The sequence below is a fragment of the Castanea sativa genome, chromosome 1 (genome assembly GCF_040712315.1).
Source record: "Castanea sativa cultivar Marrone di Chiusa Pesio chromosome 1, ASM4071231v1".
Classification (NCBI taxonomy): Eukaryota; Viridiplantae; Streptophyta; class Magnoliopsida; order Fagales; family Fagaceae; genus Castanea; species Castanea sativa.
Window position 1 is genome coordinate 27,666,505 of NC_134013.1, and position 72,089 is coordinate 27,738,593.

A 72,089-nucleotide genomic window follows, 5' to 3' on the forward strand; every position below is an offset into this window, starting at 1 on the left:
TTCTATCAACTAAGGTCTATATTTTTCAATAAAAATATTTTATGATAGCTTATATTATAAATGGTAGTTTTATATAATTTTGTTTTACATGTAGCATTTCCTTGAAAGTATATGTGCTTGATGGTTTAAATCAATGATCAATACAGCTGCTGGTTCACTGCAGTTCAGTTCTAAAGTTGATATGTCTTAGTGTAATTAATGTGCTGTCAACATGCACTTACACAGATAAAAAATTTTGATAAACAAACGCCAGAAATCTTTTTTTTTTTTTTAATTGAGCTTTATAACGAAAATGTCAGCAGGAAAGGAAAAGGATTACAAAGTAATGAAAAATGACAAGATTGCTTATGCATGTTTATATCCTAACAGTGTCTTTCCCTACTAATTATTGAATTTTGAATTAATTTTCCACCTAATCATTGTGATTATTAAGATAAGCTGAAAGATCATATAAACACTAGAGTTCTACAAAATCTATACATGTAAAACAAATGCGAAATTACTCAAAACCCCATTAATCAATTTGTTAGTCAATTCAAAGCCAATGGCTTTATTATCTAGTAGTATTTGCCCCCTTCTTGTGGAATCCCAGGGATCGAATCCTCTTAATTAATAACATTTAATTAAAAAAATTAAAACACACACTACAAACGATATATCAAAACAAATAAATAAAAGAAATGTCATCACTTGGTCCATCTTGAGTATGTTGGGAATTATGCCCCAAAATCCAAATTGTATATTGATTTTAATTAAAAAAGTGTTTTATTTTCTTATATTATATGAACATCGGAAATTATGGATTCATTTGATGAATAGTCCATAAGTCACATTTAGGGCTGTAAATGAGCCGAGTTTTGTTGAGTAGTGAATATTTAAACTTGGCTCTACAGCGAAAGCAGAATGTTTAAGCTTGGCTTGAGCTTGATACAAGCATACAAATAATGTTCAAGCTTGAGCTTTTTATAAAGTATAAAAGCTTGAACTTAGCTTGATTTGGCTCGGTTCATTAGTTAAGTCAAGCCAAGCTTGAGCTCTCTATCAAACCCAAACTCAAGCTCAATATCATGTTTTTGAGCTTGGATCCAACACAAGCATATTATCAAGCCTATATCAAGTTTATTATCTAGCCTATTTGGTTTGGATGAGTGGTCTCAACTTATAATTAATCAAAGTCTTAGAATGATATGAGTTTACTTGTCAAGCTCATATCAATTTCATTACCAAACTCATACATAAGCCTATGCTTAACTTGTTTTGTTACTTTTGTATTGAGCCTTGGTGTTCACGAGCATGTTTATGAACAATATTTTTTACTCAGGCTTGGCTCGTTTATTAAACAAGTCTAAAACTAAAGCTCAAGATTGGCTTATTTATAAATAAACAAACATGAACGAGCTTTTTATTGAACTAAGCCCGGAACTGTTTATGAACGGCTTGGTTCATTTACAGCCTTACTTGACGTTGTATGTGATTTAGGTATGCTGATGAGATTAACATAAAGAAGATATAAATTACAATTTCTTGTCAATAATACACTTTTTAAATTCGTTGTCAATGATGAAATTGGGCATTTCATTTTATAAGACTATAACATATTAATTATAATGATTTGTCTTGATCATGAAAGAAAAAATTTCTAGTTAATGTGCTGATATATTAGAATATATTAAACTGGACCTCTGTCAATCGTTGTTCTATAAATAACTGTCACTTGAACAAATAATGTCATGATTACTAAATGCATTAAATCCTCATCCTCATAAGGAGGTGAATTCCAACTTGAAGTGTAAGTTTCTTTGATATATAAAAATAAGATGTTGTATGGTTTATACTGCAATGAAGTGAGATTTTTGGTAGTCGCATGTAGCATTATGGGAATACTATTTTTCAAGACGGAATTCATGATCTTGTTAATAGAAAAGAAATACTTGTTTGAGATAGATTTAATAGGAAGTGATTATTCAAAGTATCAAGCTTGATCATTTTAGTAAGGACTTACTAAAATTTATATTATACAAAATTCAATTCCAAGAATATAAGAATAATTAGTCAAGAGATTAACTTGGGGACTCGAGGACTTAAGATATATTGTTAATACATTGAAAATAACTATTTAACTTTGTTTCGGAATGAATATTTCATGGAGGAGAAATGATGATGCATAAAATCGTTAATTGAACTTCTCGTCAATACAAATAGATGAAGGCGTTGGCTTTGTCCAAAGATGAACCTTTTGGTGTTGTTCTTCTCTGGCTTTACAGCTGATGATGTAGAAAATCATCAGTTGAGCACCTTGTTAATATAGATGGATGAAGGCGTTGGATTCGTCAAGAGATGAACCTACAATATGATATGAAATAGAGAAAAAAAAAAACACACACACACACACTAATGGGGTATGTGCCAAAGGGCCTCTGATGATTAAGTCAGAATGGAATTCAATTGGAGTATATCGCAAAAAAATTCAACTTGAGAATAGTTTTTGGGGTGAGAATTGTCTACCTCCTTTACCTTTGGCTGGTGTGGGTTTTTATAGCCCTTGTCTTCATATTCTGAAAGAACATCTGCATTCTTGAAATATGGAATTGTCAGTATTAATAGTTGGCTTTTATTGTCTGCTAACGGCTATTTATCTGTTAGTGCCTATACATTACTCCTTAGTTGTCTGAGGTATTGAATGTCTTTTATGGGTTCGTCTGTTATTGATATCCATATGTTATGCCTTGCATTGAATATCATTTAAATCTATGTCAAGAGATGGATGATCTTGATAAATTAACACTCATGAGTAATGAATGCGGAAACGTTATAGACTTCAATGGTCTTTTGTCCGTTGATTCGTTGGTTACACTTTTGCCTTTTTGGTGCGTTAACTGTTACTCATGTTATTTATGGGGAACTCATTTAATATATGTTGTAGTCATTCATCACATGGACGATGCTGGCTTGATGGACGATGTTAAATTTCTCTTCTTTTCCATGTGGTGGACGAGGGTAATTTTTCTCCTATTCATTTGCCCCTATTCTTGATGTCTTCTTTAAGGGCGTGGTTGGAATGTGAAAGTTTATGAAGCCAAATTTCATCAATTGATAGGTTTGACCAAGTAGAATCCAACGTGAATGAATCTAAGACCTGCAAGAGAATAACAATGGTGTTTCTATCTTTCTGATCATCAGCGTGGTTGCCAGCTAAGGAGCTTTTGCTTAGGTTCTGAGGTAGTTTATATATCTTTGACTTCTCTAACCATTGGAGGCCTTCAATGATGGTCTTAATAGTTCTTGTCATCTATCCACCCTTAGGCGACTTTATGTTTAGACCATCCACCCATAGGCAACTTTGGTCGGCCTTCATCCGTAGGCGAATTCGTGCCTAGACCGTCCACCTGTTGGTGACTTTATTCTGCGACTTTATGTTTAGACCGTCCACCTGTAGGCAACTTTGGTTAGTGTTCATCCGAAGGAAAATTCATGTTGAGACCGTCCACCCATAGGCGACTTTGGTCGGCGTTCTTTCGTAGGCAAATTGGTGTTTAGACCGTCCATCTGTAAGCGACTTTGGTCAATGACTTTGTGTTTAGACCATCCACTTGTAGGCGACTTTGGTCAGCGTTCATTCATAGGTGAATTGGTGTTTAGATCGTCCACCCGTAAGCAACTTTGGTCACCATTCATCCATAGGACAACTGGTGTTTAGACCATCCACCCATAGGTGACTTTTTTTGGCGACTTTTTGCGTTCTTTTCCTTCTACCCAATGCATCACAAGTACAGAAAACGCTTTTATTCAAGTGGTAAGCTCATAGGAAAATAAATTAAGTCTTGAATAAGCAAATAACATCAAAATATAAGTTGCGCCAAAACATGACATTTATAAGCAATGTATGAAAAGAAGATGCAAGCAGAATAAATGTAAACATGGTTGCAAGGAGTGAACTACAAGGGGTAAAATGTTTGGCGCTCCAAGGGTGAGGTAGCGTCTACCCGTCAAGTGTCTCTTGTCGAGTGGTTGTCATCCAAAGAGGCATCTTCCAGTTCTTCCATTGGTTCTACCATCAATCTTCGGTCTTCAAGGAGTGTTTGAAGTCACTCTTCTACTTTATCATCAATCTTGTAGTGCCTCATGTGATCATTTTTTTCTCTCTAAGGGGTGCTATAGGCTACTCTTCTGCTCTGCCAAGTTGCTTTGGTCCTTGTAGAGATTGTATCCCAGGTCCACCTTTGACAAATCGCTGCAACTTCCATGGTGACCATGGAAGCGGCAATATTATTCCTTTGATCGTTTTTCTAGATTTCCTTTCAGCTTTTCTGGCCAATTAAGTGCGGAGTCATCCCTGATCTGCATCACTACTTGATCCAGTGGAGTATTCAATGGGGTGAAGTTAATGATTTGCCCAGATGGAGGCCTCTCCTTCCTGTCATCTTTCTTCCAATCATACGGAGAGGTCCTTTCTCTAGTGTCAGGTCGAGTATCTTCTATGCTTTCTCTCTTCCTCTTACACTTTTCATCCTTACAAGCAATCGATGCATCTTCCACATTCATGTACTTGGTGGCTTTAAAAAACATATCAACCATGGTCTTCAACTCATTCTTCAACACAGAGAAGATGAATTCTCCTTCTTTAAGCCCACTGGGAGAATGTTGTTACAAGGACCATCTCGTCTACTTCGTCTATCAATAGGCTTCCTTTTTGAATCGAGTCACGTACAATCTTATGCTCTCATCTTCCCATTGCCTAATTTGCATTAGAGCATGTGTTGAGCATTTATGCCTTTGCCCCCCAATGAAGTGGATAAAGAAGGTATTGCTCAACTCCTTGAAGGTTAACATAGAGTTTGGCTTGATCTTGCCGAACCAAACTCGCTTTGGCCCTTTCAAGGTGGTAGGAAAGGCTCGACAGATTATCTTGTTAGGGAGACCTTGGAGGTGCATGAGAGTCATGAAAGATTCAAGATGGTCAAGTGGGTCTTTCATCCCATCATAAGTCTCCAAGGATGGCATTTGGAACTTAGGCAGTAGAGGGCAAGATGTGACTTGTGCTATGAAGGGAGAGTTAGTGCGGTGTACCAGGTTGTCAAGTGTTGCCGTTCATCCTTTCATGGCATTCGTCATAAGATCCATCATATCCTTCATATTAGCTTCCAATCATGCGTTGCCAGCTTCTAGTTCGCGAGGTGGTGTGTTTCCTCTTCTGGTCCGCCTACTAAGCGCGTTGCTCTCAGCCTCGTCTTCTTCACGATGATCATTCTTGACTGGTGATGGTTGCTGTGCTTTTGGTGGTTGCTGGCTTCGGGTCGTTGCTCTCGTGGTTTTTCGATTTGTACTTCCAGCGCTTGATTCTATTGTACTAGGGCTTCATTTTGCTGGATAAGTCATTCAATGGCAACCGAGAGCGTCTATGACTGCCTTTCTATGGTGGTGGGGGGATTTCCAATTTCTATATTTACTGATGTCATCGATCGAGTTTGGACCATATAACCTTTTATCTTAGGGGTAAAGCGATGGCTAATCACCTGGTCCCTACTGATGATGCAAAAATTTCTCAATTGAGTTTTTCGTCTGTGTAGATGGACGATATCAACACAGCAACCGTGAGATCCTACAAATTTGTTGTGCTATGGAATCCACCTGGTATCAAGGGGGGTTCTTTTATCAAGAAAAGGGAAATTGTATGGCTTTGCAAATGTTTCCCACAAATGGCGTCAAACTGATGATGCAAAAAATCGTTAATTGAACTTCTCATCAATACAAATGGACGAAAGCATTGGCTTCACCTAGAGACAAACCTTTTGGTGTTGTTCTTCTCTGGCTTTATAGTTGATGATGCAAAAAATTTTCAATTGAACTCCTTGTCCATATAGATGGACAAAGGCGTTGGATTCGTCCAGAGACGAACCTACAATAAGCTACGAAATAGAGAAAAAGAAATACACAAATGTGTGTGCCAAAGGGCCTCTGATGATTAAATTAGAATGGAATTCAATTGGAGTATGTCGCAAAAGATTTCCACTTGGGAATAGTTCTTAGGGTGAGAATTGTCTACCCCTTTTCCTTTGGTTTGTGTGGGTTTTTATAACCCTTGTCTTCATATTCTGAAAGAACATTTGCATTCCTAAGATATGGAGCCGTTGGTATTAATGGTTGGCTTTTATTGTCTGCCAACGGCTATTCGTCTGTTGGTGCCCATACGTTACTCCTTAGTTGTCTAGGGCATTGAATGTCTTTTATGGTTTCGTCTATCATTGATATTCATATGTTACGCCTTGTATTGAATATAATTTAACTCTACTTCAAGAGATGGACAATCTTGAAATTAACACTCATAAGTAATGAATGTGGAGGCGTTATAGACTTCAATGGTCTTTTACCCATTGGTTCGTCTGGCGCGTTAATCGTTACTCATGTCATTTATGAAGAACTCATTTCATGTATGTTGTAGTCGTTCATCACATGGACGATGTTGGCTTTATGAACGATACTAAATTTCTCTTCTTTTTCTATGTGATGAATGAGGGTAATTTTTCTCCTCTTCAAGATAGATATAATTTTAAGTAGTCAAGGAATATCTTGTTTGATTAAGTAAATTTTAGAATGCAATTATGTTTTTATAGTATAATAAAATATAAAGTAACTTTAGGCTAATTACAAGAATCAAAGGCACATTGGAGCTAGGTTTTATTTTTTTATTTATTTATCTTTTTTCCCATCTCAAGCTATATATATATATATAAGCCCTCAATCTCATCAAATAGCCCACGGCCCATAGCCCGACCCAAAAACCCGACGGCCCACTGGGCTAATGGGCGGCCCGGCCCGTTGTTATTAAGGCTCATGGGTAGCCCACTAGCCTAGCGGGCCAGGCCATGGGCTAGTTTTTATGCCCATGGATACCCAGTGGGCTAGCCCAGTAGCCTAACACGTTGCCCAGCCCATTAGCCTAACCCATTGGCCCAGCCCAATAACTCATAATTCATAACTAAAATATATAGGAAGTGTATGAAGGATTGATCTTGAGATATTATAGAGGAATTTCTTAAGAGAACTCCCTCAACCATTAAGATACTCAAAGTAATTGTGCTAAACTTAGTTTACTAAATATATATATCTTTCTAATAGTCTAGCAAATTTGAATTAACCATTCGACATTTTTTTTATTAAAGATAAAATAAAAAACTATTTAAAGCCTTAATATAAAAAAATTAAATAGGTTTCCATCAACTAAACAAAAAATTAAATAGATTTGAATGTAAAAAAATTTGTAATTAAGTATTAAATTCTTTAATTCTTTCCTTTATAAAAATAAATTGATTATTCTCTAATAAAAAATTGATTATGTCCTTATAAAAATAATAAAATAATATGCAAACACAAGCTCATGGGTAGCCCATTAGGCCCAACCCAATAGCCAACTCACTAAAGACAAAATGGGCATTGCCCATGAGCAGGGTCATAGGCTGAGGTTTTCTCTTTCGGCCCAGCCCGATCCGGCTCGTTAACTAGTTAATAACTCATCATGTCTAGCCCATTGTGCCCATGGGCCAAGTAAAAATGGGTCGAGCCGGCCCGACCCAGCTCATTGATGACCCTTAATAAGCCCTTATTAAGGTGTTGGCGATGTTCCCTCCTTTGTCAGGGACTCTCACCAAATTTAAAAATAAATAAGAAGTGAACCATGTAGTGTGAAAAGAACAGAATAAGAAAAGGCAGATTGCTTTTGTTTTGACGTAAAAATTTTCTAAAATGAGTCATTTTTTTAGAACTATTTCATTTTTTTTCATGTTTGGTAGCAACCTTAAATGTGTAAGAAAACGATTTCCTAACTTGTTATATTTAGCTTGCCATGAGATATAGTAGTTTTTCAAAAAAATTTAGGGAAAAACAATCTCTAAAAAATAAGCTACACTTTTTATATTAACCAAAGATAATTTTTCTTTGATTCTTTTTTTATATGTTAACAAATACTGAAAAATGTGAAAAACTATCTTCATATAAGGTTTTTCATTTAAACAAACAGAGCATTAGTGTAACTCAAGAGAACAGTGAGAGAGAAACATAATTTTTTATGCAGACCAACCACTTTGTACCCAAATTGTAAGGTCATTTCTACTCCAATTTTGATGAAATTTCAGTATGTTGTTCCTGAAGAGAGCTTCGTGTTGACTTGTTTGGGTGCTTGAAATTCCTCAACATCTGTTCCAATGATTAGACCCACTTAGCGAGATATTTTCTTTTTGCTATAGTTGAAATCCACCCTTGTGATGAATATTTATAGTGAACTGAGAATGGTGTGTTCTTGATGTTTAATTTTGGAAGCTATAGCATTTGTTCTAGAGAATATTGCTATATACTCATTACTTTATAGAGGAATTTTTTACTGGACTAGGTCCCATAGGTTTTTTCCTTCTTGTTGACGGGTTTTTAATCTAAGAATTTGATCTTCCTGATTGTGGGTTGTTACTGAAATTTTTGTTTATATTGATTATTGTGCTTGGATAATTTACTTTGGAATATCCATTGAATTTCTATAAAGAGAGAAAAGAAAATAATTCCGTTGGGTATTGTATTAATTGATTAATTTTCCAACATAAGGTAGCCAGCAACACACAATAAGGGCATAGTATATTTTATTTATTTGAAAAGCCTACTCTCTTGGTCACAGATACAGTCATTGAGGTGAAGATAAATGCGGTACAAGGATTTATTATTTTTTTTTTTTCCTCGGTTTTCAAGTTTAATATATTTTTCTGAGAGTATAAAATAGCCAAGTGGTGTAAACCCCTCCCCCGTTCTCCGCCTCCTAAACCTTTTTATTTTGGGTAACAAAAACAAGAACAAAAACACAGATATTCAAGAAAATAAAACTGTTATTATTTCAACCTTATTTATTGCCCAAATTGTGGTTGTAACTTGTAAGTAAGGTCATTCACTGTCTAGTGCTACAGGGGAAGACCTTGACACACACCCAGCTCCCAAACATCAACATCTTACATCAAAGTGACACTGTCGAGAACAGAACTCACACAATACGCCTCAGACAAAACACGGCTAAATAATTTTTTTTTTAAAGTAAAAGTAGCTATAATCTTAATTGCATGGGTGGAATCTTATTCTGGATGAAAAAAATAGGTACCTTTATGTTACACTGTTACTTAAGACAAAGATGTTATGGGCTATTGTCTAATTTTTATTGACCACAAAAACCTATGTAGAGCGGATTCCATGTCCAACTTTTGGACACTTTCGGTCCATCTAAAAAGCTAGGTCCATGACTTCTCAAAGTTGGTATCCACACCAATAATTCAAGAAAAGCTACAGAAAGTGTTACCTCTTCTTACCTCTCTCCCCCACCTGCTTCTTCCATCTCTTTTTGCTCACAACAAGTAGAAGAGAGGGAATTTAAACTCTAATTTTTTTTTTCATGTGAGAGATCGGATAATACTACTGAATCACAGAATTCTCGGCGGTCCCTTCCATCTCTTTATAACGCCCATTTTTGTAGGTGCATACATTAATTTGAGAAATCCAAATTTTATTTTTTTTTAAAGAAAAAGACATAACCTTGCATATTTTGAAGTCAATACATATTTGGTTAATTGTAATTCTTCACCATAAATTGTGGGATTATTTACAATGTCTACCCCACCATTCAGACTTCAATGTTAAAATAAAATAAATATATTAGGGATGGATAGAAATATGATTGGAAGTAATATGTCAATTTAGACATATCAATGCATACCACCACCCCCACCAACCTCTTAAATTGTTAATTTCAAAACTAATTAATTTGAATGACAAAATGGATTGCATACTACTCCTGAATAAGGACATTTGTAAAAAAGTATAATTTAGGGTACAGATTGCACATAATTAGCATAACTTAAAATGAAAAGGATGCATCTTCATCGAAATAGAGCATTTTATCAATGCCTCAACATGACAGATTTGGTTATCTAGGCTCATCTATCAGCTTATAATGCTTACACATTGAGCTGTATTTACTATTAGGTGCTTTTGATATGGGTTGGAAAGTGGAAACAGTGGGGGGGGGGGGGGGGGGCGGGTGTAACACTGTATGCTGCCATTTTTTGTATACTAGATTCCTTACTAGTAGAAAAATAAAAAAAAATAAAAAGTAACTGAAATGTTAAAAAATGAATTTAGTTTTTTTATAGTTAAATAAAAAATTTAGAGTTTAATATCTATTTACACCAAAAAGTCAATTTAATGTCTTGGTATTACGATAAAGAGTTATCATCAATTATAAATTTAAACTAAAAAAAAAAATTATTGCACAAAGTTCTGCTAAATGGAAATATCATTGTTGATATTAATCACAGTGAGGGTAAAAGGGAATCCATGTTGTAACTGCTGATGTTGACTCAACTGTGTAATGGTAAATGATTCAGAAAGAAAGTCAGACCATTAAAGGCATTCAGTGTTGCATAGGCCTCAAGCTTCAGAAATTGATGACAGAATGAGGCACAACACTCCACACAACGCCACAAAGCACAAGAGAGTAGAGACTAGAGACCCATCACAGTTGTCCTCTTTGGTGACGTTTCTCTCATTCATCTTTCCAATCACGTGTTTCCTTTATAGTTCTTTCTGTACAGTAGTCCACTGTGCTCGGATGAACTCAACAAATGATAACCTTGAGAACATGAGAAACAATTTCGCAATGCATGTAACTTCTCTCTTTTTCTCTCTCTATCTGAGTTCTAAGCACAGTTTTGCCAAGACATACTGTTAAGAAGTGAGCTCAAAGATGTAATGTTTGTCATCTTATTACAGAGCAACATTTTTCATAACAATTGATATAGTCAGTTGCGATATGAAGAACATCATTTTCAACTGGTTTGACCACCCAAGATCTTTAAAAATATACTAATATCACAACAGGTTATGTTAGCAATTGTGGAAGAAAAAATTGTGATAAATGTTCTATTAAAATTGTGAAAAATAACTTCTTGCATATTACATCCCACCTTAAAACTTCCAATTTTCATTGTGCAACTTATTCATCAAAACCATATTTCCAAGCTAGAAGTCCTACATTTCAAGGAAATTAAACTAAATTATTTGATTTCTGTAATACATAACTTTTTCCGAAGAAGGGTTACAAATCGCAGGGCAAAAACCATAGATTGTTGTTTTGTAGGTAGAGGAACATGAACACCATATCCACCATTCACAATATCTAGATTTTAGAGAGAAAATTGCTTTTTTTTTTTTTATATAATGAACTTCTCATTATCTTTCTCCCCTCACATTTTTCTGAATCTAGGGTTCTCTTGTCTCCCCTCGCATTCACAAATCTAGACTGTAACTTGCTCATGTATTAGACAACACTAGAAGGTCTAAGCAAATCATACATCCAATCTATCACATCATTCTTTTTTTCTTTTTCTTTTTCTTTTCTGTTTTATGTAAATATACATCATAATACACATTCAAAATATTAATGCTCCAATCCAAACAAAACCTCGTAATTTCTGAGGCTGCAAATAACAAATAATAGATATTGCACTTGTTAAGTGGGTTGCTTTTAAATAGAGTTCACACATCAGTCAGCCCTGAAAAATTATACTTTCACCTTCCTTGAAGCAACGTAATTAGTGTGAAACGCACGCATTACAAAAGTTTGTAACATCGTTGGATCAAATCTTGAAAACATAACTAAGTAACAATGATAAATAAAGCATATGTGTCAGTTAAATGCATAAAGAAAATCTGATCAGAGTGTAGAACCTAAGCCACAGAGAGAGTATAAGTAGTAACCTTATAAGCATACCTCCAAAGGATCTGGTTAATATGCTCATCACTTCAGCCATGAAAAAAGCATCAGTTAGTAGAAAAGTAACTAGTTAATCAGAGATAAGGCCATTAAAAAAAATAAAAGGGGGTGGAGATTACACCACTCCAACAATCACCCACTATCTCTTGCAGCATAAAAGACAAAGATGTGAAACCAAGAAGTACAGCACATATCCACAATATTAGTATTATAAGCTTGTAATAAACATATATCAAATGCCATTTAAGAAAAAATAAATTGTATATAGATATGATAAAGCAAATGTCAAAATAAAATATTTCAAGTTTCATATCATAAGAACTGCATCCAGATATAGAAAAACCCTAAGCAAAAGTAGTGCTTTGGTGTTGAGGCTAGCTAGGAGTGAGAGTGGAAGCTTTAGAAGAAGAAGAAACCAATTATGTAGTAGATCAGGGGAGAACAGAAACAGACAGAGAAGATTCTTGAAGCCATGATGAAAAAATCCAACCCAATGATGAACCTGAAAAGAGTTAAAGACTGACAGAGAGAAAAACACAAACAAAACCTGCCTGATCCATGAAATTTAGAGATAAAAATAAAAGAGTAATGATGATCCTTTCCCTCTTTCAGTCAGAAAAAGAGTGATAAAAAGCAGTCAATATGTATAATCATTACACCAATCTGCTCATGCCCAACAACCATAATTTATCTAATGACAAAAAAACCCATGAATAAAAACACTCCCGAAAACCTAACAAGCATGCCACATACATATATATAGTGGAACAAAATTTGAAAAAGCAAGGATATTTAGTTACTCACCAATAGATCAAGGCAGATTAAGCAAAACATTGAAGAGAGAATTATCAAAAGGAGATTGCGATGATCAGTGTGAATAGAGGGAAGCAATTATTGGGGGGAATGAAGCCTGGTCCGAGGTCATTAACTTATGACCAAAAATATGATCTTTCTCAACTGGGTATCTCAAAGATCTAATAAACAGGAAAAAAAAATGTTAAAAATTGAGAAAAAGATCATAGATCTAGTTGGTGGCCTCGAGCCAGACAACATTCCCCTCAAAACAACAAGCCTCCTCTTCTTCCTTGTTCTCTATTTTCACATACCCAATTATCTCTCTATATAGAGAGAGATATGGGTGCGTGTGAACTGTGATTATAGTGGTGGCTAAGAAATAGAAATGAGATGAAGAAGTGGATGAATGAGATTGAGATATAGAGAAGTGAGAAGGGAAGAGATAGAGGGATAAAAAGGCTAGGGAAAGAGAGATAGGGAGGTGAAAAGGACAAACAAAGTAATAAAAGTAGCTGACCCCTCCTGACCCTACCGACTGGTCTTGGGTTCCAGAAATGACCACGACCCCCTCTCTCTCTCTCTCTCTCTCTCTCTCTCACTTCTATCACTCATCTATCTCATCGTCTCTACTACCATGCAGTATATATAGAATTCAGCTCCCTCTTTCTCTCTCTCTCTTTCTATATATCTCACGCATACTTTTTCTTTTTACACGTTGATATCAAATCCCTTGTCTACCGCGAGAGATCATCATGACCTAATCACACCATCAGCTATAATATTTGGCACTAACTTTTTGTTAACAAACCCACATCAATTCTCTTTATTTCAATTGAAATTTGAAATTATAAGACTCAATTTCTTGGTTAAGATTCCATTTTTAAAATTTGAATATATATATATATAAAAAGTTTACATTATTTAAAATTTTAAATAATATAAATTTCTATATTTAAATCCACTTTAAATGGACAAGATTCTTGAAAATATCTTACTTACTGAATTCAAACAATATACCTTAGACCATTACTAGGTTTTTGTTTTTTTATCTATGTTACAACTAGAAAGTTGATAATGATGACATATAACCCTAGACACCTCAAAAACATACGATTAGGAGACATGATGATGATGATGGATGGTGATGAGACACGAAATAAGTAAACCAAGGATGAGTCAGAGAATTAGTTGAGCTAATTTACCAACCCAATATTAGAAAATTAGGATCCTTCTTTCGTTTCTTTCTCCTTGCTTTTTTATTATACAAACTTTTACATTTTCATGGGTACTGTAAAATTTGGGTAACACTATAAATAATAAACGTGAAAAAGGGAAACCCCCTCGTTCAGTGCAATTTTATTTTTCACATCTTTTACTAGGCTTGCGGGGGATTCGAGATGACGACAGAGAGAGTACAGACACACAAAAGAGTAGAGGAGTCAGCGTACTGTTCTACTTCTATAGATGTTCAGGTGCTCTACGGTCCACCATTGATATATGGTCTCCTCCCATTTTGATTCCAAGAACTTTTACTTGAGCACCGCCATTAAATTTAGTGCCACTAGTTTATTGTTCTTATAGCTATATAACTAGAATTTTCTTGGGAGGCCGGCAAATACATTTTTGTGTAATTTTTAGATTTATTATCAAATGTAAAAGAATGCTAATGGAAAATTTTAAAAGGTAAGAGTGGCCATGGCCCCCCTTGGTTCCCCCTAACTCTGCCTATGTATATAACCATTTTAGAATGAAAACAATTTTCTAATTAAGTACTGTTTAGTGTTTATTTTGATATGTTAAGTTAAACGGTCTGTATTTGGGGCTATTCATAAAAAATAAAAATATAGAGTATAGTTGGGGTTATGATGCTCTCTTAAAAGTTCTTGTGTGATGTGACAAAGTTATTATCAAATGTGATTCTATTAATATTTGTTTAAAATAAGTATAAGCTAGAAAATATGGGTTATCATGTAATATGGTGGAACTTGCCATCAAATCTGACTTAGACAATATCTTATTTGACTTTGTCACAATTTAACAAAGAAAATTTAAAATAAAATAAATACTAGAAACTTTGGAGTTATTGATTGCTCAATGTAACATGAGTGAGTGACCAATACATGTGACAAAATGATTGTCATGTGTAGCCCCGTATGTATTAGTAGAGGTATTATAGTCACAAACAAAACTGTGGGTATTGTAAAATTTCTCTTAAATCCAATTGATGTGCAAGATATCAATGTAATTGGAATTAAGGAAAAGTACAAAAAAGTCTAGGAGCACAACAAAAATCTCACAAGCATTTTCACATTCTTGTTTTGAGTTGTGATAGATTTGGATAAAATCTTTTCTTTTTTCTTTTTTAATTCTGAACTATGATAAGTTGACACCTCATCTTGTTGTGTCCGTAGAAGAACTCAAAAAGCATCCTATACATAACTCTCTATATTAGGAATCCAAATCCAAGATGGAAAAAATTTATTTCCAAATCGATTTGGAGGAAAATTCCTCAAACCCACTACGTGGCAAATGATAAATCTATCCACGTGTACTTTTAGTTACATGATTTATGTATTGAAGGAAGACTCATAGATGATTTTATGAGTCGCAACATAATGGGTTGAAGAAAATCCTCTAAATTAGGTTGGAGGAAAACTTTGTTCATCTAGGATATACACCTCATGACACAACCTTTCTTCATTCTCACTCTATTCATATCGTCCACCACAAAGTACAATGTTTGGCTACAAACATGGTTGTAGTCAATGGTTGGTGTTGCGGAAGCCTGAAGAAAACACACACGATGCTCTCTTGATGGAACAGAAACTAAAATATTAATTTCTTGTAATAAATCTCGAATCCACGAAGGGTTTCCCTGAATCAACAGGGAGACAAACTGGAATCTACCAGGAAAATAATTTGACAAAAGTCTATGTTTATTGATAATAGTCTACAAACTGAATTACCTTTGGAGACTACAATGCATTTAAATAGTAAAAAGAAAACCTAGGTGGCTAGAAGCCCTAAGGAGGCTAGCAAACCCTAAGGCGGCTATTAAAGCATAATAAACCCTAATTTGACTAAAAAAACATTAAAAACACTTAAAATAAGGAAATAAATTACCAAAACCTAAAATAACAAAAATTACATAAAAATACTAAAGTTAAATAATTATAAATATTAAATATTAAATCATGTCCTACATCAGACCCTTTCCACTTGAAACAAACTTATCCTCGAGTTGATGGTCAAAAACCGAAATCTTCCGCTCCAAATAAACAAATACTGTAAATGCTTTAATGACTTGATCCGGTTTTGAAACTTGAATTCTTCATAAAGAGTAACATAAAATTTATTTTCATCTACCTTCAATTTATTTGCAACATCAATCAACAAATGACTAATAATAAAATTAAATTTTCTACTCCAAGAAAATCAACATATTGTGTAGTTACCTTCAACAAATCAACCGAAACCTGAGGATTTTGAGTTGTGGACTTATCTTCATATTACCATATCTTGATTTTTGTCATTATCCACAATCAGTTCAACCTTTTTTCTTTGACCTCTTCATAAAGTTTTTGAAAAGTGGTATCTTTAATCTTCAATTCAATAACTCATTGCAAGCCTTGATCTTTTTTAACCACTTTAAAAAAAATTAAAAAATAGGCAGCTTTTTCTCAACCCTCAAACACTTTCCTTTACTTGACACAGGGACTTGACTTTGATAATTTTGGTTTTGTGGTTGACCTTTCATATTTTGAACATATTGTTTTTCATATGAATATGCAGATTTATAATCAACACTTGTATAATCTAGTATATCATAATAGTCATTAGAAAACCATAAATCAATTAATACCCTTATCATTCTTTGCCAAGAGCAAATTGGATGCTCACCTCGTTGCTTTCTATCGATTTGAATATCATCCCACCATTCCTCTACTTCATCATCCAATTTATTAGATGCAAGCCACACTTTTTCTTCATCACAAATGTTCCAAAAATTAAAATACTCTTCTAAATCAAAAAGCCAGTCAATAAAATCAAACTTACACATATCTCCGTCAGAGAATGGAATTTTCTTGTAATTAGGAGTACATCATTGGATATATTGATCATCGTTGTTGTGAGATGATTTCCTAGCAAGAAGAGTAGCAATCATTTGCTGGATTTCGCCTATAATTTGCTAACTCTTTTCATGAAATTGTTGATTCTCATCACAAGCCTCTTCACAAAACTTGAGGAACTCAGCCCTAGTGAGGACTGTGTTGTCGACGTCGTTGCTGCCGTCGTTGTGATGGTCACTATCTCGCCAATTAGCCATGCTCTGATACCAACTGATATCGCGGAAGCCTGAAGAAAGCATACACAATGCTCTCTTGATGAAACATAAACTAAACTATTAGTTTCTGGTAGTAAATCTCAAATGCATGAGGGGTTTCCCTAAATCCACGAGGAGATAAACTAGAATCCACCATGTCTTACATCACTAGTTGCAACTTTTATTAAAAAAATTAACATTACTACATATTTTAAAAATCTTATCGTTGGATTGCATGTTCTTTATGTTCTTAATGCACATGTCAAAGTTCGTGCCAATAGAATGTTATTTACTATTTGATCTAAAATATTATTTTTAATGCATAATTTTAGGCTACACAATCTTGAAATTTAAACATTTGATTAATGACATAGATATTAATTTTTTATCTTCTAAAAGTTAATATAAGAAAAAAAAATGCAATCTAATAGTAGATTTGTTGAAGCATTCAATAAAAATATATTGAGTGGGGTTGAAACCATTAGTTACAACCAAGTTTGTAACCAAACTTTGTTTCACCAGAAAACAATATCACTAACTCAAGTATCAAAGTATTAGGTTGATGCCACACCGGTATCATTCTAAGCTTTCTCTGTTTTTATAGGTATCCCATTGTCCTCTAACCACTGATTCGATTATCACGAACCATTTCATAGGATATTCAAGAGGAAAAAATACATTACATAGCAAAATAACATTTGAAAAATATACATGTTGTACTTACCCACTCATATTTCAAATGGCACAAGATTCATGTCACATGTCAATAACGTGTTGAAATGAAAGCTTATTCTGTGGTTGTGGGATTTGAATGATAAGATATTTAGAATAATTTTAACCATATTGCTTTGTAAAGAAAAGTTTTTGCCATAAAAGAAAAAACCGCATTAAGCAAACTTGGCCTACTTTTGTGGTACTGTCAATGCCATAAAACATGTGCTAATATGTAAATTGGTTACTTTATTTATATTTTAGAATAACTTTGTAACTTTTTTTGATAATCAGAATAACTTTGTAACTAGTAAAAAAGAAAAAAGGAAGATAGAATTGTCAAATCCATGCCAACCACCAATTTGATTATGTCATGAAATTAAGCTTTATACTTTATTTTTTTTCTTTTTTTGACTCCGTAAAGCTTTATACTTGAGATGCACTCTAGCTCCTAAAATTAAAGTTTATCAGTCAGTTGATTTTTCAATTTTAATGTGTATATGATGCCTATGGACTTGGAAAAAATCAAAGGGTGAGATCGGACTATTCTCTTTATAACATCCAAAATGGAAAGGACAAAAAGTAAATACTACTATAATTTAGAATTTAGAGATATTAGAGTTTTTTTTTTTTAAATCCATAGATATTAGAGATTAAAAGCGCTAACCTTTTTTTATATATATACAACATCGAAATTCTACTATAATTTAATCTAAATGTATATGTGTGTCGAAGCTATTATCAGCAAGTCCATCCCCATTCCGTTGGGACCTTTAGAGGCTGAAGCTAAGGCTTTGGAGGAAAGTGTATCTTGTGCATGGGATGTGGGTGTTAGAGATGTGATCTTTGAATGTGACTCCCGAATTGTTATTGATGCAATAAATGATCTTTGTGGGTCATCTACTGCTATTGGTAATATTATAGACGGCATTCGGCAAAAGCTGCAAAACTTCTATAGGACCAAAGTTTCTCATATTTGTCAACAGGGTAATTATCCTGCTCAAATTGTTATTTTATCATTGTAGGCTTTCGTGCTTTATTTAAAATCTGTAGAAAATGCATCTCAATCGGTCGAAAGTGTCTCTCCATCAGTCAAGCAAGACAGATTCTAAATTCTTCTTTCTGCAGCTTGAATATTTTTTAATCTTAACTTGAATCAACTTGAGCAATGTCTAAAACTTTTCTAAGACATAAATATCTTATACTAGAATAGTTTTTGTACTCGGTTTGCCAACTTACATAAAATGAGAACATAAATATTTAATCTTAAATATTTAGAACCTAACAGCTAAGAAGCATGTGTATTTAATTCTTGCTCAAAAATTGGTATCTAATATATACGTATCCATATTGGATACTTCTAAAGTTTCTCTCCAAACTATTTTTGGAGAGAAACCTTCAAACTCTCCTTCTATTTTTTAATAGGATGTGAATTTTGAAATCTAATCGTTAGATTGCATTTTCTTATTATATACTCCATACTTGAAAAGTTTTAAGAAAATCGAAGATCAATAATTATGTCATTAATTAAATATTTAAATTTCAAGTTTTGTGGTATAAAATTATGCATAAAAAATAAATTTATTGCTCGAATAATAAATAATATCCGATTTAAACGAAATTTTACATACGTATCAAAAACATAAAAAACATGCAATCTAAAGGTTAGATTTTCAAAATTCACATCCAATAAAACGTATATAAGGAATTTAAAGGGTTTCTATTCAAATTAGTTTGCAAAGAAACTTTATTCCTTCTAGGATACCACTACATGCATGTCCTAGCTAATTTTTATTTATTATTATTATTCTAAAAAGTGTTGATACATTCAAAATATGCTAGTGATACAACCTTGATACGATTGTAATGCATTTGTAACTCAACCTCCCAATAGTGAGAGATACCCAAAACTTATGAGGATTTTTATTTATATTATATTATATATTGGTTTAAATATTGAACACTTCTATAATTATCTTTATTTACTTTTTTGAATTTTAATTTGTATTCTAAACATCATTTAATAGCTATAGATTCATTTTATTATTCATTATTACTATTAAATTGATATATATTGACCAATGAATTAAACCAAAAATGTGAAAACTTACTCTTGGGTCCCTGCCCACATGCCCTATGTGTAGAAGTAAATGACCATGTGAGGAGCCAAACTAATAAAGTTGGAGAATGTTGAACATTTTGAACTTTTTTGTTACCAATCAAACACTATGAGTCTATGACATTAACATATCATAGAATTAGGCAAGGTCTTGATTGAATCCGTGTATAATATATGCCTCCATTGACCTTGTCACCTTTTTGACCTAAGACGTGAAAATATGAAAGCAATAATACTGTTAATTTCTCTTTTTCTAAGGCCCTAATTTCTTCGTGATTGACCTAACCCCACCTTAGGCACCAAACTTTACCTAGATTTGTGTTCTTTCCCAATTCCCACCATACACATATTAACGGCATTGTCTCCTCTTTTTCTTGAAAATTATTACTATTTGTTTTACAACTTTTTTTAACCCTTAACATATCTATGTTTCTATATGGTTTGACCAATCTCTTGTCACAGCCACATTGTCATCGTTGATTAGTGAACCAATGACTATTTACATATATTTAGGACCTCCATTGACCTTTTGCCTTTCTTTGATTCAACCATGATGAGAAAAAATTGTGAATCATTGTTGTCACAGCAAGCTGTGATATTAAAAGGCCTAAAAACTAGTACCTCTAAAATAGTGAAAAAAATCTTCTTCAAAGAATTAAAATCCTGTCCTCTTTCTCATGCAAGTAACCTTTAACTCTTTAAGAAATGAATATGCAAGAGTGGTTGAAAAGTGAAAAAGATAAAGACCCTTTTGTGTTAGCTTTTTGGCCACCCAACCCGAGTAGAGGTTGATTGAGAAAAGAAGATTCTTTGTGAACTAGACAACGTAGAAAATAGAACCAAAGCTAGGTGGGTGTTTATTGATGTTTGAAACTTCAAACTCAAAACATACAAGCCACGACACATTGAATTTCGTTTTTAATTTAATTATAATGGAAGAGCAGGTGTTGGAGACTGTTTTTACTGGCAATGTGAAGAGTATTATTATTATTAAAGCTTATATTACTATTTTAATTAAAGCTAGCAACCAGTCAGCTTTAATTTTGTCTTTAGCAGAAATTTGAACCGATATGCAAGCAAGTCTACTACACTAAGCCCAAGACTTAGGTTTTAAAAAAAAAAAAAAAATTGAAGCTTGACCTGAAAATTATCCAATGATTAGTCTATGTTAATCATCAATTCATCAATTAAGCAACTAGGTCTAAACCAATAAAATGCACCCCAAAAAAGGGGGGGGAGGAAAGAAACAACAATGCAGCAGGCTAAACAATCTCTGGGCTTATGATCAGTAAGGTTCAAATTCGCTTCTTAAGATTAATCAACACGTCCATTTCCTGCCAAAGCGTTTAGTGAGCTGCTTAATCAGTTGGCACTCAAGAGTCAAGACCCAAAAAAGAATTGGTGCTATCGTGCCCAAAATTGACTCTCTAACAAGATGTTTGCGTATTTGGATTAAAGTCCTTTACGTGGATTAAGAAATGATCCATGCATGAACCCAATAGCTTTTTACTGGACACAAAAATATGAAAGTTAGGCCCGTCTTCACTACAAATCGCTGCTTTTCTTATTTCGTGCCATCTTGCCAAAGTTATCATATTATTACTGACTATATTTCTTGGCATTCTTGCAATATATTGCACAACTTGTCAACTTTGTCTTCAAATCGAAGTAATAAATACCAAAGGGTACCGGTAATATTGGTCAAAATGCTTTGTAGCGGCCAGAAATCTGGTATACTTAACCCTTGAAACATATCGATTTAAATACTAAGTTACTTCAGCAGGTACATTTGATTATTGGTACAAATTCATAAAGGTTTTTTTTCCTTCTTAAACATAAGAGAATAAATTTATTTTGATTTCATATAACGATGAGTATGTTCTTAAAATATAACGAGTTCAACATAATAGTAACAAATTAACATAAAATTGTGTTAACTAGTAACGAAATATTTCACCCCCTAATAAAACAGACATAGTCTCCGATGCAATACTTATAACCTTGCTCCATCATTATCTTCACCCTATCCAACTTATGTTGGAAGCCAATAGTAAAAAAAGCTAACGTAAGCATAGATCCTTTTCTTTTGACTTGCCACGTGTCAAGAAGGGATTGGGTGGCCCTTGGGCCTGGGTTCAAGATGGTGGATTCAATTGAGCTCAGAACTCTAAGCTTTACAAGCCTCTGTTCAGCTGCTACCAATGCACCTTGCGCCCAATATGCACACCAGAGACCAAGGTTGAGAAAAAAACAAGAAATCAATCAAAGTAATACTCTAATAAGAATATCTCATATTCAACAAAAGGAAGAATTTTATATTTAGTTGTAGGAAATTTCTATATTTAGCAGAAAATTTTCTTATATTCAATTGTGGTAATGCCGAAATACAAGATCAATAACCTCAAAGCAGAAAAATGAAACACCTGAAATGGTAGCTTAAGAAATGAGAGTGTAAGTAGGTGGTGTACGCTTATAATAATTCGTGATGAAACACTTCTGTAGCTGTTTGGGAATGGGAGAGTTTATTTAGATAGTCTTGGGGCCAAGCCGCCAAGGGCCGAATTTAGCAAATTGCATAGACTTTATGGGTTCTCCTTCAGCAAAGAGTGATCACCCAACTAGTGCGCGCCCATGTTGCCCTGGGTTGTATTGGGCTGGCTAGGGGAATCAAGAGCCTAGTCCAAATTGAAAATTCACATTAACTAGTCCATTTTTTATTTGGTAAGATCTATATTTATAATCAAATTAGTGAGAGATTGTTTTGGAAAAGATGAAAGCTTTTAGTCTCGGTATTTTTTACAAATAATCTAACTTTTAACTTCTTTTTTTTATTTTAAGCATTTAGTTCTTTGAAAAAACTAGTGAATACTTGAAAACATTCGTTTGAGAAATATTTTTAGAAACTTTTTATGAAAAAAAATAAATAAATAAAAAATAACTGATTTTTTTGACAATTTTTTTATAAATCTCATAAAGACAGTATAAAAATTTTTTAAAAATGATCTATTAACAAACATCATAACTCCTAAGTGTACCCATTAACTGAACAATTTGTTTTTTGTCACGCATTTTAACAAAAATAAAAAGTAAATGTTAATAAAAGTTATTTCTTTTGATAAGCTATGCAAATAAGTCGTGATACCAAAACAGACAATGGGAATCATTTCCCTTTGTAATTTACGAAAAAAGAAAAGAGTAGGAGAGTAGCAGCAGTCCACTGAAGTGATTTTGGTAAACATCAAATCTTCAGGAATCATTTTTATTCTCCCATGTTTTGATTTGTGTCCAAAATGGGACTTTGGGGCAACATTTTCAAAGGCCTGACTCAACCTTTTGTGTCCCAAAGCAAAAGCCTATGTATTTTGCTTAACTCACGTGTCCAAACAAGTCGTAAGCTAGTGTGGTAAACCACAAGGTTGTTACCACGTTATGACGGGGACGTCATATAAAACATCGAAATAAAACCACATGGGTGGACCCAAAAGGTGAGACCTCAAATAGAGGTGGTGTATTGTCATTGGCTGCTAGGGACAATCACACTTTGGCTTTGTCTTGACGCAATCATCTGGTGCTCTAAATATGCATAGCGACTTTAGATCAACGTGGCAAGTGGCAACCAAGCGTTGCAAGATGATAAAGAATTTTTTCCTATTTCATATTTTCTTATTCCTCAACTTTTAAAAAATAATAAAGTAATTTGAAAAACATGTACCTAAAAAAAAAAATTTAAATCTATACTCCAAAAACTTTTCTGCAAAACCAACAAATCTCCTTCAAAGTGTTAACATATTGCACGGCCTGTGTATTATTTCAACAAATTACATAACTCATTAAATAAGTTATGTGGAAAAAAAAATAGACATGAATAATTTTATCAAACCGATTTGGGGGTAAACCTTTTCCTTAAAAAAAAAATAATCATTAACAAAAAATTTCACTAACCATTGAATGACAACTATTGAAGTGGCATGTTATAATTAGTTTCAATAAAAATTTTGTTGATAGTTTGCTCTAATTATAACTTATCACATCAATAATTGTGGGAAAATATATATATATATATATATTTTTATATATATATTTTCTTTTTCTTTTTCTTTTTTTAAATGAAACTTTTCCATCCCGTACTACGCTTGTAAATGAAGCGTACTCGCTGCATCTATGTAAGGAACTCAAGATTAATTTTTCAACAGTAGACCTAACAGTAAGAGTATAAATATAAGTAACTCATCTGAAAAATTATAAAGAAAAACAAAAATAAAAATTCCATGAACCTTATTAGATACAGAGAACATGAAAGCAGAAAGGGACATCCCAACCCCTTTACTTGACAAGCGTCCGAATGGAACAGCTAGTGGGATGTTTCTCTCTAGCAAGTACATTAGAAAATGCTCCTATCAAGACCAGCCTCAGGCCCACACTTTAGATATTCTTTACACCACTTCCCTCACTACATTTCTTATTTTCTTTCAGTTCACACTCCTACAAGCAAAGTCCCAAATCTATTGCTATAAGTTTTATAACTAGTAAATGTTGGCTAAAGTGTGCATTGGTAGCAATAGAGAGTTCACATACTATGGCAAGTAAGAGGAAGAACAAGAACATGCAAAGATTCAATGATGAACAAATCAAGTTGCTGGAAATTATGTTCAAGGAAGAGTCAAGGCCAGAGTCTCGGATAAAACAGAAGCTAGCTAATGAGCTTGGACTACATCCTCGCCAGGTTGCTACTTGGTTCCAAAATAGAAGGGCCAGATTGAAGACTAAGCAGATTGAACGAGAGTACAGCTTATTAAAAGCTAGTTATGACACTCTAGCTTCAAACTTCGAGTCGCTAAAAAGAGAGAATCAGTTATTACTCCATCAGGTACCATTATTTTAGTTGCTAACAATTATTAAGAACAGTTTTTTATTAGAATAAGTGGGGGTGGGGAATTTGAATCCAGATTCTCCCTATAGAGAGAAATGGATGTTATCATTGAGTTACAAGGTTTTTAACATGTTAAGAACAGTTAACTACAAGCAGTTCTGATAAGTATTTTGTGGTACACAAACAGTTGCAGAAACTAAAAAATATGCTGGATAAGCAACATGGAAAAAATGGAAAGAGTAGTGACAGCAACTCAGTGAAAGGAGATTCTACTTCTGAATCAAAAGAGAAGCCCAGCATTCTATCAGATAGTGTCAACCATAACATCAACATGTTTATAGGTGATGCAAATTGTGAAGATGCTGAGTGTACTGAGGAAGAAACCGGCATGCTGAACATAGCAAAACCAATAGAGGGTTCCTTAACATCATCAGAAGATTGGTGCAGTTTTCTTGACCAGTCAAGTGGTAATTCACAATGGTGGGAGTTACAGTTTTGAGTACCCCTACAATTACAGTAGCAAGAATATGTATGAAAATAATATGATCAGCATTGCATTAACACACTGTTCATTTTTGTACAAGCACGCCCAATACCCATTGGTCACTTCACTCACTTTCGAGTTGGTTAACAAAGATGGAAGGAGTCTACTCAAAAATATAAGAATTCCAAAGAACTCAAATAACTAATTAGGATTTAACTGACTCCAGATTCCATAAAGTGCATCCACAACTAAAAAATGACCATCAAAAGAATAACTAAATCCAGGACCTCTACAGTTGTCAGTTCTATAAGTTTAGATTCTCCACCTTATGTCCATGTAGCATATCTCAGTTTACTACAGGTTAAAGAGAAGGGAAATGTTAGGAACACAGCTTTTTTTTTTTTTTTTTGCTCACAGCTTATTTAGATGGTAAATTATGACTGGAAATTGGAGTGACATCACTTTCATATCAACCCACTATTGACACCACTTTATTATAGCCTAATCACAACATGCCATATCGACAAATGTGAACATTTGCATCCCAAGACTTTATTTTAAGCTAGCTTCTAAATCTCTATTTCCTTGGGACTTAAAAATTAAACTTCCATAATTTCTCTCACAATATCTTTAGTTCCCTTTCTGAAAGGTATATTAATTTCCAAAATATTATGCTCGTTATCAAATAATCTCAGAAATATATGCAAGAAAATTCAGGTCCCTTGAAGAAGAACTGAATTTGACTGATAATGAGGAAGTTAGAGCCTTGAAGAGCAAAACTTTTATAATGGCCACACTAAATTGCAATCAGTATTTCTTTAAAGGCTAAATTGCATATTTGGTCCTCAATCTTTGATCTTTGTTTCAAAATCGTCCTTATATTTTAAAATATTTCAAAAAGGTCCTTACTATCATCTAATAGATGGAAAGTACTACCACAACAAACGAAATTAACAAAACCAAGGTCAGTTTGATGACGTTGCATGAATCCTGTTGGCCACATCAACATTTTTCATCCAACAAATGACAATTAGAACCTTTTTTACACAACTATGAAAGTATAGGGACTACAGTGAAACATTGTAAAAGTATAAGGACGATTTGAAATAACAGTAGAAAGTTGAGGACCATATATGCAATCTAACCTTCTTCAAATTAGACGTGGCTTTATGGATGGCTTTAAGAATGGCCATGCATGAGTCTGCATATGGACTCTCTTACTTGCGTATATTACACTGGAACTGTCTATATATCCCCTGAATTAGGATTCCCTTGCTGTGTAACCACATTAATAATTAATGTCATACCACTTAATTTTTCACTCTAACAAAAACACCAAAGATTCTGACATAATGCATTCTACGACTTTGTCCAAAATATACACATTCATTACTAATTACATTCGCTCTCAAATAGTAGGCATGAGAGAGAGAGAGAGAGAGGGAACAAAAATCTAGGAAATCCAAGTTTAAATTACTTGAGTAGAAAACCCCTAACTGCAGTTTATAATTTTTCATCAAACATCAGTTGAACATTTGAATAGTATGCACACTCGTCCACAGAGAATATTATACAAGCTAAAAAGCCAATACATGTCCCATACCTAAACACTTAGATAGCGTTGACATGATCACCACAAATTTCTCTATTAATTACCTTGAATATTTTCAGCCTCATTCAACGTTCTTGGTAGCGTCTTACATTTAAGCCTTAATTTAAGGCAACAACATAGCATATTCTCAATAAAGAAAGTTAACTATAAATAAAAATGAATACTCTATTCTATTATTTCAGTTTTGTAGGTGAAAATTAATCCCATAACATGCTTTACAATTTCCACTCTACAGATCCTACTAATATTGAAAACTAAATTCCTATGTTAGTATGTCCCATAACAACATACTTGGTCCCATTGCTCCTTAGTGTAATGTATCTGAAACAACCCATTAAAATAAAATAAACGCCAAGCAGACACAATTGGATGAGATGTATACTTTTGTAAAATACATTGAAGGGAAAGGAAAAGTTTCCAGTTATTCAAAGTGTACACATACAACGAATGATCTATTTTAAATATTTTCCCCCACAATGATCATTAAAAAAAATTAGAAGTGTGAACATGTCCAAACTTTTTATCAGCACGTATTGAAAAGGAAGTAACTCTGCTATAATAAATCAATGCATCCATCTGGAATTTTAACAACAATCACAAAATTACAGACATGCTAAGAAATGGATATAAACAACCAAAGCAATACTTACATGAACACCTAAAGCTCGGGTTTGACCTTCATATCTCCATTTGGTAACATGCTTTGTGCCTGTGCAAGCCGCTTTGATTCCTGCATTAGATGTAAAAAGCAAAAAAGCTTAATATGCTAAACACAAAACATAAAAAAGAAAAATACACTAGACTTTTCTCCCAGATAGGCTCCAGCTTGGTTTACTTTTAAAGTAAAAGCTGATTAATTACTTGAATCAAGAATTGACTTCAACATTGGGTGTATGAAATTCTCATGCCATACATTCAATTACCAATCTCCATTCAAGATTATACACATAACTGTTGTTAGCATTTTATTCTTCATTGAGTAACATAACTCAAGAAACACAATTGCTTGAGGAATGAGATGCACATCCAGAATCTTCTTAAAGAATCTTCTAAGACAATTTCTTCACATTTTATGCAACAGCAGAAATAATAATACAGAACTAACAAATAAAGAGGTACCCTTCACAATTTTTTTTCTTGATTAGTAAGTTACGTAAGCACTCGGTGGGTTTTGAACCCACAACCTCACTCTCCATCTTGTTATTATGGTAGGAGGAAGTGCCAATTGAACTCTAGCTCATGGGCAAGAGGTAACCTTTTACAAATTGAGTGGTTCTGATCTTATACGTGGCATTAAAGGGAACTGGAGAGAGCAGTTTGTAAGGAGGTTCTTCGCGTTATAATGGCAAAAATAATAATAAATGTTGAATTTAAGAAAATTTATGGAGGGACGTCTACAGAGAACCATTCTAAGAAATTAGTGCATCAATGCAAATATATCTTACAGCGGCAGAGGCTGCACGTATCTCTCTATAAGATTCAACTTCATTAGGAAATGTTTGTTCAAGTTCTTCCAGAAGATGTTTGCGTAAACCCTGAAAAAATGTGTAAGGTCAAAATAAAACCACAAATAAATACAAAATCCAATATTAAATCTCAAATTTACATGAAGAAATATAACTGAAAAAAATTAATTATATAAATGTCATATCAGGAACAAAAGCAACCTTAAAGGCATCAGTTTTGCCTTTGGTGATCTGATTCTTGGCAATACAGCTGTTTATGACATCCCTTGTGAATTCATCTGGATTCTTTCCATCATCAATCAAACTAAAAGAGAAAATAAAATATCAGCAATCAGAAGTAAAGAAAACCTGAATTGGGTTCTAAAAGAACATTTGCAGTTGAAAAAAAAGGCTAATCATGGGAAAAGACTCACTTTAGCACTTCCATAGGAATTTGAATGTTGCACTTCTCAGCTAATTTAACCATGTTGTCAAGCTCCGTTACAAGAGAATTGCTGCAAAACCAAACCCACGGGTTTATGTCTTAGAAAAGGAAGTAAAAAATAAAAAGAACTAATTGCAATAGATAAGACAAAAGAAACATACAGGCGATGGAGAAGAGGAAGCTGAGAGGCAGCATTGAAGGAAGAGACAGTAAGGTAGAGCTGGTGAAGAAGGCCCAAAGTTTTCTGAATAGAGTTGATGACATGGTTCAGGTTTTGCTTTGGATCGTCCACAGCAGGTGTAGCTGCCGTATCATTGGTTTGAGAGATCATCATCCCATTGCCACCACCACCAGTCCCTGCTGTTACTGCACTCTGTGATGAATCCATTGTTGTATTTTACTTCAAAAACCTCACTAAGACTTTCGAAAATGTATCTGTTGCAAAGAAATAAAGAATGTACAATATGAATATAAAGAAATTAAAAGTAGACAATTAATTGTTAAACAATAACTTCCTACAAAAGACAAACATTTTAAGGAAACTACAAAAATAATTCAATCAATAAAATAAAGAACATGCCTGAATATATATGCACAAAAAAAAAAAAAAATTGTCTTAAAGGTATATTTAAATGGATTTTTATCCAATCCTCTCATTCAATTTTCCATTATTTAAGAAGCAATTTTTTTTTTTTTTTTTTTTTGGATAGGTAAGAAAAATTATATTAAGAGGAAACTAGTCCATTAAAGAAATGAAGTAGGCAAAGAAAATATGTACAAGAAGCAAAAAAGAAAATAAAAAAAATTATGTGCAAGAAGAAAGGGAAGCTAAGAATAGTATAGATTCCCTAGAAGTAAATCCCCACGTACATGACCAATCAAACAAGTTTCCGGCAAATAAAGCTAGGAGCTTGTCCCCGGGAAGCAAAAGAATTTTAAGAGAACAAAGTTGACTCAACTAGTGATTTAATGATTATTTTAAAAAACCATCATTTATTAAAGGGAAAATCACAGCACCCTCCCATGAGGTTTTACAAATACACTACCAGGGAACATTTCATGAAATGACACTCCAAACTCCTTTAAGGCTCATACCCTCTCAAACTGTTATTTTATCAACAGGATATTCAATTTTTAAAACAGATTCTTACCCAGACAATTCACAAAATGACACTCTCCTCCCTTGAGGTTTGTGGAAGACTGACACTCCCCCTTAGGTATGTATAAATTAATAGAAATCTTATTTTAAAATAGAAATATTCCATTAATGAAAACTAAACTTTTACATTTATATAAACCTCATGTCACAACCCAAACCCGAATTCCGGATTTGCAACCATGAGTGGCATGTTAATATCAAGCCTAAACTTGATACGCTAAACTTGTATGCAATTTTTTTTTTAACTTCTTACTACTTGCTAGTCAGAGCATCTAACCTCAACCTTTTTCTCCAATGGATAACAAAGCCATCAATTATTTAAAATATCACAAGTTCACAACATAAAATCTCAAATTACATCAAAGGTTCCAACTCTCAACAATTGATTTTGATTCTCAGGTACAAAATCGCTACAGAAATAAGCGCAAATGTAACACTATTCAGCTCACTAAATAGTTTTTAAAACAGGTGAGCTGAAAGACTTAGGCCTCGTTTGGGAGGAGGGAATGAAATGGAATGGAAAGAAATAAAAAGAATAATTTTAGAATATTCTTCCCTTCCCTTATTTAGGAGTTTTAATGGAGGGAATAGAAAGTCCATTCCCTTATTTCAGAGTTTAAGTGAGAAGGAATAGAATAAGTAGAATGGAACACTCATTTTTCTCTATTCTCTTAAAACCTCAAATTTTCATTCCCCCGAAATTGAGAAAAATGAGAGAGAATGAAATTAGATTTAATGATTTTTTTTACTAAACTCCCAAAATACCCCTATATATTCAACCCTTTATTTTAAAATAGGAGTCTAATAGTAATATTTACTTAATTCCATTCCATTTCATTCTTTTCCATTCCTTTCCCTTACTTAAATACATTCCATTCCATTCATATCTATTCCCTTAAAATAATTCCATTCCATTCTATTTTATTCCCTTATGAACTCCCAAACAAAGCCTTAGCAAGGAGGGTTAGGGAGCATGAAAATTTAGAAAGAAAACATGAATGCATGTATATCAAAGGCTTTTCTTAATACGTGGATATGCTTCAAGATAAAATTCTTTGAACATGCAGAAATAATTTTTCATAAACTTTATATACAAATCTTTTACATAACTTTGAAAAGTAACTTGCATACTTTCTTTAAAAAATAAATTTCAACACATAAAAAAAAATAAAAAAAATAAAAAAACACTTTCCTTAAAAAACTATATCTTATTATATATATAGCAACCATTTTTCCTTAGAAGATTTTTTTTTTTTTTAATAAGTATTTTCTCGTGAGAATACTTTTTAAGACCTGATGTGGAAAACTCTTACTTCAAAACTTATTAACATCATCATATTTCATGATTTAACATCCTAACACATTTCCTGATCACTTTAAAATATAATTGTTGATAATTAAATAATTAATAATTTCCTTTACCATAACATAAAACATAAATATTTATAATGTAACTTTGGTCAATCTGTCGAGTAAGCATGTAAAGCATGAGGCATCCAATTCTCTTGGGCCAGGCATCCAATAGTGTCCCTAAAGTGTCGGGTATTCCCAAGTACATAAATGCTCATATCCTCAATCACAAATGGCCTTGGCCCCTCATGATGATCCTTCATCAATCGTAAAGATGATCAGCATCCACCCAAGTTGGTCATGACCAAACAAAGGTAGGCTACTTCATTCATCTCACAATTTGGCCTAGGCCACATTCCATGGAAAGCCCGTACCGTTATCCCTACCGGAGAAGTTCATATCATGTCATGACCTTCCAAATATTTTAAAACATAGTTTCCCTTAGCTCAGAGCAGAAGAAACGCAGGGCTAAACTTGAAGGAGCTCAATCCTGGGTACTAGGAACACCTAATCCAAAGATTAAAGCTTAATATTCTTAGTTCATTAATTTAAGGAAATCAACATATAACTCTTGACCTAAAACACTCATGCAACTCAAGAAAATCCTAACCCACCTAAAGAAGGTTCCCCAAAAAAGCAAGTTACATACATCAAACAATTTAACATCCTACTTCAAAACATGCAGTTAACAAAGCAACACCACACATCATTCATGAAATTGAGAATTATTAAAAATAGAGGTAAAAAGCTTGTGCCTTTCCTTTGGGACCTAAAACAAAACAAAGGAATAATAAAATTCAACTAAGTAGTAACTTTTTTTTTTTTGATAGGCAACGAAAAAATTATATTAATTAAGAATAAAGTAGCCAACCCGAGTACATTGGGGATGTACTATGGGGGCAAAAATCAAGAACCAAAATTACAATGATCAAGTAAAGCAGGAAGGGAAAAACAAGAAAAATGCGACAAAAGCACACTCCAAACAAGGAGAGTAAGCAAGAAAAAAGACTTAATCTCTAGCAAAGACCTCTCACATCCCTCAAAGCATCTTGCATTCATTTCCCTCCAAATAAACCACATCAAGCAATGAGGGGCCAGTCTCCAAAAATCTATATTGCGATGTCGCTTGAATTTACGTTGCCAACACTCAAACAACTCAAAAACCTTTGGAAGGTTTTGAGGAGCAAATCACGGGTTTGTTTTTAGCATTAGAGGCCAGGACAAAAAATAAACAACCTGTGGTGGGTGATCAGAAGAAGCTGGAAAAATCAGGGCAGAAAGGTCAATGAGAATTGAAAATTTTAAGGAGTTGTTTTAATGTTGAGTATGGTTCAACTACATTGGCATTACATTTGATAGTAAAGGCCTCAAATTCAACATGGAAACCTTTGTCTCCTATTTAATCATGCTCCAGAGCTAATCTGATCTCAAATGTCAAGGCTACAATAATCATTTCAAAACTTAAGCCACAATAGTCTAAAATTTATTTTACTTTGGAAAATACTCCTTTATCTTTCACAATATTTTTTCTGCTAACAATAACCCTCCAATGAAGAAATATAAAGAAAACACATCATAAACATTTCTCTAGACATGTTAACAATTCACTAATCTTAGTTCAAATTTAGAGGGTCCAAAACACGTGGAAGCAAACTTATATCTAAACTACACGTTATTTCCTGTCCATGAAATGAAGATGAATACCCAATTTACTCACTGTCAAACAAGAGTGGCAGTGTAGTTATAAAATAAACCTACTTACAAATTCAAATTTGAAAAGTGAATATGAAACCAAAATCATATAAACAAATAAAAACCTAACTTTGGCACCAAAGCAACCCCTAATCAATTTCATACACTTCCAAATAGCACCCTAGTGCTGATTTTCTATTATAAGGATGTAGTCAAGTTTTCACTTTTCACTGTAACTTAGCTACATTATTAAGCTGGTTCCTACCAATCTCCTTGTTTCCCATTCCTTTAGCAACTCCAACATACATCTAGAAATCTTTGAAAACTCATTCAATTACTAAACTCTAAAAGCATCAAGTCATTAACACCAAGGGATCTAAATAAATAAATATATATATATATATATAACTAGCCATTTCTATCAACAAACAAGACAATAATTAGCATGAACCTATTGCCTATCATCTCATAACATATTATGTCAATAGACAGAGATTCTGCCCTTGACACAGTGACATAAAGACATTTGCCAACAAGGAGATTTAGTTCATAGGCCAATAATGCCTTTTGGGTGATGCAAAACAAAAACTAATCTAATCATATTTGGGCAAATTTTAAGTTTCTTGACATTATTTCAATCAATGTAAATTCACAGATTCAGTAGAAGATGATTAGGAGTTTTATCTTACAACCCACAATTTGAAAATAGTTAATAACATTAAAAGAGTTGAAAACCCAGGCAACTCGGGAGTTCCGACCATCAATAGATCTACAAAATTCAAAATTGGATCTTAAGAACAATAAACCCAAGTCTTGAAGGTATAGTTTTATGGTCCATTTGGTTGAAGGGGTGGAAAATGGGGAAGGGATAGAAAATTGGGAGGATAGAAGAGATTTAGTTCTCTCATATTTGTTTGGTTGGGAGGATGAAAAAGTGGAGAGATGGAAAATGAAGTTGGTATAAATTTACAATTATGTTCCTATTAGATAAAACAAAAAGTAATACATTTTTTTTAATTAAAAAATTGTGTACAGACACTTCAATTTTATTTTTTATTTTTAAAAAAAGACCACAAGCCAAAGGAACGGATAAAAGCAAAAGGAATAAAAAGACAAAAAGTGGAACAAAAAAAGAAACCAAAACCAGCAAACATTGATAATAGAAGAAACAAAGGAAAAAAAAATAAAGATAAGATTAAAAAGTTGCTAGTTGCTAGTTGTTGGGGGAAGGAAAATCTTCCCCATTTTCTCTTGCATTTTCTCTCCATTTTGTAGAGATTAAGTTTTTGTGGACCTTAGGGAAAACAGCCGGGCCCCACCAATTTTCTCTCCTCCTCCTCCCCCTCCCAACCATTTTCTCTCCTTTTTCCATCCCCCCAAAATCATCCCAACCAAACATACCCTTACATCCTCAATATAACCCAAGAAGCAATCAAATTTATTTCATAACTAATATGAAGAAAAGAGCTTTTACCTAGTCGTTGTAAAGGACCAAAAATAACATGGCCTGGTGGTTATTGCTTTTAGAGAGGATAATAGATGACGGTGGATTAGTTTGAAATTGAGATGGAGGGGAATTGGGGCTGAAATTGAAAATGAGATGGAGAGTGAGGAGAAGAAAGAAAGAGATAAGCAAAAGGTTAGGATGTTACACCTCAAGGGGGCAGTGTTATTTATATAATGGAACTCAAACTACATAAAATAATTATAATTATATAATCTCCCTAATTTAACTATATAGTTAGGTCGGGATGTTACACCTCAAGGGGGCAATGTTATTTCATGAAATGTTTGGGGGGAGTGTCATTTAATAAAACCTCATGGGAGGTTGGTGTAATTTATTCTTTATTAAATGAATCCTGTTGGCTTCAATACCACATGTGGACCAATCGGCAACATCAAACATCATTTATATCTACACAATAATATTTTTGACTGACTTGACTCCAGAATTCTAAGATATTTGCATAAAATCTATAGTATCAAAGGTGCATTAATAACATTTCAACAGCCACTTTTCTGTAACATTTACTTTTTAGTCTCCCCCCAGTTTTTACACAATCAAACAGATGAAGATCACTGCGACACTGCCAAACTTATCCAGCCCCTCTAACAGTACATTAACATTTGCCCATTCCCATAATGCAGTAATCATGTTGAAGAATTACCTAGAAGTACGTTGACAGAAAAAAAAAAATCTAAATTTGATATTTTTTAGATACAATACTCTTTCAGGCCAACTTCTCTTAAATTTTAAAAAAATTTGTACCTCCATCATTTCTAAATAAAACAAATCAAAAAAAAAAAAAAAACACCTGGGACAGGACTATCTAATAAAAGGCCTAAAGCCGGAAGTGACCAAAGAAACCAATCATGTTCTAGTAAGAAATCTTGCAAGAGCAAGGTGAAGGGTGAGATCATGGGTTGAAGCATGTGTAACTTACCAATCAGGGAAAAAAATCATAATCGTTTAGAAGGAAAAAAAAAAAAACCAACAACTGAGTTTTCATTGTCCATTTCACAGGGTCTGGTGGAGCATGAAAACTCTAATAAAAATTTCCCTATATAATTACAGTTTCCTACAACTTAGTAGGTCGGTGACCGCAATATCACTCCACATCAAGTACCAATAAACCAACCTAAATTTGTGTTAAAGAATGTATTAAAACACCTAAATTTCCAGTGGCCATAAATGGAGGTTTGACTGGCTACTTCAAAGGAGGCAAGATCAAAAAGGTGTTGGATGAATTTAAGGCCTTCTCAGGGTGGGAAGCTAAAGAACAGAAAACTGAAAATTTTTGTGCAGGTACTTCCCCTATCCTTAAACAGAAGATTCCTATTTTTATTCACTTCAAAGAAGCTAATCTCCTAGTTAGATATTTTGGAAATCAGAATGCCTCTCATCTTGGGTGGGCTAAGTTATTGTAGAGTCATAGACCTCCACTTGATAATATTACAACTAGAATGATTTTTTCCCTTTTTGGACTTCAAAAAATTTGCCCTTTGCTGGAAGATTAGAGCTTCTTCAGTTGGTTTTGTACAGCATCCAAAAATTTTGGCCTGGGATGTTTAAACTGCCTAAAAAGGTCATCAAGATTGTTGAACAAAAGCTATACAAATTTTTGTAGAATGGTCCTGATGAAGCAGCAGGCAATGCCAAAGTTGCTTGGGAAAGCATTTGTGTTTCTAAGGAGGGTGAGTTAGGCTTGAAGGGGATTGAGGAGTGGAATAAGCTGGCTTGTTTGAAACACATCTGGAACCTCTTTGCTCAAGCAAGTTCAATTTGGGTGGCATGGATTCATATAAAACATATTGAAGGGGAAGACTTTTGGTGTGTCAAGGCATCCAAGACAGTAAATGGGATTGGAAAAAATTACTGAAGTTAAAGAGGAATGGCAGAAATATCTGAAATTTTCTATTGGAGATGGATCCCAAATATCCTTTGGCATGATTTGTGGCACCCAGATGGAATTTTATATGAAAAAAACAAAATTGGCTAGGGTCATTTATGATGCTGCTAGTAGTATGGATACAAAGCTGGCTAGCATGTCGAGGGATGGGGATTGGAGATGAAACCTGCAAGATCATATGAGTTTGTAGCCATTCAAAGAAAATTTTGCTTGGTTGAGAATGGAGATAAAGACTAGCCTATGTGGCTAACCTCAAAGAAAGGTTAATTCAATTGTGCCATGACTTGGTGTGCAGTCAGAGTGAAAAGGCAACAATTCCATGGTGGAAACTAATTTGGTTTCTCATAGCTATATCAAAGGATGCTTTCATAGATGGCTAGTGTTTAAAAGTAGACTTCGCACTCATGATAGGTTCCATCAATGGGGCAACAGTGGGGGTTTTTTTTTTTTTAAGGGTCTTGAAGAGAAGAGATCATTTATTCTTTGATTACTTGATCGCTTTCTAAAAGCATAAGGAGTGAAGTGATGGTATGGTCAACTGGGGATTGCAAAATTAGAAGGGCAATAATCTTAAGGAAGTGTTATGCAAGTTGAGCTGGGAGGTAGTCATGTATCATGTTTGGATCCAGCATAATGCCAGAATCCAAGCTGGGAATCTAAAGAGTGAAGAGTCCATTATCCAGGCCATAAAATGGGAAGTTAAAGACTCATGTTCAGTCTGAATGAGGCTTCAAAAACACCATCTGTAACAAACTCCTATGCTGTACTTATCTCACCATAAAGGGTTTAGATTTCAAGTATTTTTTTAAGTTCAAAATTATACACAAAACATGAATAATGGATCAGATAGTAAATAACATCCAGTTAACACAAAATTTGGCATGCACATTAAGAACAAAGAGAATACATAATCCAATGGTGTAATTCTCAAACTATTAATATGATATAAAAAATATATATATTAAAAAAATAAAAAACAAAAAAAGTTATGAAGTAGTGTAACCTTGCATGTTACAACAGGCGGTGGCCGAAAACAAGACCAATCAACAAACTGACACCCCCAAAATTTTTCATAGCTTCTAATTTAGATTGTTAAAGGCACAACATAAGATCAGCCCTCAATCTCCTTTAAAAAAAAAAAATCTAACCATTTACTAACTAAATTGAGAAAAAACCAAAACATAGCACTGATTTCACAGAATATTTATACAAAGAAATAAGAAAACTCAGAGAAAAATTGACTAGAAACATAAAGAAATAAGAAAATATAGGAGTACAAATTGAAGTTGTGTTTGTTGTTTTCTCAGATCTTTGGAAGGACTCACCTGAGCGAGCGAGAGAGAGAGAGAGAGAGAGAGAGAGAGGCTCCAACTGAGAGACCTAGCTTGAGAGAGAAACAATGGGGGAGGGTTAGACAGTTTAGTGTAAAAGGAAAAGGTTATATATGTACATACATAGGGAAGTTCGAGAAAGGAACGGAAAATCGATTGGACTTACAAATTTGGTTCGAATTGAAGAAGTCCAACAAAGAAGACAGAGTTGCCGGAGTATTCTTTTCTTGTTGACTACGAGGTTCGATAGGTAGTCGCCGGAGTGTTCTTTTCTTGCCGTCGTTGGAGGGATTCACAGACTCGATAAGTAATCCTGTTGGGGTTTTTGGATTTGGTGGAGGAGATTTGGTTTGAGTGGGTTTCAAGTTTCAACAGGGCAAAAAAAAAAAAAAACCAAAGATATTGACGGTGTCAAACATTCTTTGCTCTGTTAATTTTTTTTTTTTTTTTTTTTAACTAATAGACATTGGGATTTTTTAAAAGAAGAATGCATACCATTTTTAGAACACTTTCGCAACAAATTCTAATTCTTAAGCCTAGTTTGGAAGTAGGGAATGAAATGGAATGGAAATGAATGAAAAAAATAATTTTAGAATATTCTTCCCTTCCCTTGTTTGGGAGTTTTAATGGAGGGAATAGAAAGTTCATTTCCTTGTTTATGAGTTTAAGTGGGAGAGAATGGAATGAGTAGGAGGAAACACTCATTCCTCTCTATTTCCTTAAAATTTCAAATTTTCATTCCCCCTGAAATTGGGAGGAATGGGAGGGAATGGAATTAGATTTAATGAATTTTTTACTAAAACTCTCAAAATATCCCTATATATTCAACCCTTTATTTTAAAATAGGGGTCTAATAGTAATATTGTCATAAAATAATTTCATTACATTCCTTCCATGTTACTCTCAAACAAGATTACTTACATTCTATTCATTTTCATTCCTTTATTTTAAAACATTCAATCAAGGTTACTTAATTCCATTCCATTCCATTCTTTTCTTTTTCATTCATTTCCCTTACTTAAATACATTCCATTCCATTTCTTTCTTTTCCATTATCTTATGATCATTCCATTCTATTCTCTTCCCTTATGAACTCCCAAACGGAGCCTTAGACTTCGTTTGTGAGGAGGGAATGGAAATGAATGAAAAGAATAATTTTAAAATATTCTTTCCTTCCCTTGTTTGGGATTTTTAATGGAGGGAATGGAAAGTTCATTCCCTTATTTGGTAATTTAAGTGGGAGGGAATGGAATGGGTAAGAGGGAACACTCATTCCTCTCTATTCCCTTAAAACCTCAAATTTTCATTCCCCCCAAAATTAAGAGGAATGGGAGATAATGGAATCAGATTTAATGAATTTTTAAGTAAAACTCCCAAAATGCCCCTATATATTCAACCTTTTATTTTAAAATAGGGGTTTAATAGTAAAATTATCATAAAATGATTCCATTCCATTCCCTCCATGTTACTCCCAAACAAGATTACTTACATTTCATTCATTTCCATTACTTTATTTTAAAACATCCAATCAAGAATACTTAATTTCATTACATTTCATTCTTTTCCATTCATTTCCCTTACTTAAATACATTCCATTCCATTCCATTTGCTTATGATCATTCCATTCCGTTCCATTCCCTTATGAACTCTCAAACGAAGCCTTAATGTTGGGGTTTATGAAGTCTAGTTATGTTTGATCCAGTTGACGACCTGACTCAACCCGAATAATGTTACGTGGTTTTTAATGAGAGATTTTATGAGGCTTAGACCATGGAGCAGAGGCTTAGGCCGATAGGCCCAAGCCGTAGCGCTCTCTAGAAAAAAAAATTTGGTCCATTTTGTAGCCCATTGTGAATCTTGTGCACAAGATATAGAAAACGCTATTTTGGTAATTAGGGTTTTGGTTGTTGTTTTTAAGAGAGTGAAAAACTGTAGCCGCACTTTGTATTTTTCCCTAATAATAGTGAAATACTTGCAACTCCGTGGACGTAAGCAAATTATCGAACCACGTAAAAACTGTCTTGTGTGTGTGATTATTTTTCTTTGGCGTGTGTTTTCTCTATTTTTTGTTTCTCACAAGTTTAGGAATTTCATGTTAATTCCCTACACTTAAGTGGTAGGTTGTTATTTTTTTTTTTTATGGAAGTGGTAGGTTGTTATTGATTGTTGTGGGTGGAAAAAAAAAAGTAATGTAAGTTATGGATTTTAAAAAAAGTGTGTTGTGTGTGTGTTTGTTTCTAAAAAAAAAAGAATGAGTAATTGACCCACATTGCTTAAAAAAGTGTATTCTATGTCTCCCCTCCCTTAAAAGTTACTATAGCTTTTGAGTGGAGTTTGTGGTATGCATTTGTGTTAGAACCCTGAGAAATGCTACATCTACAATATTTTTACAATAGTTTCACAACAAATCTTAGGTGTCAAATTATTATAGGTTTTTAATTTGAAGTTATCACTAAAATTACTTTCTTGTCTACTACTAATAATTTGTCACCTAAAATTTGTCATGAAAGTGTTATAAAAATGTCATGGACGTATCATTTCTCCGGGAAAAAAAAAATCACAACTTTTACTATAATGGTCCATGTGGGAGATTGTAAGTAATGGAAAAAAAAATGTTGTGGATACATGTGAAAGTGACAAACAACCAGCCACAATCTGTCACATAAGGTAATTGTGGCAAAAGTTGTAACTTTTTTATATGGTACTAAAATTACTTTTAAACCTATAAAAGATTTTAAAAAGAAAAAGAATTACTTTTTATAAATTTTGCTTTCTTTAACTTTTTTTTCTCAATTTTTTTTTATAAGTTATAGCAGCTTTCTCATAGAGTGGACTTTATAAATGTGGGATCCCCATGGGAGATAGATACTAACAAAAAATATCACATCTTTTTATAAGGACTTGTGGAAGCAATAGTATGTGATCTAATACCCCACCCATATAATTTGTTAATTTCTTTTAATAATTCGATAGTTACAAAAATGGGAGATGGGGGATTTACATCCTAAACGTTTTTGCTTGAAACACCAAGAAAAAAGAGAAGTATTGAAACTAGCTTATTAGAAAATCAATCAGCCAAAATAACCATGAGCAACTATTATGTTTTAAGTTTCTTCCTATTGACAAAATTTGTAACATTCATTAGCGGGTTGATTTTCAGTGGTTTCTCTAATCAAACTAAAGTTACCAAGAAACCATGCATAACACTTTTTTATTTTTTATTTTTTTGATACCAAAGAAAACAAATACAAGATCCACGTTAGAATACATTAGGAGAGATCCAGTAATAATGGATCGGGTTGTGAATAGCTAGAGAAGCAACTTCTAACACATTACACATGATAGGTCTTGGCACAAAAATAGTGTGAAAGTTTAAACGGAAGAGTTAGAAAAATGCATAGCACTTAATAAAGAGATACCAAATACACCAACTACACCTAATATTTCAACTAACATGTGAAATGGTTGACTATTGACAATTTGTTAATTTCTTTCAATTCTACAAATGTCATACATTTTCATTTAAAACCAAACAGATCATTGAGAGAGAGAGAGAGAGAGAGAGAGATCATATTCATAATCATACCTCAAACTTGTGAGGATCTTTTGAGTTTTGACTTAGGAAGAGGGACATTTGGGTCTTTCGAATTGGTGTCACTTAAGCAAGAGTCATGTGATTTGCATGTGTTTGGATTTTTTGTCCAATATAATAACAAAATTGATATCGGGGTGCAAAGTATAATACGGTTTATAGTTTAGGGTGATAAAATATAATTTCTAAAAAAAAAAAACTAGTATCTAATCCAAACCACCCAAAATCTTAAATTTATCAAAGTAGTAAAAAATCATTCATATTTTTTGCTCAAATCTCGTCTTCTCCTGTTGAAGCATCAAGTGAAGAAGGTGATGAAGCCTTGGGTTGTAGAAACAAGGGTTGTCAAGAAATAAAAGAAGCAGAAAACGGCAACGTTTCAATTAAAAAGAAGAAAAGTAGATTGAAGAAAATGGTATCGTTAGACTAAAAGTACAGCTATCATGCATTTGTTTTGTATTACTATAAATAGAATACATGTGTAGGGTTCTGATTTGGTTACTCTCTTTGTTAGTTAGAAAGTCTGCGCGTATATATAAGAAGAACAAGTCTGCAAATTAGCTTGAGCTTTTAGATTTTTCTCATATCAATAAAATTCTCATTTCTATTTAGAAAAGCTATCAATTTTACATGGTATCAAAGCTTCCAAAGCTCATTAATGGCGTCCAACATTGCTACAGACTCTGAAACACCATCAATAGATCCTTCACTTTCCACAAATCCTTCATTGGCTACAAATTGTAGATCAAATTCAACTCTTTCAATAGATGATCAAAATTCCAATCCATCAAGCCCTTACTTCCTTCCACCTTCGGACAATTTTGTGGTTCTTGTTTCGCACCACCTACGGGTCCTGAGAATTACCTGAGTTGGTCGAGAGCTGTGTTTCTCAATGGCCAAATCTCCATGCCTGATCCATCTTCATCTTCATCTCTATACAATGCTCGACACATATCAAACACCACCATCTCTCTTGGCTGGTGAATTCCTTGAGCAAAGGGCTTCAATCTAGTGTGATGTACATTCACATTGCAAGGGATTTATGGATCAACATGCATGATATGTTTTCTCAGCCAAATGCTCCAAGATTCTTTGAAGTTCAGAAAGAAATTTCAAAGCTTTCCCAAGGTTAGATCTCAGTGAGTTCTTATCTTACAAGATTCAAGATTTTGAGAAATGAACTTGTGAATTATCAAGCATTTCCTACCTGCACCTACACTTGCACTTGCACTTGTGGTTCTCAAAAATTTCAGTTAGATGCACAAAAAATGACTAAGTTTTTCATTTTCTTATGGGGCTTAATGATAGCTATGCTAATCTTAGAAGTCAAATTCTAATAACTGAGCTTCTTCCTGGCATTAATAGAGTTTACTCCTTGATTTTGCAAGAAAAGAAACATAGGCAGATTGGACAAGCAAATATGGTATTTGAACCAACTGCTTTGTATGCTAATAATAACTCAAATGCCAAGGGTCATCAAGGACAAACCAATCATAGTGGGAATCAGCAAGGGCATCAAGGTAGTAATCATGGGGATATGGTGGAAAATGAGGGAATACAAAGAAAGAGAGATCTGCTTGTACTTACTATGGAATTGTAGGCCATATCGCTGATAAATGCTCCAAATTGCATGGTTATCCACTAGGTTATAAGCTTTAAGGGAAATCTTCTACTAATCAAGTTTCTAGTGCAAGAATTTTGGGAATTTCTCTCCCAATCCTAGCAGTTTTGGATATTTCAATTCTCAACCATTCCTGGTTTTCCTACCAAGTTGAGATGATGAATTATTCACCACAATATTCTGGCACACAGTCACAACCTCAATTCAATATGCCTAAGTGCCCAATCACTTCCCAATGTGAGCAATTGTTGTCCTTCCTTGCTTCTCAATATTTCAAAGAAGCTTCTAAGCATCAAGCTACACCTGCTCATCAAGTAGCTTCAATCTTGTCACCACTTGCAAATGTTACTGCTAGCACTAGTGCTTCTCTACCACCTCATTTCACCAACAACTTCTCAGGTATTCCCTTTTGGTTACCACCAAATCTATCTCATTCTATATCTTTTGCCTAGTATGTTGATAGAGAAGCATATAAACCCTAAGATTGGATTATAGATACTAGTCCTACCAATCATATGGTGCACTCAATTTTTTGTTTCACCATTACCTCCACCATAAACACCTATATCTACCTTCCTAATGGAGAAAGGGCTTTAGTAATACACATTGGCACGGTTCACATTTCAAGAAAATTAGTACTTTATGGAGTTTTGTGTGTTCCTTCTTTTACTTTCAACCTTATCTCAATCAGTCAGCTTACCAAAACTTTAATTTCTTGTCCTGTTTTTCTTGGTTCTTTTTGCTTTATCCAGGACCTAGTTCACTAGAAGATGATTGAACTAGGTAAAGCAAGAAGAGGTCTACATCTATTGCAGCACAATTCTCTATCATCGTCTATGCTTGTTGTTTGTTCATCATCTCAAACTCCTACTTCTATTCAATCCTACTACAAACTTTACTACTGTAACTTCTTATCTGTGGCACTTTCGTTTAGGGCATCCTTCTCATGCCAAGCTATCTTTGTTGAATAAATCTATATATGGTTTGACAGTAAATAAATCACATTGTTGCGATATTTGTCATCTTGCTAAACAAAAGAGATTATCTTTTCCCTCTGGTATTCATGTTTCCAATGATGTTTTTGATTTGAAACATTGTGATCTATGGGGTCCTTTTTTTTTGTTTCTACCATTGATGGTTATAGATATTTCCTCACCATTGTGGATGATAACTCTAGGTGCACTTAGATTTATTTACTTAAATCCAAGGCAGAAACACAAGCCTTAATTCAACATTTTTCAATCATGGTTTGAAACTCAATTTGGTGCAAAAATCAAATGTATTAGAAGTGTCAATGGCAGAGAATTTTCTATGAAATATTTTTAAAAAAACTAAAGTATACTGCATCAGTTTTGTGTTGATACTCCTCAACAAAATGCCATTGTAGAAAGAAAGTATCAACGCATTTTTAATGTTGCTAGAGCCTTAAGATTTCAATCTTTTGTTCCTTCGAAACTGTGGGGTGATGGTGTTCTTACAGCAGTCTACCTTATAAACAGGTTACTTTCAAAGCACTTAGGGAACAAAACTCCTTATGAAATGCTTTTTAAGCAATCCTTCATATAATCATCTTAAAACTTTTGGTTGCCTATGCAATATTTTTACACTTTCTCATAACATACATAAGTTTGCACCAAGGGCAAAAAAAATGTGTTTTTTTAGGATATCCCATTGGTGTTAACATTTATAAGGTATTGGACACTAATACCATTTCTGTTTCTAGAGATATAATCTTTTATGAATCAATCTTTGCTTTTGCTACTCTTCCAAATTCAACCAATTCACCTTCAAATGCTTTTCTTGATACTTTTGTGATTCCTCATTGTGTACCTGATAGCTCTTTCTTAGACTCTTTTCTCTTACAATCTATTCCTTTGCAGAATTCTGTTGAAATTTTCAATGCTTCTGGAGACGTTTCAGGTTCTGCAGATGCTTAGCATTCTGCATATCTCAATTCTGCAAAACCAGGGGTGTCAATGTTTGACCCAACCTGCGAACATGACACGAACCTGACACGGGTTTTTGCGGATTAGGGTTGTGTCTTAATAGGTTTGGGTCATAAACGGGTCAACCCAAAAGTGACACGATAAGAAATGTGTCATAAGTGGGTCAACCCGCAATAGACACGTTTGACACACCAATTTATTTATGTCAACCCAAAATGACTCACTTAACAAAACCTGTTTAACTCGTATATTAAATAATATTCATTTTATTTTAGATTTGTCAAATACCTTTCATATCCAACATATATTTTAAATTTAAAAAGAAAAGTGAGTAATTACAAAAACTTACAAGAGATATAATTGAAAATTGGAAATTGAAACTTTACAAACCCTAGATCTCTAAACCCTACAAACCCTAAATCTCTAAACCTTCTTATAAATATCTAATTTTATTCTATTTTTTAATTTCAGTTGTACTACTCACTCTACTATCTTATAGTCTTATACCCAATTCTCAAACTCAAAGTCTCGACCCGGTTGTTGCTTTCTCTCTCTCTCTCTCTCTTTGGATGATAATCATAGTCATAGTCAGGATTAGTCTACTATTTGCTCCAATTATTTCAATATTGATACTTAGCATATGGCGAGTTCCAAGGATATTATATTTTTGTTGAACTATGTTATTTTTGTTAAACTATGTTATTTTGAATTTGGGTTGAAGTGTATACATTTCTTTTAGAGTGCAAAGAACTTATTTCTAGATATATGTTATATTTTTGTTGAACTATATTATTTTAAATGTGGGTTGAAGACTTAAAGTGTATGCACTACTTTTGGGATGTAAAAAAAAATTATTTCTCGATGGATGTTACATTAAATATTATGCAGGTTAAAATAGGTTGTGTTACATTCATGTCAACCCAATACGACTTGTTTATTAAGAGTGTCAAATGGATTAGGTCAGGTCAACCCGCCTTATTAACAGGTCGGGTTAAGGTTGAAGGATCATGACACGATTATTAAATGGGTCAGGTTAGGGTTGAGCCATTTAGTCGAATACTCCTACCTCGACACGACACGAACCCGACACGCTAACCCGAATTGACACCTCTATGCAAAACAACCTTCTAGTCAAAATTCATTTCTTGCACATGATACTCCTATAGTTTCTTCTATTTTTGAAATGGACACTGATCCTTTAATTGTTGCTAGGTCTTCTTCACCTTTAGTTCTCAAAAAATCCACTAGACCACACAAAACACTCTCTTACCTTCAAGACTACTCTTGTAAGGCAGTAAGTTGCAAGCCTTTATCTGGTCAATCTTATGACATTTTTGCTTGCCTTACTTACTCTAATCTTAGTAAATCCTATAAGCAATATGTCATGGCCATAGATTCTACTTCCCTAAACCCTACATCCTTTCTTGAAGCAATTCAATCTTTTGAATGGAGAGCTACTATGAATAAGGAAATTGAAACACTAGAGTTTACCAATACTTGGACTTTAACCACTCTACCCCTTGGCAAGATTCCTATTGGCTATAAATGGGTTTACAGAACAAAGTACAAGTCAGATGGCAAAATTGAACGATATAAGGCCAAGTTGTTTGCAAAGGGGTATACTCAAAGAGAAGGGCTTGATTATACAGATACATTTCACCTGTAGCAAAGTCGTCTCTATGAGGATGGCACTATCTTTGGCTGCTGTGAAATGGTGGTTCCTCCATCAAATGGATGTGAATAATGCCTTTTTGCATGGTGATTTGGATGAGGAAATATGAGTCTCTCCTTGATTTTCACAGCAAAGGGGAGTGTGTTTCTGGTTCTAGAACACTAGTTTGCAAACTTAACAAAAGACTTTATAGACTTAAGTAAGCTTCACGATAGTGGTTTGCTAAATTCTCTTATACCATCCTAAAATTTGGCTTTGTCCAATCCAATGCAGATTACTCTCTTTTTACTCACACTAAAGGCTCATCTTTCACTGTTTTACTGGTTTATGTGGATGACATTTTGCTTACAGGGAATGATCCTAAGTGCATTCATGAATTGAAAGCTTTGCTTGATGCTAAGCTGGCCTAAAAGACTTGGGTTCTCTAAAGTAATTCTTGGGACTTGAAGTAGCAAGAAGTGATAAGGGAATCAATCTAAACCAAAGGAGTTATGTTTTGAAAATTATACAAGATACAGGTTACTAAGGGTCTAGACCAATTAAAAGACTAATGAAGCAAAATTTGCATCTTTCAAAAGATGAAGGAAAGCTACTGCCAGATGCAAATCAGTATAGAAGGTTAATAGAGAGATTGTTGTATCTCACTTTAACCATACCAGACATTACACATGTTGTACATAGATTGAGCCAATTCCTTGTTGAACCAAGAACGCCCTACATGCTTGTAGTTAATAGAATTCTTCAATACATAAAAGGCACACTTGGTAAAGGTTTTAGGGGTGTGCAGCCAACCCGCCAAAACCGATCTGACCCAACCCAACCTGCAAGGTTTGGTCGGTTTTTAGGGCTTGGTGGGTTGGGTTAGGTTGGGTTACAAATTTTATTTTTATTTTTATAGCGGGTCCGGTTGGGCTTGGGTTATAAAATTCCAAACCCGACCCGACCCACCCATATATTTAAAATATATTATTTAATACATATTTAAAATATTTTATATAATTAATATTTTTTTTAAATAACCAATTATTCATATCCTATATAAAAGTCAATTAGTTCAAACAAATCCTAATAAATCACCATTGTTGTTTAGTCATTAGTGTTGTTTGCCTTTAGGGAGATACATTGATACTAATCTTTGGCCTTTTTTAATATATTTATATTTATATTTTTTATGCTCAATTTAATAATAATAGTAATAAAAAAAATTATCCAACCCATGGGTTCAACCCAACCCATGCACACCCCTAGAGGTTTATTCTTTGCCATCAAGTTAGATTTGCGAGTAAAAGCATTTTGTGATGCAGAATGGGCAAACTACCCTGATACAAGGAAGTCTCTGACAAGCTATAGTGTCTTTCTAGGTGACTCTCTATAATCTCTTGGAGATCAAAAAAGCAAAGTACTATCTCTAGATCTTTAGTAGAGGCAGAAAATAGGGCAATGGCAACCACAATATGTGAGATTGTTTGGGTTCTTCAGTTGTTAAGGGATTTGAGAGTTGATCATCCTAAGAGTGCTCAATTATTCTGTGATAACCAGGCTGCATTGCATATTGTAGCTAACACAGTTTTCCTTAAGAGAATGAAACACATTGAAGTAGATTTCCATTTGGCCAGGGAAAAAATAACAGAAGGTGTAATCAAAACTTTCCATGTTCTAAATCAGTTCCAAATTGCAGATATTTTTCACAAAAGCATTAGGGCTTCCAACTTTCTCTAGGTTGGTGAATCGCTTAGGGTTGAACGACAATTATTCACCAAGTCTCACGCCTTCTGAAAGCCAAGTCTGTGAACTCACAGTTCAAGACTTGAAGGGGAGTGTAAACAGCCCAACATAATTTGGGGCCTAAGGCAAAAAATTTATGCGGGGCCTTTAATATGTAAATATTAATTAAATAAAATTATTTAATACTAATCAAATTATGGTTAATTTGATACAGTAAATACATAAATAATACCAACTAGACTAATGTTAATTTCATATAGAGAATCATAGTTGAACTATAAATATTAATAAAAAGAAATAAAAATATATTGCGATTAAAAAAGATACTTTATTTTGGATATAAGACGATGCATAGTTAAATAAAGTTGTAATCTAATTTTTAATTTTATATTTTGATTTTAAGAGAGAGAGAGAGAGATAGATAGATATTATTTGGTGTGTGACTTTGTAAGATATTAGTTTACAAAAATTAAAGTCTCAAACTATTAGGTGAGATTAATCTATAATTGATGATTTAACACATTTGCAACATCTTTTTGAAATATTTTAGGATTTCAATTGAGTTAAGGTTCTACTGGTCTCGTACTTTGAGAGTCTTAAAAGAAATGAAAAAAAAAATGCACTAATTAAAAGCACTATAAAATTTTCAAAATATAATGTGACATTGTCTCTCATTAATGAACTTTATTAATTTAACTAATGAATGTTTATATCATTTTTTTGTGATTAATAACATGGTAATTTGTAAGTCAATAGTAAAATTTGTAGTATTTTTAACATCAATAATAAAAAAAAATGCACAACCTTTAGAAAATATATATATAATTTTATAAAAATTTGGGCTTTTAACTATGAAAAATGTGGCCTTTTTTTCTAAGAAAAATTTTGTTTTTTGGTGGGGCCTTAGGCCTAGGCCTAACTTGCCTAGGCCTTGGGCCGGCCCTGGGAGTGTTGAAGCATCAAGTGAAGAAGGTGATGAAGCCTCAGGTTGTAGAAACAAGGGTTGTCAAGAAATAAGAGAAGTAGAAAATGTCAACGTTTCAATTAAAAAGAAGAGAAGCAGATTGAAGAAAAAGGTGTCGTTAAAATTTTAGCAATTTAACTCTACAAAAAGTTACTTTATTTATTTTACCTATACACTTTACAAAACATGCTGCAGCGGTGAATCTATTTTAGCTTTCAACACAATAAAATAATATAAATATCACAATAAAATAATATTTCTATTACAATAAAATAATACAGCCCACAAAACAAAAAAACACCACAAACCGATCTACCACCACTGCCAACCAACCAAGATCAACCGCCCACAACCATCCAACAACAACTAGCAAGCCAACAACCACCCACAACCACTGCCAAAAATCCAAATTAGCCAAAAACCACCGCACAAATCATAGAGAAACCCACACCAATAAACCCACACAAATCACAGAGAAAAACCATCACAAACCACCACACCAACACAGCCACAGAGAAACCCACGAAATCCAGCCACAGCCACGCCACGAAATCCGCGGCGTTCTTGAGTTCGATGAAGGCGGTGCCAATGGAGCTTGGATCGGCGGTGAGATGGAGGACTGGGCGAGATGGGTCGGCGGCATGGGACGGTGACGTGGGCGATGAAGATGAGGATCGGCGGTGAAATGGAGGACTGGTCGGCGAAGATTGACGATCCAGAACAGATCAGCGATGAAGAAAGAAGAGAAACAGAAAAGAACAGGTCAGCGAAGCAGAGAGTAGATGAGGGAGAGGAAAAAAAAAAAAAAAAAGACAGATAGAAGGAAAAACGAAGAAATAAGAGAAGCCGGAGAGAGTGAGAAAAAGAAAGAAAGAGAAAATATTTTTTAAATGAAAGAGAGAGAGAGAGAAATTTAATAAAATAATTTTTTTTTTTTTACCTTTGAGCTACAGTGCACATCTATCTTTAGATGTGCACTGTAGCTGGAAGCAAATTTTTTTTTGCTATGGCTCCACTGCTGGAGCATCATTTTTTGTGTTTGAGAAGTTAAAAAATAGCAATATACCTATATAGCACCACTGCTGTGAGTGCTCTTAGACTAAAAGTATAGCTGTCAAGCATTTGTTTTGTATTACTGTAATAGAATACACGTGTAGGGTTGTGATTTGGTTACTTTGTTTGTTAGTTAATTAGTTGGTTATTTTCCCCTCTTTTGCACTGCCTACATGTATATATAAGAAGAGCAAGTCTGTAAATCAGCTTGAGCTTCTAAATTTTTCTCAGATCAATAAAATTCCCATTTTTATTTAGAAAAGCTCTCAATTTTACACCTCTTCAATTATGAAACTGGTTTGCTTCTCACTTCTTGATGGAAGCCTCTTTTAGATTTTTTTCTTTTTTTTAAATCCTTCCGGTTAAGTGAAAATTGAGATGAGTTGATTATATATGTTAGTTCTAAACTCTCTTCCAAAAGTATACGTGCTCTAATCTGCAAGATGATATGTGTTAGTTTTCAATTTTACTTTACTCTTTGTTTTGTTTTGTGCCACTAGACTAATTTTCTGGAAGTGTGTATTAGTTAGCTAATGGATATAGATTTCTTTAAGACACTTGATCAAACTCAAAGATCTAACCAAAGTAATGCCATCATAATCGAACTTAGAAAGAGAAAAACAGGACCAGGAGTTTTTTTTAACTTAAGGGTATTATCCGATTCTCCAAACTTAGATTTGAATCCTCCCTCCCGTGACTTGTTGTAAGCCAAAAAAAAATAATAATAATAATAACCCACTGTTTAAGTAGAATTGTATATGTCTTTGAGATTAGTCTAACATTTTGTTATGATCGGGCAAAAACAGATGGCTTATTATGTGATTCTTCAAAATAAAGTTATAATATGGCAAAAATCGCAAGCAAAATTAAAATTAGATATCTTCATTAATTCCTTTATTAAATGGATTGAAAATTTAATAAGTTTATTTCAAATTCAGTTAAATATTTAAATTTTAAACATTTTGATTGGATGTGTTTGTGTCATTCTGTGTGTTTAAACCAAATGGTGAAAAGTCAGGTTAAACATATTCAGATTTGGATTGAACTTCCATTTGATGAAGACTGTTGTTGGCACACAATTATGGTTTGGGCTTCAACATGAGTTGGACACGTGGACAGTGGGCTTCCATCAATGAGAATACTTTAACTAGAACGCGCTTAGCTTGGCCCAAAAGTACCCAGCGAAATGTCATTGGACATACAGCTTGGACCCAAAGAAAATAGTTATTACATATTACTCATGACCTTATATATCAATATATATAGGGAAATTAAGATTCAAAATGACCAAAAGGGGCAAGGATTTGGAGAGTGATATAGATCTTAAAGTTGCTAAACCCATTATATTTTACTGGTTATCAACAAATGCATTTTCAGATTGTACAAAAGTTTGTCCATATTATCTGTTAGGTATGTACAGAGAGGAATACAAAAATGGTCATTGGAGCAAAATGGTCATTAGAGCCTTTTTGGCAGTAGTAGTAGTAGTCAATATAATAATAATCTAATGGGTCTTTGTTTTTCATTTTAATTTTTAATTTTTTTTTACAAATCCTCCACCGTTGGTTAGTTCAAGTCTTCTAGCTAGATTCAAAGCCCTACGTAACAATCACTAGGCTGCTAGGCCAATAAGAAATGAATTCAACCAACATTTGTAGACCATGCAAATGCTGAATCTACTACATTCTAGACCATATGCTTTCTAATATATTTAGTAACATCACTGGGGACTGATCTCATTTTCAATTCTCGAAAATTATATCCAACTTGTGATTAACCTATTTTTGTACATATTAATAAATCAAGACCTAATCAACTTGCATGTATATAGTACAAAATGATAAAGCTAGGTTTAACTTTACATGCAGTGTTTGTTTTGCAATATAATATTATAATTAGGTCTCTTCCTCTTTTAAAAGGGGTCCAGCTGTTTCCTCCAACAATTTATTATGGGGACCAATGCATTAAATACAAAGCACGCAAAGCAGATATGAACTAACACATCATCCTTCATTTCAATGAAGGTTTCCCTTGAGGTTTTATATAATTCGATCGTGTGCATCTAAAATTCCTATCTCTCTATCTCTTTCTATGTGTGTTCGTGTGTGTCTCTTCAAATGACATGGAGGATGTCCATATCACTAACTAGCTTTCATTCAATGAAGTCCATTAGCCAATAGTCATATCATAATCAACTTTAGGGTAAGCTTATTTCCTTGAAGTTATAGTTTGTGCATACACATCCACGCATGGACAACGCATAGTGATGTTCCTAATAATTTAAAGGTCGATATGAAGCATATTCTTTGATGATCTTTCTTTGCCTTGAGATTTTGATTTCTCAAACAATATAAACCATATTCTCCGATTTCTACTCATTTTTCTCGTACATTTCTTTCGAAAAGTATTCTTACTAGATTCCAAAAAGAGGAGACCCTGATTCTTAAAGTAGCTTCTTTACACAACCCCTTCGCACTTGACCAGTTTAAAGTTTTGACTTTCTTTTTCGCATCTCTCCACCACAAGAAAATGAAAAAAGCGAAGATTTTCAGAGAATACTTTGAAAGTTTTTCAAGTCCAAGTGTACTTTGACCATGCAAACTCAGTGCACAAAGGTTATATGCAACTTGGGGTGGATAATTTTGTTTTGTTGGAGAATGATTGCATAGCCATTTGCAAGAGAAATTAAGGTCCGAGACATCCCAGTTTGTTGAAAAAGCATCTCTTCAGTTTTATTGGCTAACATATTCTCAATAGGAACATGAGGTTTTAGTCTTAACAACTATCAAAAACCATTTTTTTACTTGGCAAACACCATTAAGATCTCATCAAGATGGTCAACCGTCAAAGTTTGACAGTGGAATTAATGCCTAATCCTCAAAGCACAAACACCATTAGATACACTAAGACAAATTTGCCTAGAGAAAATTCAATTAAATTTCAATTGGACTCTCAATTTTGTACCATGTGTTTTATTTTAATTTTTAATTTTTAATTTTTGTACCAAGTGAATTATGGACTGCAAAAATTGAATAGTCTAAATTCAATTAGATTTTAAATTGGATTTCAATTAAAATCAAATTTTACGTCACATGTCCATCTAATTTTTTAATATTTGCAACAAGTGAATTATTTGGTGTAAAAACCGAAGAATCTAAATTCAATTATATTCTAAATCACAGACACACACACATTTATATATATAATAATAGATAAAGCAGAAAGAAAATCCAATTAAATTTCAAATTAGAATTCAATTCGAGTCTAATTTTGCGCCATGTGTCTCGTCTAATCTAAATTTTAGAATTTTGTACCAAGTGAGTTAATTTAGTGTAAAAATTGAATTTCAATTAGAGTTTAATTTTGCGCTATGTGTCCTATTTAATCTAAGTTTTTAAATTTTTGTGCCAAATTAGTTAATTTAGTGTAGAAAACGAGGAATCCAATATAACAAATCATAAAAAACATAATCACATAACTAAAAAAAATTCAAATTTATAAGTCATCTATATATATATATATTAATAGATAAAGCTGAGAGAAAATTCAATTAAATTTCAAATTGGATTCTAACTGTTATCTAATTTTGTGTCACGTGTTCTATCTATATATTTTTTAATTTCTAGGTGAGTTAATGTAAATTATTTATCTTTAGAGAGAGTTTTATTTCCCAATTTTAGAATCAAATATGGAACCACATCATAAATATTCATTTAAGTGAGTTATTGAGTATAAAAACTAAAAAGTCTAGAATAAATGAATTGTAAAATAAAAAGTGCTTTACAATAACAAAAATTAAGAAATAAATAAATAAAAATAGACATGGATAGTTTACATTTTATACCTAATAATATTCTTACAAGACTTTTTAAAGAGTTAACAAAATAAAAGAATGACTATCAGTAGTATTTAAATTATATATATAAGAATAATAATATGCATCTTATTGTATATCTTCAAGTGTATTTATACATATGCATGATGTTACAAACTAATGTGTGTGTGTGTATATATATATATATATATCTATCTTAAACTTAGAGAAAGTTCAATTAGAATTTGAAATTAGAATCTAATTTTGCGCCATGTGTTTAAATTTATGTGGTAACCACACCATAAATATCTATTTAAGTTTGTGTCATGTGTCCACTTAAATTTTTTAATTTTTGTGCCAAGTGAGTTAATGAGTGCAAAATACTAAGAATCTAATATTAATGAACTATAAAATAAAAATAATCAAAAACCAATTACATATACTCAATAAAAATCACCACACAATAAAGATCACCACACATTCTATCTTATTAAAAATTATATATATAAAAAAAAGATTGTAAGTAGTATTAAATTTAGGTAAGAATTTTAACATGTGACTAATTACATTTACTTTAAAAAAATAATTTGACTAATTATTTATATTTTATAATAAAAATCATGTTTAATTTTATATGTATTCTTGTGTTTGCATGGGTTACATGCTAGTGTGTGTATATATATATGAGAAACTATTACATATTTTTGAAATGTATGGTTTAAAAAATGTGTAAGCTAAGTTCATATATAATTTGAATTTCTTCTAAAAACAAAGAATAATTTAAACCGTGTAATTGTAATTGTTTTTAATTATAATTTATATTCACGCATATGTACGGGGTTACACACTAGTATATGCTAAAAATATAATTAAAAAAAGCTACGTTAGGGGATATATTTCTAATTTTATTACACATACCTTACAAATTAATATTTCAACTTTAAATACAATAGTGCAAGACAATAAAATAAATTAGAATTTTATTTAATACAATATATGTAATTGATGTGGTACTAATCACATTTATTATCAGGTCAGTTTGTAAATCATTTATTAGTATAATTGACCCTTGTTTAAGTATTTTCTAATTTCTTACAACTAATTATAGGAGACAGAGACTAACATTTATCAGGTAGAGCTCATGTTGAACAAAAAGTATGCCTATGGAAAAAGAATAGGGACATTCTTTTAAGTCCTTTAGGACTTGTTGACCTGTCGCCTTTTTGGGGTTCGTTTCTAGATTTAATCTGTTTTCACCTTCAGAGAAACTTGTTGCAGCCATTCAACATTGATGAAATAATGATTAACCATTTTGAAAAAAAAAGTGTTAAGAAAGACTAAACCAATTCACGTGAGTCATGAGTGGAATAATTTCTACCAAGCAACAAGGAATATCCTCTATTGACAGCATTCGTGGATAAATATGTTAATGACAAGGCCTTCGCCTTTGCGCCATAAACTTCACAGTAAAGTAGGTCTAATTCAGTATGAAAGGATGACGATTTTTTAAGGGTAGTGATCATATACAGAAGAAAGTTTAATTTGATGGAGAAATATAAAATGAGAATGCGTGTACTTTCCATGAATAATCACTTCTTCCAAGAGTTACAACTTACAAACCTATATTCAATAATATATTACAAGAGTTACAACCTTAACTAATTAAACAGTATTGTGGAACAAATAATCCTATTGTGGGTGAAATAAAGTAGACGAGCGTACCGTGTTATAGTTATAGTTTGATCATTCTCATTTATTTACAGTTTTGCACTAAAAAAAGGTGTATCGTCGCGTTTCAAAAATGTGGATATAGTTTCTACAAACGCAGATATAATAATATTTGAGCTTGGCGTTTTATTGATAGAGAAAGAAAGGAAGTAGAGAACTCCTCTTTTGTTTGGATTTTGATTTTTGATGTTCCATTTTTTTTTTTGGCAGAGGAATTTGACTAGATTTGAAGAGATAATATATCTCCTTTTTTCCGATTGTTTAAAGAATACTATAGTTGAATAAATTTTCTATGCTTCCAATTTTTATTTTCAATAATTTATTGAATAAACTTTTATCACTTTGCTGTTTGCTCTTTCTAGAATCAATTTATATAATATCTTATTACTCTATTTATTCTCTTTTATATTCTTATAATTTGCTACTATTTCTTCTCTTTTTTGTAATTATCCCATCTATTATTTTTTAGAGCATTCAAAACTATATATATTGAACCGAATATTATTCATTAAAATATTAAAAAAAAGTTAATGGATATTATTCCTACTTTTTCTCTCTCTCATTCTGATCCTTTTTTTTCCTCTCCTCCTCTCCCTTCAAATTTTCAAATATAGTATACAATCATTTGGTAACACCAAAAAAATCAACTTGGTTAATTATCAAGTCTATGAATTTAGTAGATGGAATTTTTAGTGGTCCTGCAATTGAGTGATTTGCAATCCTTTATGCAACACACGGAGTGATACGCCATTAACTAGTTGTTCCTCACCAACCATTTAATATTTTGAATTATTAAGAAAATGACGTAGGAGTGGATATACTACATAGACTTTAAAATTTCATGCACCCGGTGGCGAACTTTAAGGGTTCTAGTAGAACATAATTAAATCAATGAACCAATCTTTCCCGTATCAAATCTTTTCAAAGAAAAGAATAAACCTCATTCAATTGGATGATAATTGATCATATTTATTCATTCAAAAAAAGATAGTGCGCCCTTGTAAATTGCAATGTAGTACTTGCACACCAATTAACATCCTAATTAAGGTTCTCATTTGAGTGAAACACCGAACATGTGGTTTATATGGCACACTTGTGTCACGTGTGGAATCATCAAGTAGATAAGGAAGGAAACATTTACAAATCGTCTGTCTCACTTTAGATGTTTCACTTTATGGTTCATAAATTATAGCTTACCGCGTGTTTGATTTTTTTTTTTTCATTTTAAATTTTGACTATTTTATAAGAAAATAAAAAATTATGCATGGCAAATTTTAATCAATAGATCATAAACTTATAACGTGAAATACAAAAAATGGAACAAAGGATTTTTGTTCGTGATATAAGCATGACAAACTTTGTCATGTGTGAAAGCATCTAGTAGGTAAAGAAGGAAACAATTTTTTTTTTTTTAAGAAAAGTAATTCCATGGAATTCTAAAACCAAAAGGATGCACAATATACTGAACTGAGGCACAATATTAATTTATTAGATTTATTCATTGAAAAAGAAGTGCACCTTTCGTTTGTAAAGATCATAAAGTATTTTCAAACCCATTAACAGCCTAATAAAAGTTCTCACTATTCTCAGTTGAGTTTACACCACACATGTGTCACGCGACATAGTTAAATGTGCAAATATCATATTGGCCAACACAGCATGTATCAATCAGCACGCAAGCAACATATGAAAAAAAAATAGAAAAAGAAAAATAAGACCATGCGCAATTCAATTCCCTGATAGTTTCTGAATTCAGCCATTATTTATGTAAAAGTTTACGAATTATGCAATAGTTTTTGCTTCTACAATCACTATTCGAATATCTCGAACCGAATATACTTAAATAAAGTCGACTAATAGTAAAAAATGTCACTACTGTGTGAGTTAATCGTCAATTGGTCGAGTTAGAATGCTTTTGATTTTGAAACCTGAAACATTAGCCATAGCTTCTTGGAGGATTACAAATCCAAAGCTGAAAGCAAGTCCATGTTCGCTTCTTAAAAGAGAAAGAATCCCACGCTAAAGCATGACCATATTCATTTTTAATTTTTATGCACCAAATCTCTCCAAATAAAGAAACAAAGAAGTAATATATTATATATATAACCCTAGGTGTATACCTAGCTATCAACCTATTACTTACCTAATGAATATAAACAACTAATCTATATGTGTATATATTGTTTTTATATATCTGTTGTGCGCATAGTTTTTCTGTAAAAAAAATTCATAATATAATATTTAGTTGCTACTAGTGTCACATGTATAGAATAGATATATTCTAGATTAAAAATAATATATAAGAGATGTATTCAAAAGATAAAAATAAATAAATATTTTATATTTTCGCTTAGACTTGTTAATGCAAGTCAAAAACAGACCTAAATTAAGTTACTAATACCACAAAATTATAAAAGAACGAAGATATATAAGAGTGGGGGTGTGTGGGGGGAGATGGGAAATTTTATTTATATATAAAAGAGCTTTAATTACATGATAGCACTCTCTAAAAGTACCCAATTCCTTACATCTCATGCATAGTTATAGTACACAAAAGATGGGCATGTCTCAAATTCAACCACACTTCTTGACTGCTTTTTTCTCCTTTTAATTTGCTAGGTCGTTTGCTACTCTAATCACCTCACGGTGTTGAGGATGGACGGTCTGGATGGATGGTCTAAATGATAGGGGCCGTGTTACGTGCTAGCTAGGGTTTAAATGAACCCCCTGACCTAGCAATTTATTTTATATATATAACTTGAAAAAAAAAATTGTTTTGACTTTCCTAAAATAAATATTTGAATACCTGCACTCTAAATTTTGTTTGAATCCAGCTAAAATAAACATGAATATAATCATTTTAATGTTACTTTCACAATATTTTTACAATAATTTTATAATTGAGGTTAATTGACAAGTTGTAATTAGTTTTTATTTTGACCTGACATCATTTTTTTACCTTTCTTTTTTTTGCTAATATATTACTTTTTTTACCTACCTTTTACAACTTGTCCCCTATATATATATTTCATTGTGAAATTTTTGTATAAGTGGTGTCAATAGCGCTCTTAAAATATTTTATTTTATAATAAAGAAAAAATATTTCAAATTTTTGCTCATTCATTAAAACATAAATAAATAAATAAATAAACCTTCTATTTGGGACTTTGGCTTACTTTTTTGTTGATTAGCAAAATAAAGCTATTTTTCCCTACACTTTTCTTTTTCATTAGTAAAAAATTACTCTATCATTCCAACCAACATATCTATATTTATATCTATGATTATTTTCTCATTCTCTCCATCTCTCTTTCTCCCTTCTATATATGTTTTCTTAGCTTCTATCTTTATTTAATCAAGTAGTTTTCTTAGCTTTTATATTAGCTATCTCAAATTCCAAGAGGGTGACCACATGTATGGTTTAAAAGTCATACACTTCAAAAGAAAAATTTTATATCAGTTTTTTTAGTTTAACATTTACTTCTAGTCCTACTCCTAGGTTTGTTATTATTATTCTTTATCGTATATTTTTATTTAATTAATATTACATATAAATATAATAAGTTATTATGCATTCAATGATTGTTGTCTTACTAATCTTTTAACTATTTATAAACTTTTTAGACTATTATATAATATAGTTATATTGTATACTAAATTGTATTCACTTTAATACTAAATTGTATTCATTTTAGATTATTGTATATAACATGGAAGTTGTATATATATAAAAAAAATTAATCATTTTATTTTTTTAATTGCCCCCATAACAAATTTCTAACTCCACTACTACTGACCCTCCTATAAAAAAATCCTGGAGCCACCACTAAGTCTAATCTCAACAAGTTCCTGCAATCACAAACCAAAAGGACAATTTCTAATGCCAAAACATCTTCCGTTGTTAGCCAATGTAGTACAACTACTTGAGAATCAATTTCTAATTTGACATATTTAAAGCCTAATTCCCATGCCTGACTGCTCCTAATTCAAATAAATATATTTGATTCCCTGGCCTCGCGTGGCACTTGTTCTTATTTTAAGGGTTTTTTGTAACTCATGCCAGATATGCTTTGGGGATTCGTTACTGTATCTCCACAGAAACATATCTAACATTTTTTTTTTATAATAATCTAATGAGTGGCAATTAAGGTTATCCGATTACGTTTGCATTTGTACATAATGACCTTCTGGATGATGTTTCCGATGATGCTTGTGCTCACCATGTTCCACAGGTGCCTACCTAGAAGCAAAATTAACAATAATTATTGTAGCGGCCTGATGGATAAATTAAGAAATATAGCTAAGAGTGATGAGAAAATGACCAAGAATATATCTGAGCCTCGAATTATTTCACAAATGGATCATCAAGAAAATGGAGTATTAATTAGAGGTATTCACGCCCGAAGCTCTTCGAATAGAATTATAGAATCATTGCATCCTGACTAAAATTAAGTACAATAGTAAATAGAATGGTTACATGAAACAATATAAATTCACAACAATTTCATAAAGTTTTTAAAGTAGTCTACCAACATATGGACTACTAAAAAAATTAATTGTAAACTATGATAGGGTTCACGTGTGAAGTGATGGGTTGATTCAAAAATGTTAAGAATTTTTATTATGTCTCTAATTTTATTACAAAAAATATCATTTTTATTGGAAAAGAATAAATGAGGGTTTCTTATTTTTATTTTTGAAATAAAAAATCTGCACATGTTCTAAAAGAGATATACAATACAGTTTCATGTGATAATGGGTTTAACAAATTAAACGTGGTTCCAAGGCTAGGATTAACTTGGCAGTGATTTTTGGGAGACCATGAAGTTCTACGTTGAATCTGATGTACTGGTTAACCCCACACCACACACTTATAGACCCACATACTATAAAATGGACACTCCACGAACTAATCTCCTGAAATAACTTTTCAATCTCCAGTCAGTCTGGATATGAGTTCCTTCTGAATTCCTTGATTTTTTTTTAGTTCTTTTATTTTGTTTGTATCAGTGTACTGTAGTTCTGATCTTTGAGATTGTTCAATAGCCCTTGAACGATCAAAGTCTTTTTGTTATTTTAAACTATATTTCAGCACTGTTTTGATCAGCTTAGGTTTTGGATTTTCAGTGGACCCACTTTTGAAAAATACATCTCCCTCCATGGAGTGGACCCGATTTAGCTTGCTTGAATGGCTACCATCCTCGTTTGGACTATCCTGTGGCATTTTTATTTCGTCCTATGATTTCTCAATGACAATCATGCCCCACCCTCCACGGCACATGATTAAGACAAGCTAAGCAAGGATGAGTTCTTGTCTGAACACAAACATGGATTGCATCCAGTGTCCAATTGCACTTGACCCATTTAGATGATGACACACAATTAAAGTAAACTCATGACATCATTTGGATAGGTCCAATACAACTGAATATTGGACTCAATCCGTACCCTATAAGCACATTTTGCCACACATACTTGGTCATAACTTGCACATTTGTTAATGTGTGATTGGATTACATCACTTACACATGAGACTACCAATAATACTTATAAAAATTAATTCAATCACCACATAATATGTGTATAAGTTATGGCAAGGTATCTGTCTCTAAACTTTTTGGGTGATGATATGTTGGTGATTTAGAAGATTTGTTAAGTGTAATTATTAGGTTTTCTTAGAATATCGTGACATATTGCTTTGTCTTCTAGCAATCAATATCATGATACATTTTATTAATTATATTTTAAGGGTTTTACTAATGTATGCTCTTAGGGCATAAATTAGTAAATCATTTTAGGAAACTTTTTATGGAAAAATAAAAAAGTAATTAACTGTGTTATGTATCCAAGAGTTAGGCTCTTTTGGATATACACAACTATAAGTTTCTTTAAAAAACCTTCTTCCCTCTCTCCATGTGTGCGTGTGTTAAAAATATTTAGTATTCTAAAAAAAAAAAAAGTTCACTAGCCAAACACTAAGTGTTGATTTAGACCCTTCCCCCCAATTTTAATTACAGCTTAATTAAGTTTAGGCTAAACATAATAAAAGCGAAATTCAATTACCTAGCCAATTAATTAACGAAAGCACTCAACAATTGCATGGATAACACAATTGAACTTATGCAAACAAGTAAATGCAGTAAGTAAAAAGAATGTAAACCAAAGATAATACCGTATGTGTTGTTGAAGAGGAAATGAAGAACTCAGTGGAAAAACCTTTCCAATAGCCAACAAGCCAAAATAATCCACTAAGAGGATGAGTTGGAATACAAGGATAACAAGAAGACCCTACAAGATCCACTACACTTAAGCCCTCCAAGCTTTAGTTATCAATGGACTTCTTGGAGTCTTTTATTTTCTAACTTTTTGGATCTTGCAACATAGACTGGTTGCACCGCCAAGCCTTACCGGCTAAATTTGGCTAAGCTCCAATGCTTCCCAACAAACCAAGACACTCTCAACACTTAGTTGATGTGTAGGTTGTGTTTGGTTTAATTTTTTCTCAATGTAAAACAATGGGAGAAGGAAGAAATCGAGTAGAGAAAAACTATGGAAATTGGGTAGGAATTTGTAGGCTCAAATTCACTAGCTCTCCAATAGTGTTTTTAGGGTTTTCTCTTAAAAATTCTCTTTATAATTTCCTGAGAATTAGGGTATATATAGTGTAGGAAAATAAAGGGACTGTTGTTTATAGAAAATGAGTTGTCAGTGTAACTCACGGGTAGGCACACTTGCGAGTCACTTAATTATGCTCCAACAAATTTTTGAACTTTTTCTTATGTGCTCCTCACATGTTAACTCACAGGTGATGTAATCCTGAGTCACTTGTGAGTCAATCCTGAGTTCTACTGAGTGTGTAATTCTTTACGAACTATAAACCTACCCAAAAACGTTGAAGCCCCACAACATATAAGGAAATAAATGCATTGAATTTACAAAATTTTTGCAAGGAATAAATCTAACAATAAAAACTCTATGAAAAATCACAACTTAACAATATTCATAATGAAATCTATTATGAATACAAGAAGAGTGAGTACATTAAGAGCAGTGGTAGTTCTAAGAATTTTTATTAGGGGGGTTATTAACAAAATTTGATAAAAAGTGAACTTGAATATATCAAGTTATCGCCAAAAAAAAAAAATCAAATACATGAAATTTTACAATTTCTTTCTGCGAGTTTTTATAATTTGAAATTGTTACATGATTACATCATCAATTGTCAATGTGGTTATGTGTGACTTGTTTATTTTGTTAAGTTTATATAATTTTTTTTTTTTAAATTTTTATATAGTTATCATTATTTTTATAAAAATATATTAAACTAAATAAAAAAATACAATCCATTTTAAACTAAAGGCAAACACTAGTAAATCTTTTCTTCTACTTCAATTAGGGAATCAGTCGGACAGCAAGGGCCCACGTGGGACAGATCAATTGCGAAGGTCCAAGTACTAGAGACTACTAGCCTAGTAATTAATGGTGCTCGAAATTCAGCCAAAAAAAAAAAAAAAAAAGGTGCTCGAAAGGTGCCAAAAAATTCATGCAAATGGACACGTGTGAACATCAGTGGTCAGAGTCAGACAGAAACAGCATTGTCTTTGCTACGTACGGTCCTAGTTCCTAGTTACTAGACGACTAGTAATGGTCTCCGAAAAGTGCCAAAAATACATACAGATGGACACGTTTTAACATTGTCCCCCGCTACCAACCAAGTTTATATTCTTTTCCTTCAGTTAAAAAAACTGTTTCTATTACGCAACTTGCAAAAGTGCGCGTCGGTTACTCCCTTGTCCCATCAAACAACGAAATGACAAAGCCAAGGACCTAGCTAGCTAGTGTCATGCCCGGTTTTTATAAACGTAGATAAAAAGTAAAATTTCACTAAATTACCATGATGATTGGACTGATATTAATTAAATCTAAGATTTTAAAAAATGGATCAATTTGGTTCTTAAAAAACATTTTTATCTTGGATTCCATTTAACAGAGTTATTTTATTCTCATATTTTATTCACTCTTCACTTTCTCATCTTAGAGCAACCACACCAAATCAACTAAAATTTTGTAAAATGAAAAAAAATACAATTTTTACACATTTTATGCAAAAAAACACTCACATCAGTGAGTGTATAAATGTACAAAAACGTGGAAATCCATAAACGAGCTACAGTACTATGTAAAGCACTGTAGCTCGTGTATGGATTATTTTATTTCAGAGTTCGCTCCATTTTTCCTCTCTCTTCTCCATTCTCAACGAACTCAACAAATTCAGTATCATCCACAGAAAAATTAACACAGATACTCATTAACAAACTCAGACATACACTTGCTAAAAAAAAAAAAAAAATTTAACACAGATACACAAACACACCCACGATACTTTGGTCGGCGGAGCTGCAGATCGGAGCTGGGCTTGGCGTTGCGTGGATCGGAGATCGCGGCTAGGCTCGGTGTGGATCGGAGATCGCGGCTGGGCTCGGCGGTGCGTGGATCGGAGATCACGGCTAGGCTCGGCGGTGCGTGGATCGGAGATCGCGGATGGGCTCGGTGGTGCGTGGATCAGAGATCGCGGCTGGGCTCGGCGTGGACTGGAGATCGCGGCTGGGCTCGGTGGTCGTGGATCGGAGATCGTGGCTGGGCTCAGTGTGTATCGGAGATCGCGGCTAGGCTCGGCGGTGCGTGGATCGGAGATCGCGGTTGGGCTCGGCGTGGACCGGAGATCGCGGCTGGGATCGGAGATCGGTGCTGTAGATCGGAGATCGGAGCTGGAAAATGGGTAGAGAGATGGGTAGAGAGAGAGAGAGAGAGCGAAAGAGAAATAAGAGAAGGAGAGAGAGAGAGACATGAATCAGAAATGAAGAGAAGAAATGAAGAGAAGGAGAGAGAGAGAGAGAGAGAGAGAGAGAGAGAGAGAGAGAGAGAGAGAGAGAGAAATTACCAAAAAATGAAGAAGGCGCGCGGCAGTTGAGAGTAATAATAAAAAAAAAGTGAGGAAATTAATATTTAATTAATAGATGATGTAGGATAGATGAACTGATGTGGATGATTTGTAAAAATGAATGTGTAAAATTTTAAAATGAGGTTTTTTGTGTAAAATAGAGGAAATTTTTACATGAGCTGATGTGTTTGCTCTTAGACCCCCTCTTTTCACTCTCTTCTCTTATATTTTCTCTTCTCTGGTAAATGTTTATTACATGCTAAGATCTTTGAGTTTTATTCTCTGTGATTACATTAACATGGGTATGGATTTGAGCACAAATAACACTACACGGTTATACCATGTCATAGAATACAAATATACATTGATACACACATAGCCATATAAATTCTAAAACCTAAAACCCCCAAAAATCATCACAGATTACTAATCATACACAGAGATTCATATGCATACACTGACAAAATCATCATATTAGAGTCATTTTGAGACAAACCCTAAATAAAAAAAAATACCCATAAATCTACAAATGACCATATTCAAACCCCATTTCAAACCCAAATAAAAAAATCATCAAATCCTTATATCACATAAGAAAACCCAATCCCTGAATTGACCAAGACCCAAACCAACAAAGAACTAAACCAAAAGAGAAATAAAAACATTAAAAAAAAAAAACAGAGAAAGAGGATAGAGATTGGTGGCAACCAGTGGTGATGTCAAAGCTTGTGGGTCTATACCAAACATTCCTTTGACGTTTGGCACACAAACCCAAACACAAACAAAGACCCAAACCCATAAACAGAGACCTAAAACTAGAAACGAATACCCAAACACGTTTGGCTCTAGATTAGAGCTATTGGCAAGGAACAATAGCAATAATGGTGATGCGAAGCTCGAAAATCCCTAGACAAATCTCTTCATGGAACTGATTTGAAGAGAGAGTGGAAGATGGTAGTGGAAAAACATGGGTTTTTGTTATGAAAGAGAGAGTCTTTAGTCGCCATGGGTGTTGGTAAGAGAGAGGGAGTTGTTGTGGGTGTGGGTGAGAGAGAGAGAGAGGGAGCTGCCATGGGTGAGAGAGAAAAGAAGAAGAAGAAAGAGCTAGAGGTCTAACAGAGAGAAAGGAGAAGGGTTTGAGTTTGAGATGAGAAGAAGAGAAGGTTTTGGGATAAAGTAATGGTGCTAACGAAGTTAGAGACAAATTTGTCTTTTAAGGATCAAGTTGGTCATTTTTGAAAAGCTTTGGACCTAGTTGGTTTTAACCAAAATTTCAAGCTAGTTTAGTGGAATTTACCTTAAATAAAATTATTCTCATATTATGCCTAGGGGTGTCCACGGGTCGGGTTTGTGCCCGACCAGGACTCAACTCGAAACTTTCGGGTGGGTGAAAACGGAAACCGAAACCGACCGAAATGCTAGTCGAATTTGGCGGTTCAAGTCTCGTCGGGTTTCAGGTTGAACAATCAGGTTTCGGGTTGTATCGCCGGTGATGTTATTTTGGCCGGATCCGTCGAGATCTGGCCAGATCACGACGAGATCGCGCCGGATCTTGTCGGATTTGGACTAGATCTCGACGAGATCTTGTCGGATCTCGTCGGATTTGATGGGATTTCAAGTAACCATTGCCGAAGAACTCCAATACCACCGGTCTTTGTAAGTTTTCGTCGAAAATCCTTCGAATATCGCAGGAGGTTTCTGGGTTTATGATTGGGTCGGGTTGCTCGGGTTTTGGGAGAGGAAACCCGCCAACCGACCCGAAGGCGTCGGGTTTTGTGGGCAGCCACCTGCCACCGACCATCGGAGTGTCAGTTCGGGCGATTTTCGGTACGGCCTCGGGTGGGTTGGTCAGGTAAACAGGTTGGGTGGACAATCCTAATTATGCCACCTAGTTGTTATATATATATAGACACACACACATATTAAGAGCATAAACTAAATAATTTTAATATATGAGTTAATACTATTATATATATTTAATTTTTGGGTAAACTATGTATTTGGTTCCTGTTCTTTACACCATATTTCAATTTAGTCATTGACCTTTCAATTGTGTCAATTTGGTCTCTAACCTTTCAATACTGTGTCAATTTAATTTGTGTCATTATCTTTTAAATGGAAAAGTCTGACGTGTCAAACGGTTTAAATAAATAATTCCCACATCAACTGCCAATTGGATTAACTTGTCAGAATAATTTTAAATTAGAAAAAAACAACAACAACAACAACAAATAAGTGAAAGTGAGTAACTTTTGGGATCAAAATCCCTTACTCACGTCTATTAACAAAAAAAAAAAAAAATCCCTTTCCTCCAAAAAAAAAAAAAAATCCCTAAGTCACGAGTTCTTCACGTTTTGTTCCTCTACAGAGAAAGGTGAGACACTACAAGGAGATGATTTAAACTTTTTTGGTAATCTAAGTTTGGTCTTTGTCTATGGCAGTACCAGCTTTAACATTTACCTCAGCCGAGATCAATACTCTTCTAAAATGCCTTCTAATTAGCCATAAATTCATAAAATCCCTAAAAGAATCATTTATCATCTCCTCGGTTGGGTTTCTACGGTTGGAAGACATGTACATTGCCATTTTTTTTTGTCAACCCTTTATTAACAAAAATTTTATATTTTTGTTTACCTTTTCATTCACCTTTAAGATTCCCTTTTAATTGTGTAGATTTTTGGGTAGAAGGAGATAGAGAGCCCCAATTTCATTCACCATATCTAGTTCTTCCAATTTGACTCTTTTGTGAAAACTGTTAAGGTAACCTCTGATTCTTTTACCCTCACTTATTGAGTTTTTTTTTGGTGGTTCAATAACTTCAATCAAACAAAATAAGCAAAGATTTGATTTGGTTTTTTTTTTTTATAAATTTTATTTTTAGATTGGACAATTGGCAGATTATGTGTCAAAAATTTTATATTATTTAGGTCGTTTGATACATCAAACTTTTCCATCCAAGAGATAATGTCAGAGACTAAATTGACATGACACTAAAAGGTTAAGAACCAAATTGACACAATTGAAAGGTTAGGAACTAAATTAAAATATGATGTAAACGATGGAGATCAAATACGTAGTTTACCCTTAGTTTTTTTTATTGCATATGTGCTCCTTCGTGTTGTTTAAGTGTTTTATGGTATACGTGTCTTATCAGAGGTATTCATGAATTAAGTTTTTTTTTTTTTTCATTATATGTAGTAATAGATAGATATTGATTACTAATTTCTCATACTGTGAAATGGTATATTTTTGGGTGCGGCAATTATTATTATTATTTTTTTCCACATGCCTATTTTTACAATGGGGTTTTATCTTTGGAGGCAAAATAGCTGTAATTTTAGGATTTAACTTTGTCCAAACTTTTACTTTTATATATAGTATGCGATATTCTAAGTTCTCAAGGTTGCTTAGCCTAAGTTCTCAAGGTTGCTTAGCTAGTCACAAAGAAATTGGGATTGACTTTCTGGGGAGGATTCTGTAAGTGCACAATTGCGCCTGGACCCAAAAACACACGTGGGCTCAGGCCCAATGAGCCTTAAATAATGAAATTTGTAGAGTGTGGGCTTGCAATCTAGTTTAGTGATATTCGAAACTTGATGAAAATGCTAGAATGTTACAGTGTTTGCAAACAATAGACAAACGGGGCAAAATGAATCTCCTCGGACGTAAGCCGAGGACAACTTATATATTATTTCTCCTTTTTCTTTCAAATGTTACAGTTCTTAATATTTGTCCCTCCTTTTTCTTTACTCTCTTCCCTCCTTAAATACTTCTTCTTCTGCTCTCTTCATCCACGTGTAAAGCAAATCACCCTATTAGACACCTATCCCATCCACCACCCTCTGGAAGTCTTAAAATGATAGCAAGAAGGCTGACTTCTACTATTCAAGGGTCATTTCCCCATTAATGCGGCCAGGAAGGTAGGTGCAGGATCTTTAATGTGGAGGTAGCAGCCTTTTTCTGAGATATTTCTCTCACACCGTTGCGTTCGGAGGGTGCTTAAATCCCCCTTTTAACCAACGGTTTTTCCAGAATTCTACCTTGATCTTTTTGGCGAATCCCAGGGTCATTGTGGGTCTGTCCGAGAAGAGATTCGTCCTCGAACAAATCCTCGGACTCTCGACTCATGGGCCGACCTGCAATTCTAGGGGGCTTTTTGTCTAAAACAAACTAGTGCTCATCAATAAAGCCCAAGGCCCAAATAATTACTTAGGTCCTTTTGGTCCCCACAATAGCCCCTCAAAACTTTATTTTTCCTCATCCGAGGAGAAAAATAGGGTTTTGATCTGACCAGAATTCCCTCCACACATTTCATACATCACCGCACGTGTGGGGACCCTTCCGTTTCTCAGGAAACGCCGTCAGGCGCTTCGAATTTCAAAACGCACGCATTTATGACTGCTGGTTATACCATGTTCCCCACGTTCAACGGTGAGATGAACATCTAACGGCCCATGTCGCCCCTCAAAAATTTGGGCGGGAAGAATCCAATTTCGAGGCCGCCTCCCGCACGTCATGACGCTTGGAAATCCGCACCTTCATTCATTTCTTCAGAGTTTAATCACATCAAAGTATCAATCGTCTCCTTTTCTCTCTAGAAACCAGTGGAAACTCGCACAACTAATCTTTGTAAGTTCTTACTTCCTTTACTCCTTTCTTCTCGGATTCTGTCATCGGCTCCCTCCTAAACTTCTTTCCCTCTCAAACTTGCTTTTTTTTCTCCCCCTAAATGAGTCGGTTTAAGTGTTTGGTAGACACCGCCGCTGGGATGGAAGGCTTTAGGGCCAAATACCATATTCCCAGTGACGTAGGCTTGAAATATTGTCCGGCGGAAGCCGTTGGCGGTTCTAGGAAGACGGGAGAGGTCATTATCCCTATGATTGCCTTCATAGAAGGTGAGATGACCGTCCCTATGAGGAGTGTAACTAGGGAATATCTTCGCAACCATAGATTATGCCCAGATCAATGCGCACCCAATGTATTTAGGGTCTTAGGGAGTGTCGACGCTCTGAATGAGCAAATGGGCTTGAACCTCACATGGCATGATGTTGCCTTCATGTACGAATGCCACAAACTTACAAAAGTAGGTTATTACATTAAATCACGGTCTAGTGTAGTTAGGTTAATTTCTTGTCTGCCCAAGTCCAATAAAGGGATGAAGGACGACTACCTCATCGCCTCAGGCAACTGGCACGACGGCCCTCACTGCCCAGTCGTATGGGGAGACCCAGGTGTGACTCCTTAGGAGATAGTTTTTCTACCACATTATTCAATTTCAGTACCATTCGACACTCCATTTCTTACTGTACATTACTGTTTCCATTTTCTTCACATTCATCGCAAATCTGACCATGTTTGTCTTATTGGGTGTCCTTTTTCACAGACAAACAGCACGTACGCCCACAATTGAGCCACTGTAACGTCGCCGACCTGAACTGCGTCCTCCGTTCAGAAGTGTTTGTGAGCAAAGATTTGCAAGTAAAAGCGGCTCACTTAATACTAGGATACGACCCCATTTCCTCGGATTTCCAAGAGATAGAGAACGCGATCGTCGCGGGGGACAGGCGACGCTGGAGAATAAACGTAGCAAGGCTGCACTTTCTCGCCGACCACGACATTCCTGATGATCTCAACTCCATCATATACACACAACCAATCGCAGTGATACCTCTTTCAACGCACCCTCGGACAATCGCCGCCCCAGAAGAGCAGGTGTCCTCGTCGCACTCATTGGACGAGGAGATAGACCAATTCCGACTCGAGGACGTCGAAAGACCCTGAGGAAGTCAGTTTGTTGTACTTACTGACGAGGAAGACGAGCCCGCCGAGGCCTTCGGAGTTGCAGGTTTAATAGTTGCCCATCCTGACGACGATTCTGAGGAGGAGGATATGGACGTGCTCCAAGGCTTTTTGACCAAAAGAGGCGAGAAAGTCGCCCAAAAAAGAGCGGGAGGGTCCCAAGCTCCTCCGTCCTTGCCACCACCCCCTCCTCCAGCCGATCCTAAACCTCCGATTAAGGAGCCTAAGAAGAAAAGAAAGGGGGAGATCGAGGAGGCTGGTGGCGAAAAACAGAAGAAGCCAAGACAGCAGCCTCAGCAAGCTCAGCAGCAGAAGCTGGACAAAGGCAAGGGACGTGCTCGTTCAGTTGAAAGTGGGGAAATTAGGGACATGGCCGAAGTGCGCCGAGCACCGGCTACCTGGTCTCCCGACTTGAGATTGGACGGAGCACCAATCTCTTGTCAGTCCAGCATCAGGGCATTCCAACAAGGCCACACCCACCACCTGGCCGAGGTGTTGGAACGTCCCCTTCTGCTGCCCAAGGATATGGATGCCTTGGAAAAAATGAGCCAGCCTCAGCTGTTTCTTTCTTTGAAAAGGGACTTAGCCCTGGTAAGTTTCACTTGTTACGAATATTCCATTTTTAATGATATCGGGTTATTAGTAAGTGTTTTCCTGCATCTAACTCTCTGATACTTTGTCACAGGCCATTCAAGAGGTCTTTACTGCCGAGAAATTTATAGAGGATTCTCGGAAGAAGACCAGAATGGAGCAGGAGATACGGCTGGAGACTGAGAAGTCCCTAGGCCAGGCCCTCGCAGAAAATGAGAAACTCTCCTTTCAGCTGGCCAACCTAAAAAGGGAAAGATACGGCGCTGAGGCCAGCCTGAGAACGATGAGAACTCAAGTGGAGGGGCAGCGCAAGCTTCTTCATCAAAAGGATGATGAGCTCTCGAAAGCGCAGAAGGAACACTCTGACTTGGAGAAGGAGATTGCGCAGATGAAGAAGGAAGCTCGCACCTTCAAAGATTTACTGGAGACTGAAAAGAAGGCTAGCTACCAGGAAGGGGTGACGGCGACACAAGACCAGCTGACAGAGGCGTTCGCGGCCTTGTGCCGAGAATACTGTCAGCAGGTCTAGGGCAAAGCCCTAAACGTAGCAGGGGTTCCTTCAACTTCAGAGCTGAGGAAGCCCGAGAACGTTTGGCTTCCCCTTGACATACAGGAGATAGAAGAGGCTCTTGCTGTTGCACCTGCTCCTGAGACAACTCCTTCTATTCTCCCTCCTGTGATCCCAGAACCCATTCCGGATCCTACAGAACCTTCAAGTTCCAACAAAGAGAAGGAAGGGTGTGGAGGTGCCGAGAAAGACATAAGCCAAAGTGTGGAGCCCACTGTCCCTCCAACAACTACAGCAGACAAAGGGAAGCAAGTTCTGTCTTCCTTTGATTTAGAGCTAAGAAACACTGAGGCAACCAGCACTTCTCAACAAGACCCCCCTCCAAAAGTTTAGGGCCGAGCCTAGGACTTCCCTTTCTTTGTAATTAAGATTTAGCATGTAATGTATGTCAGAATAATTAATGAAAGACAGTTTCATTTGATTTTCATTTGACTCGTATTTATTTAATCTTTGTGTTTGCCATAAGAACTCCTCTCAAACTATATTTCATGAGCATATCAAGCACGAAGTAATAACGAACACCTAACAGGC

General features: G+C 34.1%; 2 protein-coding genes across 9 annotated transcripts; one reads left to right on the plus strand and one right to left on the minus strand.

The window, feature by feature from the left end:
- Positions 1-23,826: 23,826 nt before the first annotated feature.
- LOC142621525 (mediator of RNA polymerase II transcription subunit 10b-like) lies at positions 23,827-37,937 on the minus strand. Of its 8 annotated transcripts, none has more exons than XM_075794802.1 (8): positions 37,711-37,937; positions 37,539-37,593; positions 28,764-29,037; positions 28,592-28,672; positions 28,380-28,482; positions 28,158-28,247; positions 27,363-27,442; positions 23,827-24,228 (listed from the first exon to the last, which is right to left on the minus strand). In XM_075794802.1, exons 3-7 carry the CDS (start codon positions 28,988-28,990, stop codon positions 27,371-27,373), a joined length of 573 nt encoding a protein of 190 aa, XP_075650917.1. In that variant the 5' UTR covers positions 28,991-29,037; positions 37,539-37,593; positions 37,711-37,937; the 3' UTR covers positions 23,827-24,228; positions 27,363-27,370. The 8 variants fall into 8 exon arrangements, with proteins under 8 accessions (XP_075650917.1, XP_075650914.1, XP_075650911.1 ...); XM_075794799.1 differs by lacking the exon at positions 23,827-24,228 and adding an exon at positions 24,439-24,580; XM_075794796.1 differs by lacking the exon at positions 23,827-24,228 and adding an exon at positions 24,623-25,121.
- Positions 24,225-25,177, plus strand: LOC142621524 (uncharacterized). The gene is made up of 2 exons (XM_075794794.1): positions 24,225-24,613; positions 24,804-25,177. Exons 1-2 carry the CDS (start codon positions 24,323-24,325, stop codon positions 25,113-25,115), a joined length of 603 nt encoding a protein of 200 aa, XP_075650909.1. The 5' UTR covers positions 24,225-24,322; the 3' UTR covers positions 25,116-25,177.
- Positions 37,938-72,089: the final 34,152 nt, after the last annotated feature.

Excerpts from the sequence above, each read along its gene's own strand:
- LOC142621524 (XM_075794794.1), top strand. The coding sequence starts at position 24,323 with ATGGCAAGTAAGAGGAAGAACAAGAACATGCAAAGATTCAATGATGAA. Across the intron at positions 24,614-24,803 it reads ATCAGTTATTACTCCATCAG|TTGCAGAAACTAAAAAATAT; the intron begins GTACCATTATTT and ends GTACACAAACAG.
- LOC142621525 (XM_075794802.1), bottom strand. The coding sequence starts at position 28,990 with ATGGATTCATCACAGAGTGCAGTAACAGCAGGGACTGGTGGTGGTGGC. Across the intron at positions 28,483-28,591 it reads ATTCCTATGGAAGTGCTAAA|TTTGATTGATGATGGAAAGA; the intron begins GTGAGTCTTTTC and ends TTTCTCTTTTAG. Across the intron at positions 28,248-28,379 it reads GCAAAACTGATGCCTTTAAG|GGTTTACGCAAACATCTTCT; the intron begins GTTGCTTTTGTT and ends ACATTTTTTCAG.